This window comes from Salvia miltiorrhiza, chromosome 8 (genome assembly GCF_028751815.1).
Source record: "Salvia miltiorrhiza cultivar Shanhuang (shh) chromosome 8, IMPLAD_Smil_shh, whole genome shotgun sequence".
NCBI classification, from domain to species: domain Eukaryota; kingdom Viridiplantae; phylum Streptophyta; class Magnoliopsida; order Lamiales; family Lamiaceae; genus Salvia; species Salvia miltiorrhiza.
This window is the reverse complement of record NC_080394.1, coordinates 29,510,546-29,572,186: the sequence shown is the minus strand read 5'-3', so window position 1 is coordinate 29,572,186 and position 61,641 is coordinate 29,510,546. Positions and strand designations below refer to the sequence as shown.

The following is a 61,641-nucleotide window of genomic DNA, read 5'->3' as shown; positions in this document are numbered from 1 at the left end:
TTCCCCATTTGGGATTTAGATTCCTCATTTAGGATTAAGATTATCCATTTAAGGTTTAAATTATCCATGTAATGTGTTGCACGAATAGTACCTATGGTCATATTAGTGTCATTAGTGCCATATACTCTCTTATGTAGTGTTGCACGAATGGTACTTATGGTCATATTAGTGTTATTAGTGTCATATATATATATATATATATATATATATATATATATATATATGGGTGGGCTACCGTGAGAGCCCATCTTAAAATAAGAAATAAGAGCAATTTTTAATATATGAGTTTTATACATAACACGTATGAATTCGCTGTATAAAGGTATGTATTGTGAAAAATAAATTTTTGCTATTTTTGGGATTCGAACTCAGGACCATAAATCCATTCAACAGGATTACGAATCAACCGTAGATCTTGATGATCTAAGGACTGAAAATGATTCTTATTTTATATCTTAAGAAATGTTCTTATTTTAGCTCTTATTTTATATATATATCTTAAGTAGGAAAATACAAAATCTAAAAAAGAGCTGAGTTCCCCTCCAATATTCTGATTCCGCATTAAAACATGAAGGCTAACTATATTTTCGCATGTAAAACCAATTTCTGTTTTTTGCCAAACACTGCTACTTCAAATAATAACTCCAATAAAGAGTATCCAGTTTGGCATAGTAATTGTGAAGCAGCAGCTTTGGATAAAATTTGAGTAAAAAAAAGACTCATTTTGTTGCAGTTGTCTGGTCGGGAAGTGATGCCGCCGTTAATACATGTGTCAGTTGGTCTGATTTTGTTTGCCACACAAAGTGTCAATAAAATTTGATATCTGCCTTATTTATTCATCTTTATACTATACAAAAGAACTAACTCTCTACCTTCTGCAAATCAACCTCAAATACCTAGCTACTGCCCATTTCTTCTCATTTAATTTAATGTTTATATTTCTTAACTTCCATTAAGAATAAAAAGGTAAATATATATCACTTTAAACCTGAAACTATTTTTGCACTATCAATTATATCTTGAACTAACAAAGATAATTTTTTTAAATCTTTAACTATCAATTTTATGTCAATTATATCACTCGTCCTTTTTTTTCTCCAAATTTGACGTGGTTCGTCGGATGTATTTAGAATCATTCTTTTTTAACCTACATTGTATGAAACAACGCCATTATATACCTTACTGATTGAAAATTCAAATGGTTAAGAGCACTCCCAGCAGAAATCTCAAAATTATGCTTCTATATTCCTCCCTAAAGCTTCCCTATTTAATTTTAGGGTCTCGATTTTATAAATGCATACACCAGATCTCCTATTTTCTACATTAAAACAATAATTATGTGTGGGCCCTACTAATTATAAGCTTAAAATAAATTTAGGGTGGGTGTAAATTTAAGATTGAATTTAGACAGGTGTAAAAATTTTTGTGGGCCCCATCCAATTTAGGAGATCTGCTGGATGCATTTTTTTTATCTCATTTTCAATTGTTTTATCCAAAATTTAGAGTTAGCGATACATTTAGGTGATCTGCTGAGAGTGCTCTAAAAATGGATAAAGGATACAATTGATATAAAATTGATAATTCAAAATTAAAAAAAAAAATTCAAAAATTCAGGATATAACTAATAGTATGATGATAATATGAGGTTTAAAGTGATATCCAAAATAAAATGCTTGCATGTGTTTAATTTATTGAACGAGTTCAACACGGTTTATCTACTTATATTTTTAAATGCATTCTCCTGTTTTATTTATTAGTTGAAATTTATTTCTATAACCACGTAACATTGGAGATATTTTTTAGTATGAGAGAGTCCTTAGCGAGTCTCATCACGCTTATGAAATTTTCATTCACAATTTAAGTTTTATTTTTTTTCTAAAAACTTAAGTGCATCGTTCATTTATATATATATATACTAAAAGAAATAAGTGAATAATTTCATGAACATCTCTACCCTTGTCGCTAGTGCTACATGTACAGTATATGAAAAATATATACCCAAGCAGCTCACATGCCATCCGAAAACACTTTTAGAGCTTCTATGAATTTTCTTTTATAAATAGTTGACTCGTTTCTTTCACAATGTATAATATATATATAGTAGCCTTTTTAAATAATAAGTTTTATGAATTCAATTAAAAGGTGCTGTCTTGTTAGCTATGCTAATTAAAATCCTACTACTAAACTTTAATCTTATTTCAGTAGGCTCAACCCAATACAATACATCATGATTATCATAAAAGTTCTATAAATTTCCATCAATATATTCGTATATCTGTGTTTGGCTAATTAAGCTCAATATAAGAGTTGAGGAGTTGTGAGTATTAGACGGTGTCTAATACTAATTAATTAAAAGTAGTCAAAAGTCTTAGGCGAAAACTCTCTTGTCGTATCAAGTTATCAACCCTCTAATAAGATATCCGAGAGTGCCATTAGAGTATGTATATGGTGACACTTGTGAGTGTCCTTTTAGAGTGTGGACAGGAGAGTCACTTGACCTCCCTGAGATTTTTAAAAAGAGTAAGAGTATTTTCGTATTTTTATAAATACATTACGCCTTTGGTCTCTCAATTTTATGCCCTTTTAAAAATGATAAGATTTTAATAAAAGGGTAATTGTCTGTAAATCCATAACGTTTACACATAATTGATTTTTGCACCTAATTTTATTTTTCTATTTTTAAATACATAACCTTTCGTTTTTGTCTCAAATTTGTCCCGTGACCGGTTTTTTCTTACGCCGGCGCCGGAAATGCCACTGTGGCAGCCGAAATTGATGAGGTGGCAGCCGGAATTGACACCCACTGACCCCTAATTCACCTTCCCCCCACCCGCCGGTGCCACAACCGCCGCTGCCGCCCTCTGCCGCCGCCATTCACCGCCCCCTGCCTCTCGACGCCGGCCGGATCTCGCTCCACCGGTGTAGACTTTGCAGACGACCAAAAAACCCCAGGTCATGAACACCCGCTCCACCGCCATGGCATTCTCCACCCGCCTGCGACTGAGCTCGGGCCACCACCAGTTCCTCTTGCGCAGATTCCACGACACCATCTGGAGAGCTCGATCTCTAGCGATGGGAAGAGCGACGGCGAGCCACGAGAGCGTGCCACGGAGCAAGTGCTAGACCCTAGATCCCCAAATTCACAACCCCCTACTCCTTCGATTTTCGGCGACTGTAAAGAAACCACAGGCACTGCCGCACGCCCAAGTCTGTTTGAGGATTCGTGCCCCATTTCGGCGGCATTTTTGGGGGCCTAAGCGGCAGAGGGAGGGTTGGGCGGAGGGTGTGGTAGAGAAGGACGGCGACCGAGGGGTGCCGCGGTGGTTGTTAAGGATCTTGGTGGAGGCGAAGGAGGACGGGATTGAGGCGCTCGATCTGGTGCAGGTAGAAATCCACTAGGTTTCTGGCGGTGAGCTTGCCCTCTGCGAATGCTTGTTGGATTGATTTGATGGTGGCTTCTTACTTTGAAATCTCTCTCTTCCATGGCGGAATTCTGCGAACGATGGTGGTGGTGGCATAGGGGAGGCGATGGTGGTGGTGGCACTGAACAAATAACATCACCGGCGGTGGTGGTGGCAGGGGGGGAATTAGGGTTTGAGGTTGGGGGTTTGGGGAAGATGATGATGATGTGGAATTCTTTTTTTTTTTTTCACATGTCATAATATGCTTAGGTGTTAATTTCCGGCTGCCACCGTGTCATTTTCGGCGCTGGGGTAAGAAAAAATCGGTCACCGGATAAAAACGAGACAAAAATGAAAGGTTATGTATTTAAAAGCAGATTTTTAAAATTGGGAGCGAAAATCAATTCCGTGTAAACGTTATGGATTTACATGCAATTAACCTTTAATAAAATGATTAAGTGTGTTATGAGTTGAAAAAGAGTCTCACTTGTACGAGTAAGTGAAGTAATTTTACTAAAAATAAAAAAGAAGGTATGAATTGGAGGACGGACTAAATGACAAAATGAGTATGAAATTGCAATTTCAAGAAAAATATAATTTTATCTCCACCGACCACCGTTATCAAGTTGAGCTGTTGTACACTATAATTGACATGCAAGCTTTATAGTTGAATTTATATTTTTATGAAGCGAACAGATAATAATTTTATTCATGTCATGCTTGAATCCTAAAGATTCATTTTTTGAATTTGATATTGAAAGCTACTTCGTCTTGCGAAGCTTTATCTGTCTTAATTGTTTGAAATTGCTTTGTATTAATTTATAAATTCGTTTGAAAGGTACTTTTTGTAATTTAAATGACATTATAATTGTCTTAATGATTATTAATTATTTTTAATGTATATTTAATTTAATTTTTAATTTTAATTAATTATTAATTTTATTAGGAAAAAATTGGACCCCCGAGTTGAAAGTCTAGTTCTGCCCAGTGATCTCTACATCGTATGAGTTATTTTAGTGAAATTATAAACTTAAATAATAAATTATAAATATCGTATGAGAAAGCAACATCAATAAATTAACGGACGAAGAATAATACTCCTTATTATCAAATAATCATATATTTTGAAGAATATTGTTGCTATGCAGTATTGTTGAGACAAACTAGCATTTAACCCGAACTAAATCTACGTACAAAGATAAATAGTATTCTAATTTCTATAAAAATTATGAAGGGTAGTGGGATTATACCTTATCCATCGTCCCTTTAGAAAGTAAAATCTGATGTCACGATTCTACATTCCTACCAGTCTTTGAAAGCACAAACTAAATTATTTTTATAGTTCAGCTTGTTCTTTACTACTGACCGATTATTGTTTTGCATTTGCATATAAATTATTTATTTTTCTACCTATTTTATTTTTTTGTTTTATTTTATCATGTATGATGCATCTGTTAGAAGTTAGAACAGACACACACTGACTGTGATCGAAATTGTAGGCTGCTTTTTAAGTTTTAGATACGAAGTTCTGAACCTGCAAAACAAAGTAGAAGAAAAATAAGAACATAAATTGTATCACGGCGCACTGCTGCCTTAAAAGCTATTTTGACAGATCCTTCGGTCTCAAGTCTCGTTGTCGATTGCTTCCCAAGGTTAACACAAAGAGCTGTCTATTGCGAGCACTCGCAGAAGACGGAGTGGAGACGCTTTGATTTGAGATAAGAGAGAGCAGTAAGGTGTTGGGTTTTAGAGAGCATATATATAGAAGTTAGAAATTGATCGTTTCCGATTCAAGAAAAAAAAGGTGAATAAATAGAGTTCAGCCCACTACCCCATTCTCAAATGTGTGTCGCGATTTTTTTTTATCACTTAACAATATTAAATAAAGAAATTTAGAGGCCGCGCCACAAGGGGACTCGAACCCAAGACCTTTGGCCTTGGACATTAACCCCTTACCGCTTGGCCAACAAACGCACACATGTCGTGATTTTTCAGCACAAAAGAACAAGTCTAGGGCATAAAAAATGAGCAAAAAGTGGGTCTAATTGATTGTTATGAAGAACTGTTTTACATTCCCTACAACAATCCCCCATAAATGGAATACAACAGAAAAGAAGAAAAGAGAGGAACATTGATGCATAAACACAAATAATCTTGCGATTAGAATCTGTATATTAGTGTAGTGAGAAAACATGTGAATCTCATAAAGTGTATTTCTACTTGAACTTTATAAAATTCACATGTTGCCCCCCCTCCCCACACACACACACAACGCACAACATTCCTTAAAGATTACGTCTCCACGATAAAAATAAATTTGGCTATAACAACAGCTTGGATGTCGTGTTTGCTCTAGGAAATACTCCCTCCGTCCCACGAATCTTGACACGTTTTCCTTTTTGGGCCGTCCCACGAATCTTGACACGTTTCCTTTTTTGGTAATAATTATTACCTTCTCTCTCCTACTTTATCACCTTTATTATATTCTCTCTCCTACTTTATCACTTTTATTACATTCTCTCTCCTACTTTATCAATTTTATATTTTATTAATTACACACTTAAAACACTAATCTACAACTCCTTAATTCCCGTGCCGAACCCAAACGTGTCAAGACTCGCGGGACGGAGGGAGTAACTCCATAGAATAAAGCCACCTCTTCACACACACTTAGGTGATTCTATGAAAGTGCAATCGTCACAACACTAAATATATTATACGCATACAATGTATCGAAAGTGTTTCGTAAAATACGACTGCAAGAATCATTAAGAGCTAAATGCTAACCTTTGAATCATAGTGCAATAAAAAATCCACCGCAGTAGAATTGCCCTCAACAGGTGATGATTCATCTATGGCCAATGTTCTCCGTAGTAGAACTACACAGCTCACCGATGATTCCAAATCACTATATTTAACACAGTTTAATACAGAAAGAGCCGTATAAATAAAGATAAGCTCACTGGGTTTCATTTGACCTTTAGGTATCTACCATGTCAGCTTCCTCCAGTCAACGACTTCATCCTAATTCTTGCTGAAAGCTCTTACACTTGCTCTTGATGAGTGCTTCAGTGAACAGATCAATCATATTTTTCTCAGGCCTTACGAAGTCTAGAGAGATGATTCCATCACCAAGCATTTCTCTCAACATTGCATGTCTTAGCCAGATGTGTCTCATTTTCCCATTGTAGACATTGTTTTTAGCAATATAGATAACAGCTTGTGAGTCACAATGAAGAGAATAGGTGCCTTAGACCTCTTACCCAACGGCACATCTGCCAGCAGTTCTCGCAACCATTTCACCTCATGACTCGCCAACTCCAATGCTATAAATTCAGATTCCATCGTTGAACCTGCAATACAAGTTTGTTTCCAGATTTTTAAGAAATTACACCACCTCCAAGAGTGAACATATATCCACTCGTGGTGCTTACCTCATCACTGTCTGATACCTAGTTAGCATCACAATAGCCTTCTAACACATTAGGAAAGTTAGAGTATCGTAAACAGTAATTAGCGGTTCCCTTGAGATATCTCAACAAACGATACAGTGCACACCAATGATCATTACTAGGATTATGTGTATACTGACTTAAACGGCTCACAACATATATATGCAATATCAGGCCTAGTGCAGTTCTTCAAGTACATCACACTCCCTAAAATTCTTGCATATTGTTCTTGAGAAACAGATTCACCAAGATTCTTTTTTAATTGCATGCTGGAATCATAAGGAGTTTTCACTCGAACTAAATCATTGCAATCAAAACGATTGAGCACTTGTTCCACATAATGAGACTGACTTAATGCATAACCATGCTCAGATTTAATCAGTTTTATCCTGAGGATAACCAGCTTCACCCATATCTTTCATATCAAAGGAACAAGTCAAGCATGCTTTTGTCTCCAACACAATATCCAGACACGTACCAAAAATTAACATGTCACCCACATATAAATATATTAACACACAATCCGATCTGCGGGTTTAAGAATATAGATACGATTCAGAGCAATTCACAGAAAATCCATTAGAAAGAAGAGTATTGTGAAACTTTTCATACGACTGAATAGGGGCTTGCTTAAGACCATACAATGATTTTTTCAATTTGCATACTTTATATTCTTTCGCAGTCATTAAAAAACTCTCAGTTTGTTCAATGTAAATTTCTTCATTCAGATCACCATTTAAAAAGGTTGTTCACATCCATTTGATGCACTATCTAGTTATGAATAGCAGCTAGAGCAACTACTGTTTCGATAGTAGAGATTCGAGCAACAAGAGAGTAGGTTTCAAAGAAATCAACATCATTTTTCTGAGAATATCCAACCATAACTAATCTTGCCTTATACCTATTAACTCAACCATCAGGTTTTAGTTTCTTCCTAAAAATCCATTTGATTCTAATAGGTTTGCAATTAGTAGGCAGATCAACAAGTTCCCAAGTGTGGTTATCATTAATGGAATCAAGTTCACTTTGCACAATTTCTTTCCAAAGATGAGCATCTATTCTAGTCATGGCAGCATTATAAGTACACGGATCATCATCAAGAAGAAAGACATGCACAGAAGATTCATCAATTTTATTAGAATATTTAGCAACAAAAGAAGTGATAAAATCGTTACCAAACGATGTCTCTGTTCGTCTCCTCTTACTTCTTCTCAGTTCCGGTGTTTCCTCAATTTCCTGAGCTGAGCAATGAGAAATCTAAGCTTGATCATCTTGTGAAGTGCTAGAAACGTTCTCAACCCCAATGTTAGTCTTCATAGGAAATACATGCTCAAAGAACTCAGCATCATGAGATTTATAGATAGAATGATCACTCGAAGAAAAAAATCTATATGCAATAGAGTTATGAGCATAATCAATGATTACTCAATCAAAGGTCTTCGACCCCGCATTCACTTGCTTTGGATCATTCAATCTCGCTTCAGCAGGGCACCCCCACACTTTCAAATATTTCAAGTTAGGCACCTGCTGGTTCCTCTTAGGACATTTGTAGGATTTGTGACCAGTGGCTCCATAGGTGTAGCACGTCACCTTCGTCTTTGTGATTTTCTTATCTGTTTTTGAATGTTGGCTTCTTTCCATCAGGCCTGTGATTTTCCTAATCGTGCAGCACTAGCATATTCAACGAGATTAGCCTTCAAAAAATTGATAGAGTTCGATGGCTTATCTTTGAGGCGATTAGCTTCTTCGGTCCGCATGTGGTTGATGAGCTCTTCAAGTGACAGGTCCCGCTTCTTATGCTTCAACATATTTCGGTATTCAGATCAGGATGGGGGAAACTTCTCGATAAACATATTAGCCTGAAATATTTCGCACAACTTCATTCCTTCGTTGAGCACAATAGCGGTCAGGTTCTCGTATTCGTGCAGCTGCTCCATGATAGCTTTGTTGTCCACCATCTGAAACTCCAACCATTTTTCGACGACGTACTTCTTTAATCCAGCATCGTCATCGCTGTATTTCTTTTCCAGAGCCTCCTATATTTTTTTGTGGATATCGGGAGCGTAGTTAATGATGTGTTCGTTAATTGTGTTGTAGGGTTAAGAATAGGATGTTTCACCTGTTAGTAATGATCGTCGGTAGATTTAAGCAAAGATGTAAAAGAAGAGAACAAAGGTGTTGTATTTCGTATTGCGTAACCTTACAATGAGAGGTGAGGACCCTATTTATAGAGATGTACAAGAGGGGCAAATAGGTCATTCAACGTTTTTGTACAATCACTAGGTTAGTTAAAGAGAAAGCTTTACATAGGTAGCCATCGGATATGCCAATGGTTTGTCGGATTTTGTCTGTGGTGCAGCGCTGCCAATCCTAGCAGCGCTGGAGTGCATAGCACTGCTCGCCCTCTTAGCAGAAACACCGTTGAAAGTCCGGATATGTCTCCACTGGGTGGCAACTCTTCAAAGAACATTAATTGGGATGATTCTACTATGCTCGGCTCCAGCTCTGCTCCTTGACCTTTGCTGCGTTCCCGATATAGGCATACTTTTACTCCTCATCAAGCTTTGTTGTCCACCATCTGAAACTCCAACCATTTTTCGACGACGTACTTCTTTAATCCAGCGTCGTCACCGCTGTATTTCTTTTCCAGAGCATCCCATTTATTTTTGTCGAACGGTGATTGATGAAAAGATCGAATAGGCTATTTGTCATGTGGTTTAGAATGTGACCACGAATAATTTTGTTGTCCTTCTCGTATTTGGCGAGACCATCATCATCGGGTGTAAAAGGCGGAATAGCAGCTTCACCATTGGCAGCAACAACGATCGTGGTTACTGGTAGGGGAGCAGTAAGGGCTTCCTTGAGCAACACGTAGTCGACTCTGAGACCATCTCTTGTACTTCGATCCGTTCAGAGGTTCCAACTTCGACAAATCGGGCAGACCGCGGTTTGACAAGGCCATTAGGATAGCTTTTAAATTTTTTAAACAAATGCACACCTGCTATGATTGAAGTTGCAGGCAACTTTTTAAGTTGCAGACACACACACCACCAGTTCGGCAAAAGTTCAGAACCTGCAAAACAAAGTAGAAGAATGAAACAAGAACATAAATTGTGCCACGGCGCACCGCTGCCTTAAAAGCCATCTCGGCAAACCCCCCGGTGTCAAATCTTATTATCGATTGCTTCCCAAGGTTAACACAGAGAGCCGTCTATTGCGTGCACTTGTAGAAGGCGGAGTGGAGACGCTTTGATTTGAGATAACAAAGAGCAGTAAGGTGTTGGATTTTAGAGAGCATATGGAAGTTACAAATTGATCGTCTCTGATTTAGGAAAAGGAAGTTGAATAAATAGAGTTCAGCCCTCTACCCAGGGACGGATCTAGAAAAATTTTATTGTGGGGGCACGAAATATAAACATATTATTAAATATGAAATACGTTAAAAAATTACTAGTATATAGAATTAAAATCTATGCGTTTTTATTGATGGAAATATTTGCATGATCAACTATCAAAAATCTCTTTTTATATACAATTAAATTATCATTCATTTCTTTATCTCTCATCCGATCGTATAGGCAGTTCTTTATGATATTCATTGCAGAAAATACTTCTTCAAATTAAGTAATACTTATATTTATTGTGGATTCAAGATTTAAGAATTTGCTTATTTATTATATACTTTAATTATATATATATATATATATATATATATATATATATATATATACCTAACTTGTAAATTCATAAGAATTTACAGTAAAGTTCATCAAAATGTACTAACTTGTAAATTCCTTCTCACTTCTCAACACATTTGAGCTTCTGAATTGAACTTTACCCTATATATATATAATTAGTGAAAATAAATAAATAATTTGTGGGGGCACGTGCCCCCATAGCAATACATGTAGATCCGTCTCTGCCTCTACCCCATTCTCAAACGTGTGTTGCGATTTTTTAGCACAAAAGAACATGTTTAGGGCATAGAAAATGAGCAAAAATTGGGTCAGAGTTAAAGCTCATTGACTGTTATGAAGGTGCTGTGTTCCATTCCCTACAACAACGCCTACTACTTACTACAACATCACATTATTTGAACGAATAATAAAAAATACTCCCTCCGTCCCCAAAATAAGTTCCTCTTTGGGGACGGCACGGGTTTTAAGGAAAAATGGTAAAGTGTATTGATAGTTGAGAAAAATATGTTATAATTAGTATTGAGAGTGGTGAAAAGGTGAAAAAGTGTTATAATTAGTATTGAGAGTGGTGAATAAGTGAAAAGTAAGAATAAATAAAGTATTATTAGTGGTGGGTAGTTGTCCAAAAATAAAAAAAATAAAGAGGAACTTATTGGTGGGACGTCCCAAAAAGGAAAAAAAGGAACTTATTTTAGGGACGGAGGGAGTATAAGTGAAATTATTCTAAAACATACAACAATAACAATAATCTGCTAACAAATTTTAAGCATTGTGTACGTGTATGTTTGAACTTTGAATAGAATACTATACCTAAGCAAGTTGTATGATAGTGAGGGAGGAGGTACAAGATTTTACGATTTGTGGTTATGCTTGATTTCCATTCTCTCTTTACTCTTAAGTGAATTTATTTTAGTATATATAATTCAAAGAATATGAATTTGATTCAAAACTAGTAGCCAAAATATCTAGGATGCCTTTATATATATATATATATAGGGGAGGGCTAGAATAAAAACACTCTTAAGTGTATAAAATATAAATGATTTTTAGCCCTTAGATCATCAAGATCTACGGTTGATTCGTAACCCTTTTGGATGAATTTGTGGTCCTGAGTTCGAATCCCAAATATAGCAAAAATTTATTTTTCACAATTCGTAACCATGTTGGATGAATTCGTAATTCTGTTGAATAAAATTCATACATTAAAAAACGTTTATATTTATATTTTAAGAAGTGTTTTTACTGTAGCCATCCCCTATATATATATATATATATATATATATATATATATATATATATATTTGTGTTATTTGAGTATGTGGCTGATATTTTGTCACTGGCTTAGGATTCTTGCAAGATATATGAAATTTTATGATCAAAGACTTGGAAAAAAAAAGGGGGGTCAAGTTAGAATCTATGCCTTTGGAGAAGAAAACCATTCTTTTCACAAATGAGCGGTAAAGAAAAGAAGCTGCAATCTTGTTCCTAGAAAGAAAACAAAGAATTCGTTCAATTACCCATGAAAAGGAAAAAGGTTTTTCTTCCGATTTGAAATTCGTTGACTTATGAAAAACGCTTTTGTTTTATGCATGCATTATATACATTTCTATATGAAGTTTTTATGGAGTTGTTTAATAATAATAATAATAGTTTCTCATATTCCCTTTATGGTGACTTAATTTCGACCGAAAAGTATCTTACAAATTGAGCTGCATTTTGTCGTGCCCCTAATATTTTTCTTAACCCTTTGTAAGATAATGAATACTACACAAATTGTATTCTACTGGTGCGACACTACAATAATCGAAATATATTGTTGTACATTTAACATCAATAGTGTAAATTACATAACTCATGCATTTGATTTTGGGCCTCAAGGATTCGATCTGTTCCAAATATCATTTGGGCCATATACGAAATGGGCCCCACTTTGTCATACAATTAAATATTTTATTTTTCTTGTAATAAATTCAATTACTTCACATCTTTGGTGAGGCTGTGGATTGTGATCACGAAATCGAAAGAAGAAAATACAAAAGCGCAGGGTCTTAGCATTCCGAAAGCCACTCACTTTGCCAACTGATGAGCTCATAATCATATTACTATTGGATGAACTATAAACAATGATTCAATCATTCAATATGATTGGTTAAAAATGACTCAATGAACTTTTCTCCAAAATAAATCAATAAAAGCACCATGCCCCCCCCCCCCCCCCCCCCCCCCCCAATTCTAACCTAATTAATGTAGTCTCTCTCTCTCTCTCTCTCGATACTTACCTAATGTAGTCTTATATAAGCAGAAACATCTTTTTCTTTCATTTCCATGGCCTTCGTAGTGAAATAGCTACTACGTAAACAAATTATGAAAAGTAACGTTGAAATGTGAAAAATAACTGAGAGTTGCAAATTGTTTATTGCTTTATATATTTTCCTTCGTAATTGAAGGAATACATGAACTTTGATTTTTTTAAATTGAAAGAGGCTGCGTAGAGTAAAAGGAAGGCTATTTAAACATAACAAGAAAAAAAAAAAAAAACGACATTAATATAAAATGGATTTAGCTGGAAAATAGTACTTAAAATAAAAATTTACCAGGTTACCAGAATAGGAAGAATTCAACGAGCATGATATATTATCGCAAAACGCCGTCTGTGGGAATCGAACCCACGACCACGTGGTTAAAAGCCACGCGCTCTACCAGCTGAGCTAAGACGGCCTACTGATTTTTAAAAATATTTAACTAATACTTAAAGTAATGTTGGGTTACTCCGTGAGGAAGATCAGTTGCTGAATGGAAGCCATTGCTGGGAGTATAGATTCTTGAAGGGGCTGCTTGGCTTCAAAGAAGAAGTTATTTCTAAAACACTCCTTTGCTTGGTGTCTGTTGGTGGATTGTTTGAGAGAGAGAGAGAGAGAGAAAGAATGCACGTGTAATGTGTGAGGCGGCGTTATAGGCGGAATTTTATTTTGTTTCTGGATTTTTTAACTTTTATGTAATTAAAACGAAGTTCTTTTAATTGTCATATTAATTTTAGAGTTAATATATAAAACTATCCACTTTCATATTGTAAAAATAAAAATTGTCCACTAACATAAAAATAATAAAAACTGTCAACTTTTTGACTGAAAAGATAGAAATACCCCTTACTTTAAAATTTAAAAAAATGGCCACTCATTTCTCTCTTTCTCTCTTCTCTCTCTTTACCTTCACGTCACTCTCTCTCTCTCTCTCTCTCCTCTCTCTCTTCACCTTCACGTCACTCTCTCTCTCTCTCTCCCTCCATCTTCCTCTCCTTCTCGTCCTCGCCTCCGCTCCACAGTTGCCGCCCACCACCACCACTACACTGTTGTTCTGAGACGGAGGGAGCCGCGCACGCGGCAGCGTTGCTCCGCCACTGCTGACTCGCCCCACCCCTGAATTCCAATTCGCCTCGCCGGAGTTGTTGCAGCGGCTGGGCAGATCTGGCGCGGCCGTGAGCTGCCCACTGAACGGCAGATCTGGCGCAGGCAATAGAGGATGGGGTCGGACGGCGGTGGGGGGCGCGGAGGCTGGTGAGGATCTGGTGGTTCTGGCGGCGGAGCTAGGGGGTTTTGCTGCGGAAACCTTAGATCTGAAGCGGCGTTCTCGGATTCGATGGCGACGTGGTGCTGCGTGGTGGCGCGGAGGATGGTGAGGATCTGGTGGTTCTGGCGGCGGAGCTTGGCCACCTGCGCCATCAGCTCCTCCATGTGCTTCTGCTTCCGGAGGCGGCTTCGCCGCGCCGACTCTCAGTTGGAGTCTTGTTTGATTGTTCTTAACTTTTCTTCCAGAATTGTTATTTTCGAAGATTGTTATCCCGAGCTCAAGAATTTTTACAGATTAGAATGACAGTCTGTTATGCATGATATAGTTAAAGGCCAATTTACAGAAATTGTCATGACTCTATTGGATTCTCTATTTTCAAGGCCAATTTGACAGGTATATTGATTCTTATGTGAGGCCAAAATGAGTCCATTTATTTGAATGAAGTGGTGCCCAGAAGCTTTTATTCACAAATTGCGGCGGAAATACTTGATGCAGAATTCGGTATTTGAAATATTTGAAATGAGAACTTATAATTATTGTAAAAAATAAAATGAGTAATATTTTTTTTAGTGATGATTTGTGGATTTTATTAAAGAGATTTGATCGATTGAAAGAGAAACATATTTTGGATAATTGATTAATGTTCTTGAATTCACAACCAAATTTATGAATTCACAGCATAATATTCTTGAATTAACGCTCAAATCTATGAATTCACAACTTAATATTCTTGAATTCACATCTAAAACTTGAATTCACAACCAAAATAAATTATAGTTTTAATTGTGAATTCAAACTTTAAAAACCCCAAATTCACAACCAAAATAAATTATGGTTGTGAATTAAATTTTAATTGTAAATTCGACTGGTTGTTAATTCACAACCAAAAAAATTTGATTGTGAATTAAATTTTAGGGTTTAGGGTTTAGGGTTTAGGGTTCACACCTAAGGTTTACGGTTTCAGTTCAGTTGTGAATTTACTGTTTCAGTTCAGTTGTGAATTCACAATCGTAATAATTCACAACTAGGTTTTACGGTTTCAGTTCAGTTGTGAATTTACTGTTTCAGTTCAGTTGTGAATTCACAATCATAATAATTCACAACTAGGGTTTAGGTTTAGGATTTAGGGTTTAGGGTTTAGGGTTTCAGTTCAGTTCAATTGTGAATTTACTGATTAAGTTTATTTGTGAATTTACTGTTTCAGTTCAGTTGTGAATTTACAATCGTAATAATTCACAACTAGGGTTTAGGTTTAGGGTTTCAGTTCAGTTCAGTTGTGAATTTACTGTTTCAGTTCAGTTGTGAATTCACAATTGTAATAATTCACAACTAGGGTTTAGTGTTTCAGTTCAGTTGTGAATTCACAATCGTAATAATTCACAACTAGGGTTTAGGGTTTACGGTTGTGAATTAAATTTTCGTTGTGAATTCGACTGGTTTTGAATTCACAACCAAAAAATTCTTATTGTGAATTAAATTTAGGTTGTGAATTCACAATCAAAAAAATCTGGTTGTGAATTAAATTTTGATTGTGAATTCGACTGATTGTGAATTCACAAACAAAAAATTATGGTTGTGAATTCGATTGGTTGTGAATTCACAATTCACAACCAAAAACTTTTGGTTGTGAATTCACACTGGTTGTGAATTGCGGGATTTTTTAAAGGGGGTGATGTAAAGTGGACATTTTTTTAATTTTTAATGTGAAGGGCATTTTGGTAACAGTGAACATTTTTTAAGTTTTTTATTTTAGTGGACATTTTTTATTTTTACAATATCAAAGTGGTCATTTTAAAAATCCACTCTTAATTTTAACTAGCACTTCCACTCGTGCGATACACGTGCATCAAAATTAAAGAATATTTAATTATTATAAAGTATTACGTGTCACAATAAATATATAAATATTTTATACACGAACATGAATAAAAAATGTAAATTTTTAATGAAAAATAAAAAATAAAATATTTGAAATTTTAATTTATTTTTTTTCATAACTTATTCGTTTTAAATTCATTTCTGATATTTTTTATACTATATTAAATTTAAGATGCATATTGAATATTTTTTCATTAATCAAATTTGACAATATTTAGAAAGGAATTAAAATACAAAAAAAAAAAGTAAAACTAAAAATAGTAAAAAAATTAGTGGGAGAAGAGATAAAGAGAGAGAGAGAGAGAGAGAAAGAGAGAATAAATGGAGAAAAGAAACTCCTCATCTTCTATATATTATATAGATTTCTTTCTGCAAAATCAGAAAAGTTTGGAAATATGTATATTTCTACGCAGAAAAATAAGTTGGGTGCTTTTTCAGAAAATATCCCAAATTCGTGTATTTATGGATAACAATCTATTTTCTTAGTATAATCTAATTAACATATAGGAGACTACGTTCAATGTGATGATAATGAGCTTATTTATTGTAGTGGGCAAAATTCGTATATCCAATTCGAATAAATATTCGCGGCCCAAGCACCTAGCTCAATCCGAAAAACTGAATTAATTTCAATTAATTCAATCCAACCCGGTACTTCAGGTCATCAAGGCTCATCGACCCAAACCCTAGATAGGGCAGCGACTTAGGGAGAAAGAAAGGAATGAGGTCAGGGATACGATCCCCCTAATATCGGAACGACTAGGGTTTAAGGAGACGTGCCAACAAAACCCTAGCCGTCAGGTGATCACGGTATATATAAGAACCAACTAGGTCATTCGACCCACACAATCATTCGCACTCCAACATGTTCTCTCCACCTTCTCTCCCTACTCGCACTATTCTGCCTCCACGCTCTCAGCCTTAGGTTTTTCGGTGACCAGATCAACCGGGACGACCCAACGGCCCTCGCTCATTGCTCAATCACCTTCAACTCCGTCGACCAGATCGACCGATTTACTCTTTCATTTACTTTCAATTGCTTTCAATTCGATTTTGTAATATTGTTTACTGACTTGAGCGTCGGAGGCCCTTCCATCGACACCCCCACCGGTGCACCAAGAAGGGCTCTAACGTTGTTCGTGTTTCAGGTTGCTAGTGCCCATTGTACCGGACGACCCCGGCGTCCTTATCCGTAATCGTTGGATTCATCCCCAACATTTATAATTTATTGTTTAAATTTTGTTAACTACTCCCTCTGTCTCACAAAAACATGAATATTTGTGTGTTGCACGTGTTCTAAAAAATATTAGATAAAAATGTATTGTGAGTGAAAAATGGATTTTACTTTATGAAAAATAGAGATAAAAAGTAAAGAGATTGCGCAGGGTTGTATACAAAAATAGAAATGTTCATGTTTTTGCATGTGAAACAATTCAAAATGACCAAAAGTTCATATTTTTGCAACACGTAGGGAGTATAAGTTTATATTTATATATTATGAAAATACTTGTTCTTGTTTAATTTTATTTTGATTAAGCTAGCTTAGCTTAACTTAGGATTTAAGATGTCTCCAAAGGGACATTTAAGCGGTGCAGACTTCAGTTTGTATAGATCTAGAGTTCAAACTTCATTGCACCTCCTTCCTCTAAGTCAAAAAATAATAATAATAAAAAAATCTTAGGATTTAAGATTATGGCGTGTGAGTTGAGTATTCTATATACTATAATTGTACGTCGCATATGTTTTATCTTAAAATATATTTCTAATAATCCATTTAATATTTAAAAAATAATATTTCATTTTTTAAAATTTAGATAGTTAAAAAGCTCAAGAATTGTTTTTAAAATTTATTTTATTCATGTAATTGTATAAAAAAGAGATATGCTCTGTTTACCACTATATACTTCGCTTTCGCTTGTTTTGATGTAATAAAATATTGGACAGATAGTATAAATTTTCGGGCAACACTTTTTTTCTTTTGGGAAAGAGATAATTCTATATTTAAGGGAGGGTGATATAATTTTATACCATCTCATGAGAAGTGGATAAATATATTATCATTCAAATCAAACAAGATATAAGAAAATATGCTCTCCATTAGGGCTCGTTTGGTTTTCAGTAAAGGATTATGTAGGATAATTTGTAATCAGGATGTTTAGCGTGGATAATGACAGATTATTAATACTGGGTTGGTGTTTGCTATCATGGCTAAATACAGAATATCCTGGTTTAAGTTAATCCTAGGGAGGTGGTATTATTAATCCTAAGAAATCTGGATTAATAATACTGGGTCGTGGGATTAAACCGGGTAATCCGCATTATTACTAAATAATACCAAACACTAGACTGATCTGTACTAAATTAGCTAATACAGTGTATTAGCCAATATCAAACACGCCCTTAAAATGATAAATTTATACCTTATTATATTATCCATATAGTTAGAGGGATAAAAAGCTTGGTGGCTGGCAGGGAGGTCCTCGGTGGGGGGCTTCACTTCTCTAACGGGTCGGATGTTTTGTCAAACACCTGGAATGCTCAGGCTAGGGGTACCCTTCTGTCGTCCACTATATGTAACAGGCCCAACTTTTTGATTGCTTGGAGTATAGGTTGGGGTAATGGGTGTTGGTGTTGGAGCGTCTTCAGGATCCTTTCACAATTTTCGAGTGCGCTCAAAGTTGGGATCTAGAAGGTCGGGCTCTAATGGCTGCTCCACAATTGGGTCGGTCTTCTGACTGCTCTCAATTGGTGTTGAGTTCCTTTTGCGGGTGTGCGCTTTTGTGTGTGGGTCCCGTTAGTTTTTGTTTGTTCTCCTCGTTCTCTTATTCTCTTTCTGTGTTTGTAAGCCGATGATACTTAGGGACGATGGTACGGCCAGAGTTTCTGAAGTATTCTCAACTCAGCTAACATACAGTTTTTCTCCTTTTCCGTGTCCTTAGACGAGTACTCTTTTTTCTCGGGATTTTCCTTAACGATGTTTTAATGAGGCTCGACCCTTAATCTACTTTCCTGTGCTTTCAAGGATTTTCTAGGTTCTTTTCTTTTTTCCTTTTGTAATAAAGCTTTATTTTAATAATAGAGGAATAAAAAGCAAACACATCCTATATGTATAACTATGATTAGAGTCCATGTGCCAAATGCCCAATTCATCTCCATACATCGACCATACCCACGACTCACACGACTGTAGTCTGCGATCTACTAGCTCTAGTTAAGACAACTAGATGGTCCACAACTTATAAATATATAAAATAAAAAAGTGAAAAATTACATACCATAATACATTTATCGTTACTGTTAAGACCATGGTACATGGCTCATGCACTGAAAAGCCTAATTTATCTTATAACACTACTATATTTGAACCCTAAATTTTTTAATTATTGATAACACTCACTTTTCCATGGTTCTAATGTTTATATGATGTCAATTTTATAGGAAATTGAGTGTTAGATGATTGTTTTGTGCTTATATTGATTGCTCTATCTTGTGAAATATGATACTTGCTCGAACTTTGATGAAATTTACAGGAATATTGAGTCCTAATTTGGAAAAACGGTCTAGCATAGAAGTTGTAGTTCATCTTGTTAGAAAATAGTGAGCGCAAACGGATCGCAAATCAGAGTTCGGACGAGGAAGATATGGCCGAAACAAGAAAGTCGCGCGCAGTAGTGAATAGTGTTTGACGGAAATTTTCGAATTTTCGGGATTTTTGTGATTTTTATCAGTATTTTCGAGCTCTATACTGTGTGTATCCCATGTGCCTATAAATAGGTCCACTTTTAGACTTAGAACTTTATAGCTTTCATAGATTAGATTTAAGGGTGTGTATTCAATTAGGAATTTAAAAGATTTTGACAGACTTTTTATAATCCATGGATTCTACGAATTTCATGGATAGTCTTAATTCTATGTAGAATTTAACAAATTCTGTTAGATTGATTTATCTATTTTTCCATAAATTTTATAAATCTATAGATTATTATAATTAAAAACAATATCTATTAAAAAATATAATAAATACAAATTGAATAGATCTGTGAGACTGTGAATCATTTACAATCACATAAAAACGTAGAAATACAAAGAAAGGCTTGCAGTTTAGTTGACACATGGAAGAAACGTGTTCAAGCGAAAATGACTAGTATTGTTCAATATGCTAGCTTCTCATGCTGGTAGCAAATCACGCTTCTCATATGCTTCCCATGCATGCTGGTAGCAAATAAATGAAAACTTAGGGACAAGAAATCATTTTATTATTAAATAGCTTAGAGATCATACATATTTCACTTGAGGTTTTGGTTCCTTTTATCATAATCACATCATCAGCAGCAATATGTTCCTCCACTACTTCATCAGCATATCCCATAAGTGACGAATCAAATGTTTTTTCCCCTTCCATATCTGCAAAAGTTGAACCTGTACAAGAGCAACAATCAAGAATGGAAAGGTTGTTCCGAAAAGACTGATCAAATACACAAACGAATGATAACAGTTTTTCATTTTATCTTTCTCCATGGCAAGAGATCTCAAAATTAGAAATTTTATAGACAAAATCATACTCCCTCTGTCCACGAAAGAACTTCCTATCTTTCCTTTTTGGGACGTCCACAAAAGAACTTCCTACCTATTTTTGGACTATACCCCACCACTTATAATCCTCCTACTTTTCACTTTTCACAACTCCCAATATTAATTATAACATCTTTTCACCATTCCCAATACACTCAACTACCTTTTATCCACTCTCAATACACTCAACAATATTTTTTCTTAAAACTCGTGTCACTCCCTCCTAGGAAGTTCTTTCATGGACGGAGGGAGTATAAAACAATGCTTCGTGTCGAGAAACACAATTCTGAACTGTTATATTGGATTATAACCTTGTTGTTTTTAAGTATCCTCATTAATGAGAATACTTAAAACTACTGATACACCGAGTGGATCTAATGTTGCCATGAAAAGCTTTATCATTCAACATTCTGCATCTAAAACTACTTCAATAAAGTCCTCACATGGGGATAGACAACACAAATTTACATCTTCATCTCCTGGTCTAGTAAAATCATCTTTGCCACCGGCATCTGTTAAAGAGAGCCAACAAGGAACTTCTGTTGGTGGCAGTGGCACTCCTGATGCCCCTCTGATTAGGGAGGATCGAAGTAGCAGTTCAAATCAATCTCATAGTTACAGTCCATCAATTTCAACAAAGGAGGAGAGAAAGATATCAAGCAGTAGTTCTCAAAATCGAAAAGGTGGTCAGTGGCTTTCTGGCAGCGCAGAACTCTCTTATGAGGATGTGAGATTTGTGTAGAGATTTTGTATTTATACTAGGCACAAAAAATCCTCCAAAATCCATTACATACTAGAATCCGTAAAAGTTTCAATATCACCAGATTTAGATGGATATTTAAAAATCATAATTGAATACCAATAGATTTTTTAAGACTTTTTAAAATCTAAATTGAATGCCTATAGACATTTAAAATACAAAAAGACCTTATAGAATCTGAATTGAATACACCCCCTTAATTTCTACAAGATTCAAGATTCCAATTGTTCATCTTGAATTCTTTCTGACTTTTATCTATTTTATTTATTTCAATTGCTTTCTTTTATTTATGCTTTTGATTTATTTTCTTATGTTTGGCTAGTTCTTTTATGAGAACCTAGGTTTGTACATAGTTGATTAAATATGTGTGTTTGATTTATCAATATCAATTTTTCCTTCAGCTTGTGATTTATGATTCATGATGCTTGTTTGCTTGTGAATTATATCTAGCCAACAATTTGCATGTCTAGTTGTTTCAGTTTGAGTCTTGAATGCGATAAGTGGTCAACCGATTCATGAATACATGATATAGTTTTGCCTTGAGTCTTGAATGTGATAGGTGAGCTATAGGAAGCTATTCTTTGTGTGTTATTTGGAGTTAATTTATACCTTTGAGTCTTGAATGCGATATGGGGTTTATTAATCTACTTTCATAGTTGTTCGTTAAAGAAGATTATGAATAGTATTGTGATCTTTCATCAGAGCTATATTAAAATTGGTAATTGAATCAATAGGTTGAATGCACGTGTTTGATTAACAATATTACATTCTTTGGGGTCAGAGTCTTTTATATTTGATTTATTTACCTGATTTTTGTTTGCTCTATTTTGCATTATTGAATTTAGTTTTAATTGTTCATCATCTTGGTGTTTTGCTTGGATATTGTTAGAGTTCTTATTAGGATTATTTAGAGCGATTTCATTTATCAGTTTATCCATCAGTCCTTGTGGATACGATACTCGACTTGTTGTTTATTGCTACAATTACACTGTTATAGTTGCAGTTTTTGTTGGTAATAAAATAGTGATTAATTATGAATTGAAGTTTGCATCGCTTAAATGTCGTATTAAGAATACGTATAGTGGGAGATGACTTTTTTAAGATGTACTTAAAAGCCACACACCCTTTTAAATATGGACTTAATCGGAATAACAATCCTAAATAATTCAAGAGGTGGTCTCCCGTGAAACCGATTTCACAGTGAAACCAGTTTTCCGAATGACATTACTTCAACATACAAATGACACTTTAATATGTTGTATGTTAAAGTAGTGTCATTGTAAATCAGTTTCACCGTGAAATCGGTTTCACGGGAGTCTTTGTGATAATTCAAATCCACTTGCAAATTTGTATGTCAGCCTTCGTTATGATAGTGCATAATAGTTTTTATCTTTTAATATTAGAAATACCTCACGAAAGATTTAATCATACATTATGCAATAAGTTTTAAGTCGAACTTCAAAGATGGTCATATTTTTTAGAAAACAATATCGCAAAATGGCACACAGTCGGGCTTGGAGATTCGATTAAAAATTTAAAAGTCGGGGATCTTTTACATTTTGTAAGGTCGTGCCGTTCTTTAAATTGAGTCAAAGCTTTGGTCGTAAAATATAATTAATAGTGTCATTTGTATAACTGAATAGTGTCATTTGTATAACCGAATAGAGTCAATTACAGACAGTGTCATTTGTATAACTGAATAGTGTCATTTACAAGGTTTGAATCAGGAAGCGAGTTTGTATTTGAGCGCGGGTCAGAGTTTGAATGCGAGTGCAACCGTCTAATCAGAAAGCTACATTTATATATAAAAGCAGATCATGTGTTCATTGAAAAAATTGTAAATACATTATTTTTAATGGCTATGATAAAATCAACAACAAAATATGTTTAATTTTATGGATTTCAATAATAAATTATTGTTCGCATAATTATTATTAAATTTTAAAATAAGTGTATAAAATAAATGATGTGTACATAATAGTGAAGCTTAATAAATATGATCGCAACTCATCGTTTAGTTAATTTCACTTTAAACTTTTTTTAGACAATTTCACTTCAAACTATTGATATAGTATATGATTGGTGATTTCATGTCACTTACAAAGATATATTCCTAAATTTATACCACTTCAAAAAATAATATTAACTCATCACAATCATATTATTTTTATATAATATATAATTTAATTCTAATATAAAATAAAAAATATAATAATTTTTTTTAAAGAAAAAAAATTATAATATCTAAAAAAATATAATACCCGTGCATCGCACGGGCAAAATACTAGTAAAACTTTAAAGATAAATAACGCATTACTAATTTCTTTTAATATGTATGTGTATTATAAAGTAAGTAAATATACTATGTTTATTTCTTTAATAAATAAAAGGGTCCATATATTTAAAATTCATGGTGTTTCCCTATGTTAGAGCAACTGTAGCGGCACTCTTAAATAGAGTAAACCGCTACTTTGCCGTGATATACTCTCTCCAGCAGCACGCCATTTCACGCCAAATTGTAGAGTTAGTGAACAGTACCCCGGCAGATGTAGCGGGATATTGTTCATCACGGTAGTTTACTTTTATTTTATCTTTCTTTTTGTTGTTTTATTTTTATTTCTTTTCGTCATTTATATGAAATAATCCTTATTTATCTTGTTTACGTGCAGAATATTTTTTCTATATTTTATATTATTAATTTGTTTCCTTTTTTGTGTTTAAATTATAAAAAATATTATATATAATTTTTAAATTGCAACATCATAAAAATATAATAATATAAAATTACGATAATAATAAAATTAATGTGCAATAATTTAAATATAGTTCTTAGTAAAAAAAATTATATTTATATTATGTTATGTTATGTTATAATTAAATAATCAAAATAAATATAAATATAATCATATATATATATAATATAATAATTATATTAAAAGATTAATTTAATAATAATTGAAAGCATCAAAATAGAATATTTCACTCTACAAAATAGAGTTAAATGAAAGAGGAAAATCCCTTTTCTAAGATAATAATATTTTTTCAATCAAAATCGCCGTCTGTGGGAATCGAACCCACGACCACGTGGTTAAAAGCCACGCGCTCTACCAGCTGAGCTAAGACGGCTTAATGGTTGTAATTTGTAAAATTAGTTTTTATACTATGTTCTGGTGACTTAAGCACAAACATTGATATCCACGCCTGTCAGGACACCGGTACATATATAAATTTTGTTTTTTTAAACACGAATACGAACAAAGGTATTACATGCATTATCCATCTGTCATTTCTAAGTTTGAGATATAGTCATAGTTCAACTTACAAGTTAGATATATAAGTATTGATAAAGCGCGAAAGTTGTGCTTATGGTTTTTGTTTTTATAATGTAAACAAAATATAGTGTGTAGATAGTTTTGTTAATAAAACAAAACATAAACATATAGTCTAAGAATCCTGCGTTGAGTGTGAGTGCATGATTGCGACGCGAGTGGAAGTTTTTATATAATTCTACAACCAAACCACTGGAGGAGCGAAGACTAATTCCTCCTCATTTTCCAACTGACTCTGATGTTTCACCTCATACACTATCATTATTCACTAACCCATTTCTATACACATGCATTCTTATTGCACACCCTCTGTTTATTGTCAAATTTTGGTTGACCTGCCTCTCTCTCTCTCTCTCTCTCTCTCTCTCTCAATAAATATAAAAAGTTGAGATAAAGGCAAGTCTTTGCGCCAATTAAGGACTACTTGTGCTGCCTTTCCTGCTCCCACAAATATTGCAGACATGGTCAAAACTGCAAATCCCATTAGGCAATGAATCATCAACATATATCTCAGTTTTTCTTATTCTAATTATGAGATTTGGATGTTAAAGTCATCAACTGATTCTCTTTTCATCAATTCACAGATTTAAAACAAGACCTCAAGATCTGGTTCACCCAAGTACAAGCAAGGGCGGATCCAGGATTCAATGTTAGGGGGGGCTGAATCTATTGGACTACGGTGCTTGAAAATATTTACACGGGGGTTCGGGGGCGGGAGCCCCCGAAGCAAATTTTTTTGAGCATTCCGTACACTTCATTTTCATGCATTTTTTCAACAATCACTTAATATAATAAGATAATTGTTCGCAATTCAATTAATTCAACATCAAGTAGATTGAAAGCATATAAAGACGTACTTTTATTCATTTTTCTTAAAAAAAAATTGTTTCATCTTCTAAACAAATAAACTAATTTTCATTGTTAGTAATTAGTAATTTTACTTTTACCTTTAGAATTGACTCAAATTTAACATTAAAAATTAACTAAGAAAGAAAAAATGATAAAAATAATATGGATAGTTGGATACTATAAATAACTCAATGTGTTGAGCAATTAATATGGATAGTTGGATACTATAAATAATGTATTACTATATTTTTTCTTGTATTTTTCTATTTATATACACATATATAGATATAAAACAAAATAATAAGAATATATATATATATATATCTATATTTAAAAAAAAAAAAAAAAAAAAAAAAAAAAAAAACTTAAAAATTGGGAGGGGGCTGAAGCCCCCCCTAGCCCCCCTGGATCCGCCACTGAGTACAAGTAAACCATTATTCTGCATTGACTTCATCACAAATATGTATTTTCTCAAAATTTTGTGGATCCAATCTAATAGCTGTACTGCTGAAATGCTACATGAAATACATTAATCTTATCAAATTATGAAGAATTTTAGATACAAAATGATTTTATTCTAGATCAAATTATTAAATTATTCTTTAAAATGAAAATAAATACTCCCTCCGTCCGCCAAAAGTGGACCATTTTTACTATATCGGATGTCCGCAAAAAGTATACCACTTTCCTTTTATAGAAATGGTCCCACCATCTACTTTAATCTTTTATCCTTACAAACACTCTTTATTTACAAAAAAACCACCCCAAATTCAATCTCAACCACACATCTCATAAAGTGGTGGGACCATTTCGCCACTACATCAAAATTATCACCAATTTTATTAAATCAAGTGCTCAGCCAAAGTGGTCCACTTTTGACAATAATTTGACAAAGAGGTGGTTTTGGGTACACTCGGGTGTACCGTACACCCAGGTTGACCAGTACCCAAATCCTGACCCACATCCTGATTTAAATCGTGTAAATGACATAATTCGATTATACAAATGACACTGCATATAATTGGCACTATTCTGTTGTACAAATGACACTGCGTATATATGACACTATAACATTGTAAATGATATTGTGTATAATTGACTCTATTCAGAAATATAAATGACACTTCTTATAATTGACATTATAAAATTATAAATGACACTATAATATTTTAAATAACACTATAACATTTTAAAATGTTACAATGAATTTATATAATTGAATAATGTCAATTATAAGCAGTGTCATTTATATAACTGAATAATTTTCTTTACACGATTTGAATTAGAATACATGTTTGAATTAACATGCGGATCAAAATCTGAGTACGAATCAATTCGAGTGTACGGTACACCCGAGCGTAGAGAAGATTTTATATTTGACAAAAAGTACTGTTTGTGCGGACTAGTAAACGGAATTTGTATTCCATCCACTCAAGTACTTGTTTTAAATGCCATCTCAGCTTATTTTGGTTTTTAATTTACCCACGCACCAACAACTTTCTACTTTGAAATTTAAGGCAGTCTGAAGCTATCGAATTTTCTAATTCCTCAAACATTTTTCCTCCGCATAAAAATAGTCAAAACGCCCTAAATAAACATGAACTAATCGAACTTCTAAAAAAGAGATGAATTATTGGTGCGCAGACAAATTTATTTCACCAACGGCGGCTGACTGATGGTTTACGGATGCCAAAGTGCAATATATGATACTCCCTCGTCCCATGTTTGTATTTTATTTTGAATCATCTAATAATAAGATGCGACTTGTTTCATAAATGGAAAATTTTAATGTAAACCCTACCATTTTTAATTAATTTGTATATTCTCCTTAATTCTCGTGTCGAATTTTTTTGAATGAATTATAGTGGGACCAAGAGTAATAAAAACAAAAAGGCAACCCAAAAGAAGAAAAGGGAAGAAGTTTAAATGATAGAATCTGAAAATACACCTACTTAATAGAGTAAGGAGTAAATTAGTCAACTAAAACCCATATATAGGCATATAGCCACAGAGTTTGTTCTTTTAGATATCTAAGCAACAACACATCAAAATCTTGACTCCATTTAGGTGACAAAATGAGAATTCCCAGATACATATGAAAGATATTTGAATATCACAGCATGAGTATCATCAACCAGAAGAAGCTCAAAACTCTAAAGGCTACAACAACACATGCATTACAGATGAAAAAAAGAATATGTACAAGTAGGGGAGGCCACAGAGTGTCTGCTTGCATCCAAGCAATAATAAGGAAGACGTCTACGCTAGAAGAGCAGGTCTGGGGTAAGCAGGTGCCGGGCGCGTTCCTTCAGCAGTGGTCTTGCAGGACTTAGTTCCGGTATTTGATTGGCGTCGCCTATTGAGGGTGTGATCTTTCTCCTTCTTTTCGGATTTGGAAGTGTCCTTTGAATCGTGGAGCTGTTCCAGAGCTGATATCACCTCATCCATATTAGGCCTTGGTCTGGGATCCATAGATATGCATTGAAGAGCAAGGGTAGCCGCCTTTACGGCTAGATCAACTGAATACTGCCCTTCAATGCGGTTATCCATCACGCGGAATATTCTGCGCTTGTTTGTCAGGTAAGGTTTTGCCCACTCCACCAGATTATGTTCCCCCGTTGGCCGGTTCTTGTCTATTGCTTTCTTTCCGGTTAGAATCTCCAGGAGCACCACTCCGAAGCTGTATACATCGCTCTTTGTAGTTAAATGGCCTATAAAATGGAAACAAGGAGATAAACATCAGAAGATAAGAAACAAAGCCATAAAACCATGTTCATTATGGATTGATTCAACTGAAGTCAAGAAGATACAAATCATGCCATATTGCTGAATGAGATAGTATACCATCCATACTACCTGTCGATAGATACTCTGGAGCAGCATATCCGTAAGTACCCATAACTCGAGTGGAGACATGACTCTTGTCACCAGTCGGCCCGTCTCTGGCCAATCCGAAATCAGAGAGTTTGGCATTGTAGTTCTGCAAGCACAAAGCCACCAAGAAATGAGAATACAGAGCAAAACTTTTTAAGAAGAGGCGAATTTGGATTCATGTAAAACAGCAGGAAATGGGTGTGGATGTACCCACCGAATCAAGCAAGATATTAGAAGTCTTGAAGTCCCGGTATATTACTTTTGTTTCAGCATTATGAAGAAAGGCAAGGCCCCTTGCAGCACCCAAAGCAATTTTCACTCTTAGGCTCCAGGACAGTGGCTGGAAGTAAGATCCTCCTAAATTCATCGTAGTATAACTCATCATCGGGTAATAATTTCTCAATTAAATATATAATGCCAAATATGCAACAGAGAATTATGTTATGTATGTTATGGTGAACTCACTCCTGAAAAGATGATTCTCCATGCTACCCTTTGGCATGAACTCGTATACCAGAAGCCTGTGGTCATCCTCTAAGCAATACCCAATTAATTTCACAAGATTCGGATGACGCAACTGCCCTAGATAGTTGATTTCAGCCTGTCAATGAAAAGATACGAAACAAAACAACAAGTAAAAAAGAGAGACCTTTGCTCTGTAGTCTGTAATGTTAATAACTACTTGATCTAATCAAGAAAATTGTATTTTCTATGCTGCAACTAAAACATTCCTTAAGAGATGAAGAATTTGATAGGTATTATCTATATGAATATGTTGACATACCAACCATTCCTTGTGGCCCTGCCAGCCGTCTTGGTTAAGCCTTTTGACAGCAACAACCATGCTAGAACCAGGCTTTGATGCTGCGAGAGAATACTCATCGATCCATCCTTTGAAAACAGAACCAAAACCTCCCTCCCCCAACACGCTGTCGGGGCGAAAGTTTCGCGTGGCGGCCTTGAGATCGCTGAAGGCGAAGCTTTTCATGTTGGAGGATTGCAATATCTCACCTTCACTCCGAGGAGTTGGAGGTATGGATGCAGAGGATCTCTTGCTGCTCCCCGAATTGCTTAACTCCGTCCCATCTCCACTTATCATTTTAGACGAACTTGCACCTAAATTCAAAAATACAAGAAAAACCCTAACATTTTTAGCTGAAAACAAGAATACCAGAGTGATGGAAAAAGTGAAGCATTTCAGCATGTACCTGTGCCAGTATGAAAAGGGCTCTCAGCCTTTATCTGGTTGCTCAAACAGATCCCCATCTCTACCAACACAAACACAGTTTCACACAGCTCCACAATTCAAACCCAAACCTCAAGATTACATTTTTCGTGAGTCTAAAGACAGACACGAATATCAAACAACATGCCGACTTCTACTCCAGCGCCAGATCTAATGTGAAATCCCCTGGATTTTCTTGCGTTTTCTCTCTCTCTTAAAATTAGGTGTCAGCTGCCAACCACAACACTTAAAACCCAGATGCTCTTGATTGTAAAAAGAGAAGATCTTCTTCAACTTTTTTATGTGAAAAAAGGAAACACAAAAAAAGGGAAATAGTAGCAGGGAAAGATGGAATTGGAATTATGGAAAATTTGAGAGGAGGGTTGGTGGATTATATCTAAGCCAAGTCGTCTTGTTGCGTTTGGATGAGTCGGTCATACATGAAGAAGCCTTTTTTAGACGTTTGCAATTGTGGGGCGTATGAAACTTTGACTTTCAACTTGTTTTTCCTAGCACAAGACAATTTTTAGGTACTAATACTGTGACTTGTTTCTATAACCTTTTTCCCATATACGGAGTAATATTTTAACATTTGGGTCGTATTATTGGATTATATATATATTTATAGCACTTCCACTGTAACAAAAATAAAATTGATTGATAATAATAGTGTGACGAGAGAGAAGCGTATATTAACTCCTCGTGAAATTGATTATATACTTACAACTATCTATCAAAATTTAACTATAAATTTATGTTCACGAAATTACAACAATCGTTTTATCCGTCTCGCTTATAGTTTATGAATTGAGTAGTGTGTAAATATCAAAAAAGCGCTATTTGTTAGCGGTAAAGAATTACTTCATCCGTCTCATTCCAATAGACTCATTTTCCTTTCTAGGTAAAAAAATTGTACTTAATTGATGTGGATCACACCACTTTACTACCACTTTCCTACTAAAAAGTAAGTTTTCTTAATCTCCGTGCCCAAAAAAAATTAGTTTATTGGAGTGGGACAGAGGGAGTAATTGTTAGTGCCGTTGTATAGACACGTTTTCGATAATTCTCATTTTGCTACAAGTGACAATATGAGTGTTTAGTTATTTTTTTGTTACAAGTGACAATATGAGTCCATTACAATATTATTACTATAAGGGTCAATATGTGGAATTGAAGTTCAGTGTACCATACTTAATGTTTCACTTTCAATTATGTATGATTTAGTTTAATTTTATTATTATTAATTAGGTTTTTTTTCATCCAATTAGAATACATAATTATTTTTTATCATTTAATTTTACTTTTATTAGTTAATAATAGGTTGATAAATTTAAAATTATGGTATATATTTTAAAATGTTAACTTTTTGAAATAAAAATTAAATAAAATTTATAATATTATAATAAATTTTGTTTTTATAAAAATATTATTAAAATAATAAATATAAGAGTAAAATATAATACACATATGAAATTGTGTAACACTAAAAATCTCATCCCAAGTGTACAGCTTTGCTTAAAAGAAGCTTCCGAAACTTACGCTAAGATAGCTTAGAGCTAGTGCGTGGAATTCTGGAGTTGTTTACCAATACCAAGAAACTAGTAGTATCATTTTAATGCCTTAAAAAAAGAGAGTATCATTTTAATAATCCGCTCACGAGCCCCACAAGAAAAATATGTTTCGATTAATTAATAATCTATAAATAATTGTGATATGATATCCTATACAGGTTGCCAGGCTGGACATAAATCCACAGAGAGAGAGATAGACAAGAGTTCTACGGTTTGAAACTAGAGTCTAGGGTTAATAGTAGATAATGCCAATTTTGAGCATTATATTTAGCAGTTTTTCTAAAACAATAAGATTGTTTTTCATATAGTGTTTTGATTTAAGATGAAGCATTCTTAGCAAGTGTACTTGATAATAAGAGCTTTTAGATCTGAATGAAATGAATAATCGGTTTAGGGAATTTAATTCGGAAGCAACGCACAAATTATTCTGATGTAATGACTCATAAGTTTCAATTATGAGAGTAGCAATTGAAAATTTTGACTTAGTGGAAAGCTATAGCAGTGCCTGTTTGGGGGGGGGTGGGGTGAGGGCGGCGGTGGCGGTGACGGCCATAAATTCAAATACTAATTGACAAAAGCAAAAAATTGATTGAAGTGTTAATCTTATAAGTAAACATTAAATTAACGTTTTCTTGGACAAAATTTGGTTCAACCTCAATTGATTATATATTTATATCTAAGGCTGTACACAACCAATCATAGTATGAATGTAGTATTAGTAGTACTTTCACAAGCACTATTCCCCAAAGTGCATATTCATATTATCGCAAAGTTTGTTTCTTTCAAATAATCAATTTTATAAGAGAGGATATTTTGTACTATAAATTAGTAACTTTTATAAAATATTGACAAAAAAATAAAAAATGATAAGTATTTTTACTTATTCTTACCTGCATTCAAAATTTTGGAGCACCGGTTAGTTTATATTTCAAAGTAATTTTTTCACCACTTTTTAGTTTTTTGTTATTTATAAAATTATTATTAATATTTATTTTATAATGTTCGAATTTTTGTTGACGGATGACTCATTACGGTAATAAATAATATTTTATTATATAAATATTTTACAAATTAAAATATGTTCGAATAATTTAGTGGTTATTACTGTATCTCTAACTTGTCGATACATCCAAAACACAAAATATGATAAAATAAGTTAAATTATCAAACATTATAAATATAGATTTAATGATTAAAAAATAGTACATTTAAATTAACTTACTAAATTTTGTGTCATTTATACATTTATTAATAATATTTATTTTGTAATTTCGACTTTGTGTTGAGATAGATAACCAATTAAGATAACATATTATATTTGATCATTCATATATTTTTTTAAATTAAAATCGGCTCAATTAATTAATGAGTATTACTATAAATTGGTTTGAAACGGAAAAATATAATGTGTAGTAAAATAATTTTTAATAGGATTTGAAATGGTTATGGTCCTATGGATGTGGATTTATTAATTTGAAACTGGTTTCGTCAATTGTACAATGTCCAAATTTATACTTTGAATTTAGTTTTTAATATTATTATTATTATTATTATTATTATTATTATTATTATTATTATTATTATAAACATATTTGATAGATTAACATGTATTACTATATCTGATTGATGAGAACGAATAGTAAAATCATTTATTGGCTGAGATTGGCATGTATTACTATATATATGGGTTTGGAATGTGAACTAACAGTAAATAAATTTAGGGTTATTAGCGCCTAAATACACCAACTTTGGGGCTAGTTTAGTTTTGCACATGAACTTTGAAAGGTGTAAAAAAATACATGAAATTTAATGTTGTAGCAATTTTATCACAAATTCAATTTCTAGATATTCGAATTATATAAAAATCCTACGATTTATAGGTTTAGAGATGTCTTATACGATATCTTTTAAAGATGTCTTATAGGATGTCATTTTTTAAAATGTCCGATGACTACACGTCGATATTTTGACTTGCCACATCAGTTTTAATTTGAACAAAAATTGAATTTGTGGTAAAATTACTATAATATTAAAGTTCATGTATTTTCTTACACCTTTCAAACTTCATGTGTAAACCAAACTACCCCAAAATTGGTGTATTTAAGCGCCAATAATCCATAATTTTTTAACCGAATTTAAGACAGGTACATATATATAATCTTAATGTTGTGAATTTTCTATATATATTTATCTAAATTATTGACTCTTATATCGAACTCTTAATAATCTTCACCAACCGGATAACCTATATAAAAAAATTACACATAATATGTATTTTTCAATATTATATATATATATATATATATATATTCACCAATTGGAGACTATTATAAAAGGATTAGATATAAATATATTTTTTAATATTATTATAATATTTTTGGTTAAATGATTGTCATATGTACAATAAATTTATTATAAATTTTCTCAAATTAAATTAATAATTTTAGTTGATTTTTTAATCTTACATGTGGTGATTATAATAAAATCGAATTTTGAAAGCATTACACTTTAGTTTACATATATATAATAAATAATAAGTTAAAGTTACATTAATTATTTTTAAATTAAAAAAACAAACTATATTCTTAAATAATAATCCTCCGTTAAAAATCTACGAACTACAAAGTACTAGTATACATAAATTAATAGGAGTATACAATATAAAGGCTATCTGCGTGAGTCAGCGTGGCAGCGTCAATGGGAACAAGCGAACATGGCAAAACATATTTCGCTTGGAGCCATGCCTTTGCCTTTCTACAAAATAGATAAACTTAAAATCGTTATCACATTAATTTGATACAACATTTATTGCACAACGGAATTATGTCTTCGGACGTTACCACACAACTTTGAATTAAACGTGAGGAGTTGATAATCATGATTGGTTGTAGCTAGTACCAACTATACGCATTAATCATTATTGTCTCTGCGTCTCTCTTTTTTAATACTCCCTTCGTCCCGCGAGTCTTGACACGTTTGGGTTCGGCACGGGAATTAAGGAGTTGTAGATTAGTGTTTAAGTGTGTAATTAATAAAGTATAAAATTGATAAAGTAGGAGAGATAAGGTAATAAAAGTGATAAAGTAGGAGAGAGAATATAATAAAGGTGATAAAGTAGGAGAGAAAATGTAATAATTATTGCCCAAAAAGGAAACGTGTCAAGATTCGTGGGACGACCCAAAAAGGAAAACGTGTCAAGATTCGTGGGACGGAGGGAGTAATTCCTAAATTCTATATCATACCAAAATGTCCCTTCTTCCAATCCTTTCCATCAACACCCAAGCTCCGCCCCTCGTGAATTCATAATGTTGATGTCGATCACTAATTAACTTTTTAATATCATATATGTCAACCTTTTAATTACCTATCACATTCTTTCGTTTATAATATTTTTCTAAAGAAACACAATAACAAAAATAAAAATAATAATACTCCCTTTGTTCCACCATTTTGATAGTCCCTTATTCCTTTTTTAAATATTTTAATATAGAGTCCATTATTTAAATTTAAATTGCTTCAATTAGTAAAATAGTCTTATTTAATACATTTGAAGATAATATGATGAACAATAAATAAGAGCAAAATAGAACAGTTACTATTAAATTATATTTTTCAAATAATATTTTCTTAATGTATGTGAAAAATAATGTGAATTTTTTTTTTTTTTTTTTTTTTTTTTGATCGGGCAAAGTCATGTTAGATGTTAGTAATTAGTTCTCCATCCACTCCAAGAACCACCTTATCTCTCCATTCACCAAAATCCACCTTATATCTCCTCAAACTCCAATTCGCTCCCAAGAGGGATCGAACCCGGGTCACTTCACTTAAGTGAGGACCCGGTGGCCAGTGAATTATTAAAGTGATACGAAGTGAGTATTAATTATAAAAGAGGAACAAAACCAGAATCCTTTTTATTTCTTTGGTATCTACTTTTCAACTTTTCATCATATACATAAAAAATAAAAATTTAAATTTAGCAATTTTATATGAAAAATAAAACGCAAAAAACATAAGCAAGCCCATCCACTTCAACCCAAGGTCCAGATAGCCCAGATCATTTGTGCATGCCACCAGAGGTCCAGATATGGTTTGGTATTGTGTGTATATACTATATACCACATTCTAGCTGGGACAGTTTCTTAGTCTACTTTCCTTAATCTATTTATTTGCGTACATATACAAACTATCAAAGTTCGAATTTATTATTTTTCAAAAAGTTATCAATTCAAGGTCCAAGTAGACCAAATCTGATGCCTTCAAAACGCACATAGAACTCCAACAACATAATACAGTAGAATATATATCATTAGTTAATTTTGCATATCATTAGAGCTGCAATGGAATCTAATTTATTAATGAATTTATTTATATTGAATTACAACATCCGAACACAACTATAGATAGAGATGACCAACCCGAATCCTAGCCGAGCCGTGCAGGTTGGGTGGTAAGCCCGAATCCGAAGGGAAAGAGCGGATCATAGGGCCGATCACCGACATTGAGAGGAAGTTGATCAACGGTCTTGAACCAAGTACGAGGAAGCGTCCCACTAAACCCATGCACACCGTATAAAACATCAGCAACACCCTGCCCCTCCGTTCCCGGCAGCCACGCCGCTACGAGCGCATCAATCTGCGCCATATACGGCTCCATCACCACCGGCCGCCCCGTGATCAGCACCACCACGCATCTCACGGCTCCGCACACGTCCCCGATGGCGCCGTAACCCGAGTCCGGCAGCGTCAAGTTGAAGCTATCCCCGCTCCCCTCCGCATAAGGCAGCTCCCCCACCACCACAACCGCGTACGAGAAGTCGCTCGACTTCACGTATCCCGCGTCTGGCCTTTCCACGTAAACAACCTCCGTCTCCGGATCAACTGTGCTCTGTATCGCACTCAGGATGGTAGTGCCGGAAGTGATGTCGCCGCCCTTCCCCTGCCACTCGATCGTCCAGCCGCCGCACTGGTAGCCGATGTTGTGGGCGTGGGAGCCCGCAACCAGTACCTTGGATGCTTTCCTAGGAAGCGGTATCAACGGCTCGTCCGCTGCCGCCCCGTTCTTCAACAGGACTAGGGATTTCCTCACTGCTTCTCTTGCCACTTCTCTGTGCGCCTCACTGCCTAAATACTTAGTCATGCTGTAATCAGCTAGTGGATTTTCGAAAAGCCCCATTTCCAACTTAACTCTCAGTATTCTCTTCACGGCATCATCAATCCGGCTCATCGGAATGTACTTACTTCTCACTAACCAACTTAGCCCATTCATGAAGTCGGTAGAGTTATCCGGGACCATCACCATGTCGATGCCAGCCCCGATTCCTGCTAGAATCGAATATGTGTAATTGGCACTAGGCGGATCAGTTATTAGGTTTATGCCTTTGTAATCCGAGATCACAAATCCCTGATATGTCAACAAATTTCAGTTTGTTATATATAAATTGAAAACTGAGTGAACTAAAGCAGAGGATGATGAGGGAGGTTGGTTACTTACTCTGAAGCGTAGTGTTTTCTTGAGAAAACCAGTGATGAGATTTGTGTTAGCGTGCATCTTTTCACCGTTGAAGCTGGAGTAGGAGACCATGATGGTGGCGACGCCCTTGATTATGGAATCAAGGTAGGGAGACATGTGGATGCTAAGCAACCCGTGCATGCTCGTCACAGTATCGTTCATGTTGATGCCTCTGGTTGTTCCACCATCGCCTACGTAGTGTTTCGCGCAAGCTGCAACCTTGTCTCTGCAATCATACAACAAAAATGTTCAATTCCTGAGAATGTAACAATATATACACCACTCCAACTTACTGTCCACTGACATAAGGCACACCCTTGCGAGAATTAGGAGGTATTTCTCCCTGCAGTCCTACTATGATCTCACTCATTTCTTTCACAACCTTGGGATCTTCGCTGTAGCTCTCGTAGCACCTGCCCCATCTTGGATCTCTGCACACCTAATACATGTTAAGCACTTGATTAATTCATACTTATCAACCAGTTTTTATGATAAAAAAAAGTGTGCGTGCTTGTTACCGCGATGCAAGGTGCAAAAGTGTAGGGAATCCCAGTGGCTCTGAGTTCAAGTGCAGTGGCAGCTCCAATTTTCTTGATTAGTTCAGGATCTCTGTTCAATGGGCATCCAACTTAGGTGACTATTAATACTTGCATAAATTAAATATGTATGAAGTAGAAGGCAGAAGCAAAAGGGGTTGCCTAGTAGCACCAAGGCCAATATTGTGGGGGAAAATGGTGGCATTGTAAACAGTGTTGTGGCCATGAACTGCATCAATCCCATATATCATCGGAATGGCAAGACGGGTCGACAACGAGCCCTTCTGGATATCATTCACCATATCCACCCATTTCTCAGGAGGCGCCATCGCACCTGGACCACTCCCTCCACCACTCAACACACTCCCTACAACACACAAAATTGAAGTCTTCAACATATGCATATAAGAAGATGATAATTTTGATATGTACCTATGTAGTAGTCCCTCATAACTTGGGGTGATGCCATTGCCTCGCTACGTTCAATCTGCATCATCTGCCCTATCTTTTCCTCTAAGCTCATCCTCCCTAACAAATCCTTGATTCTTCGATTAATCGGCTTTTTAGGATCTTTGTACAGTTTGTACTCTGCATCTGCTATGCCTCCCAACCAACACAGCATTAGAAGCCCCATTACAAGGGTGGCATCTTTTGCCATTTTTTGGCTTCTAGTTTGCCTTCATTGCCAGAAACTCTTTATCATTAGTAAACATAGTCTACTTTGAGTTTTCGTGGGAATTCAGAAAAATTAATCTTGCTATACAATAATATTTTCGAAAAGCAACTTCTTTTTGATGGATTAGTAAGATACTAATGAAATGTTGTGTGCTTAACTCTAACATCACTAGGCACATGTGAAAACAATAATGGAGGAGAAACAAATAAAGAATTCCATGGATTGTGGTATTGCTGACAAGTAGATGTTAAAAAATGTTGATTAAGTTTTACATTGGAAGGAGTGAAGTATGATTATGAGTATCAAAGGGGCAGGGAATAATATAATGAGATTAACGTGTAAATCTAGAGCGCTGTAACATGTAAATCATTATGAAAAGATATTCAACAATCACAAATCACATGAATTAATCACGGGACGCCACATCTCGTTTGGTACAAAAACAACAACTATTTTATCCAAGGTGCAGTCAGAATATCTCAAGATCATAAATCACAACAATCACAATTAAAATAACAAATAAAAGTGCCAGAAAATGGAGTTAGATGAGCAAAAGTAGAGAAACAAGAAAATGAAATAAAGTACAGTAAAGAGAGTAGAGAAATAATGAGCTGCAAAATCAACAAGATTATTGTGTAGGTTAATAATGGCTACCGAATGATGGGGTATGCTATGTAACTATTTATCTTCTGTTATGCTGGGGAAGAAAAAGCTCAAACTAAACTTCATCAACCAACCATCTCTTACTAAACAAATTGAGTATTTCTGAGTGTAGCAATCAATATATCTGAATTCTTGAGATTATTCCCTAAGTAAAAGGAAAATGGCAAACAAATTAAGAAAAGAAAGCCAATGAAACTCACAGTTATACCCAGGCTCTTTAGCAATCCGTGATAAAAGATATACTACCAATCTCTGCTTATTTGTGTGGTGATATATATATATATATATATAGAGAGAGAGAGAGAGAGATTTTCTGTGAGCATGAAAATGATGAGTCAGTGCGAAAGAAAGAAATGCAAGATATAATAGTATTAGTTAGACAAGGTCTTTATGTATATTTGTTATTATCTGTTGGTTATGGGATTATTGGGAATTTCATTTGTCGTAATTTGATTGAGCTAACTAGGCCCTCTGCGGGGATCACTGGTCCAAACCTTCAAATGTCACGAGAAAAGATCATATGCACTTGTAATGACTAGAAGTAGTAATTATCACGACACAGGAAATTAACACACTCTAACTTGCTCTCCAAATTCAACAAAATCGCCCCTCATCTCTAACTTTATCAATGTGGAAACATTATTTTATATGTGTACGATTATGTTTTTATATACTCCCTCCATCTACACAGTTTATGTATCCACTTCTCAATAGCACGAGTTTTAATAAAATAATTGAATGTATGGTGAGTGAAGTAAAAGTCTCACTTTATTATGAAATGAATTGAGTATATCATGGTATTTATACAATAATGCTTTCTTTTCTATAATGTTTTATATATTTATATATATAGGGGCGCGCTCCAGTGAGACCCCCTATTTTTCGTGTAACATGAGTACAATGAATAAGACATATAATACTAATGAACAAAACGTATATCTAATGAACAAGATGTATATACTGATGAAAAATAAAATTTAAAAAAATCGTAATGAATAAGACATATATACTGATGAACAAGGCGGTATATACTGATGAACAATGCAGTATATACTGATGAATAACAAAATTTAAAATATTCTGCTCCCTCCAGGATTCGAACCCTGTGAAAAAAAATCACCCTCCAGATACAATATCAGCCATAGGATTGATAAAATAAACGCATCAGATCGTGCCCTAGATCTCACTAAAATTAGGGGGTCTCATTGGAGCGGCCCCCTATATATATATATATATATATATATATATATATATATATATATATATATATATTTGTAATGATGCTTTTTTTATGACAATCATAGATCATACAAATATCAATTATTCAAATGTCCCGAATTTCTACAACAGAAATTGTTTTTATATAAATCATTTCTTAATGAGTTATGGCTTTTCTAACCCTTTTGAGAAATGAGATTAAAGTCTGTCTTTTGAAATCACAAGAAAAAATTTGTACATCTTTACATGGAAAATTTTAAATGAACCAGTACATCTTAGAGCATCTGCAACGGTTAAACGTTAGCAGCTTACTCGTGTAAGTCTGTTATCGTGTAACCGATGCAGCAGAGAGTTACACGAGGGCTACACGTTCTATCGTGTAGCCCATTTCGATGATAGTGTAAGGCGCGTGTGATGCACGCGCCGATTTAAAAAAAATAGAAAATTCGATTGGACCGTTGCTGCCTCGATTTGTGTGAATTTTGACCGTTTAATTTTTTTTTCTCTTCTTTTTCTTCTATTTATTCTTCTTCCTCCTCATTTAATGAAATTTTAATTATTAGTAAAATGTGTTATTTAAATTTGAACAATTAAATTTAAGTAAAAAGCATAAAAATCAAAACTAAAACTATCATGTAAGCTATCATGTAACCCCATTGCAGCATCTTTACACCATGTGATCCCCCCCTCATAAAGTAGGTTATCATGTAACCCCAATGCGGATGCTCTTAATGCTAGAAGGCAAAAATGTAAACGTATTAATGGGTTTGTTATCATCCTCTTTTTTTTGTTAAGTTATTTGTTATGCTAAAATTAATGATTTCAAAATAAAAGGGAAGGGAAATTATATGGAGCCATAATTATGGTTGCCATAATACCCCTAAAATTTTATGAAAATAATTTATAATTAAAATACCCTTTAATTCATTTTGGTATATGATATAAAGTCCAATCGTATAAATGCATGATTCCAATTTCCAAACATAGCAAATTTATTGGAAAGGAAAAGAAGACTAAAGTCCATTCTCCAAATTAAAAAAAAAAAAAAAAGAGTCTACATGCTTATATTTGAAAATCCTTCATAATATCTATGAAAACAGAAAAGTTAGAAATCGTAATGTATAAGATCAGATTTATTAATAAAAAGGGAAAAGGTGCAGATAAGCCCTCCTAGGTGTAACCCTTATAGCGTATACCTCCCCATTCTCACTGTGCGTGCAACTAAACCCCCCAACTCAACAAAAAGGGTGCAAATACACCCCTCGCCCTAACCTCCGTTTTCTCACCGTTAGTCAGCATTATTTTTTTATTTTTAATTTTTTGTGGGGCCCACCATCATCCCCTCCGATATCCTTGAGCTGCCCTAGCGTCGCCGGAATCTCGCCGGATAACTGGTGAAATCGCAGCTCCTGAGCGACGGCACCTGCAGCAGCCTCTCGGGGCGAATGCCGGCGAATTCCAGAAGGCCTCCGACTCCCCTGCACGAGTTCCCCACATTTCGGACGAAGACTAATGTGTTTCCTGATAAAATTCCGGTGAGCGCCTTCGCCCCGAGCTGCCGCCCCAGCCGCGGCGGGATCTCGCCGCTCAACTAGTTGCTGTTGAGGTCTATCCACGCACAGACCCTCCTTCTCCCTCAGAAATCCGCCGCCGCGGAAGCTCGCCGGAGCAACGACGGTAAGCCGCCTCCCTTTGGAATCAGGCGACCATAGCGAGCTGCGAGCCGCTTCCACCTTTCTTTCTCCCTCTGAATCTCCTTCTCCCTTCTCCGGACGAAGCAACAGCAGAGTCGCGGCTGCGGAGCCCTAAATCCCCAATGCTACCACCACTTCCCTCGATTTCCTACGACGACGTTGCCGTAGGGGGGCCGCCGCCACCGTTCCTCCACCATAATCTTCAGGGAGGGGATGATGGTGGGCCCCACAGAAAATTAAAAATAAAAAGAAAATGTTTTCTGACGGTGAGAAGACGGCCGTTAGAGCGAGGGGCTTATTTGATCCTTTTTTTTTAGTATAGGGGTTTAGTTGCACGAACATAGAGAATGGGGAGGTAAACGCTATAAGGGTTACACCTAGGAGGGCTTATTTGCACCTTTTCCCTAATAAAAATAATGGAGTTTCTTGATTGTCAATCTAATTTATTCTAAGCCTCAATACAATTCATATTTCTTCAAATTCCACTAAATATTTTAATAATAATTTTATATATTTAATATAAAAAATAAGGGTATTACAAAAATAATATTTAATTACAGTTGCAATTGCACGAGTGAGTATCCTAGTAATATAAAAATTAGGCTGGAATTTAAGCGGGAAAAATAGTTTTGCTATGATTACGTTTAATAACTACCTAAAACTATAGAGTAGCAAAATAACAACATATTAGTAAAAATTGGATCCCAACATTCAAATTTTCAAATACGAATTGATATAAAACTAACTAAGATGATGCTGGAATTTAGGCTGAAAAATTGGATCGCACATTGAGTTTTTTGTTTTAATATTCATAGTACAAAAATTAGAAATTAGTACATGGAAATTAAATTGAAAAAAATTATATATATATATATATATATGATTTTGAAAATGAAATAAATATTAGAAATTATGCGTAAATTGTCATATGTGCTAATTTGAGTGTTAATATGTCTAAAAAGTTTATATTAATATTGATTATGAGAGTAGAGTGTTATTGTTAGTGTTAGTGTGCATATTGTAAAATTAAAAAAGAAAAAAGAAACACTTATAACAATTACATACATACGACATAAGAAAATAGAAATAAAAAAAGTATTAATATTTAATAAAACAAATTGAAGATATAAAATAATAAATTAAATAGAAGTAAAAGAATAATAAGAAAATACTACTTCTAAAGGGAATTCATATATCCTAAAACCTATCAAATATCCAAAAATAAATCCAATTCATTTTCGGTAATAACTAATTAGGCAAATATAGTATAATTAATTTTTATATATAAACAAATAATCTGTAATTATCGGTAATAACTAATTTGGCAAACATAACATAATTAGTTTTTATATATAAGGAAATACTCCCTCTGTCCCGCTATTCATGGCCTGTTTCTTTTCGGCACGGGAACTAATGAGAGTCAAAGTAGATGGATAAATAGGATGACCCACATGTTTAAGGATGTTGTTAATATTACTAATTATTGTTGACTCTAAATTAAATATTGACATGCAATAAATAAATTAATAAATTTATTTATCTAAAATTAATTTAATTAAATAAAAAACATGTTTATTTTTTTTCTTTCCTAAATGTTGAAACACTGCAGTGCAGAACAATTTAAGAAAAAGAAATGATGAAACAAAGGTAAAAAGTGGCGGCAAAGTGACCAAATTTCCATAACACTTTTACTAAAAGTTCAAATTTCCCTCTAATATGTTCCCAAGGCTTCTATAAAAGCCTTTAATCGGCTGACAGTAGAAGTTTCAAGTCTGAAAATTTACAAAAGCTATCAAACCAAAAGATACAACTTCCAAACTCTACAAAATGAGAAGGCCCGATCTAACTACGGCCGAGAGAAACACGATTGTGCAGTTTCTTCTTCACAACTCCAACAACGGGTAGCCGAAACGAGGGAAGATCCAAGAAGCTATCATCAAGTTTGGGTGCTCTCGACGGACCGTGAGTCGACTATGGGCTGCAGCAAGGAAACAATATGACAATGGTGAGCATATGAATTCAGTAAGTACAAAAATTCAAAAACCAAGAAGAAAAAGAGTGCAAATTGACTTAGAGCTCATATCAAGTTTGGAGTAGAGCAAGAGAAGCACAATTAAAAGGCTTACTATTGGAATAAATTGCAGTAAAAGCACAGTCGGGAGATGGGTTAACAAAGGTTTGATCAGAGCTCACACTAGTGCAATTAAACCTGACTTAACTGCTCCTAACAAGCTGTTACGTTTGAGATTCAGCCTCGAAGCCATCGAATATGATAGAATCCTCAAGATTCTTCAATTCCAAAGCATGCACAACACAGTGCATATCGATGAGAAGTGGTTTTACATAACCAAAACTTCTCAAAGGTTTTATTTAACACCCGAGGAGGCTGAACCGCACAGAACTTGCAAATCGAAAAAATTCATCACAAAAGTGATGTTCATGTGCGCTGTGTGCAGACCCATCTTTGCACCAGATGTGAGTGTGTTGTTTGATGGTAAAATTGGGATTTTCCCATTCACAGAGATGGTTCCAGCACAAAGGAAGAGCAAGAACAGGGAGGGAGACACTTTAGAGCAAAAACCGATTCAGTCCATAACAAAGGAAGTAATCAAAGACTTCATACTCAGGAAGGTATTCATTACATGTGATTTATGTAAAATATTGTGACTGAATTAAACCTTAATGCATTGAAACTTTACCATGCAGATCATACCAGCCATCAAGCAAAAATGGCCAGCATTTGCTAGTAAAGTCATCTTTATTCAACAAGACAATGCACGACCACACATCAAAGACAATGATCCTCAATTTAGAGAGGCAGCAAGTGCAGATGGGTTTGATATAAGGATAGTAAATCAGCCTCCAAATTCTCCAGACACAAACATCAACGACTTAGGATGGTTTAGAGCCATTCAAAGCTTACAAAACCAAACAGTTTGCAACAATGTGGATTCATTAGTGAAGGCAGTTGAGAAATCATTTGAAGAGTTATCTCCAACAACACTCAATAACGTCTAGGGATGGCAGTGGATCTTGGACCTGGAACGGATCTGGATCTCAATTTTTTGGGCCCGACGGATCTGGATCCCAATTTTGAAAACGGATCTGAATCTGGATCTTGAAATTTTAGATCCGGATCCGGCCTAGATCCAACCCGTGGATCCATTTTATTTTATATATATTTTATATTTTATATTTAGTTTACTAATAATATTAACTAAATTAAAAATCATAAATAAATTATATTCAAAAGAATAAAAACTAAACTAATAATATTGACTAAATTAAAAATAATAAATAAATTATATTCAAAAGAATAAAAACTAAAAGTAATTAGATAAAAGTATTTTGTGTTATATTTTTCATGATGGAAATTAGATGTTGTTGATTTTGTGAAATTTTTTTAATTTAATTTAAAAATAGTAGATCCATGGATCTGGACCCGTGGACCCGCGGATCTAACGGATCTGGATCTGGATCCAAAATTTTCAGATCCACGGATCTGGATCTGGTATATGAAAACGGATCTGGATCTGGTATTGGTCAGACCCGGTCCAGATCCGGCCCGTTGCCATCCCTAATAACGTCTTCTTAAGCTTACAAGGATGCATGGTGGAGATAATAAAGCTAAAGGGCCAGAATTCTTACAAAATTCCTCACATGAAGAAAGGGGCTCTAATTAGGGCTAATCAACTTCCATTGAATTTGGAAGTTCCAGCCGAGTTGGTAACGGAATGCATTTCCTACCTAATGGAACAGGGCATTGTTGATGGAATGTATCATCTAATGAATAAGTTACGCATAGCAAACTACTCATTAGATGGCATTGAATACCTAATGAATAACTTAGGTATTCAACAGCCACCAATGCTATATTAGACTAGTATGTGAAGCTTTTTGTGAACCTCTATGCTTTTGCTAGATTAGACTAGTATGTGAAGTTATTTTGTGAACCTCTATGCTTTTGCTAAGGCCAAACATGAATGAATATTTTGTTTTATCATCTCATACATAGACTAGTTTAATCATTGATGTATATTCACACACGGGCAGCAAACATGTAGCCACACAGGGCAGCAAACATGAAGCCACACACGGCCACAACTTAACAAAAGCAGAAACAACACAAGACAAAAGCAGAAGCAACACAAGACAGCAAGCAGAAGCCACACAGGGCCATAATATAAGGCACAACTCGGCAGCAGGCAGAAGCAACACAAGGCAGCAATCACAAGCCACACAGGGCCACAGATAGAAGCCACACATGGCCATAACATAAGGCACAACTAGGCAGCAATTAGAAGCAACGCAAGGCAGCAATCAGAAGCCACACAGGGCCACTCAATAAGCCACACAGGGCCACAAATATAAGTAGGAGTGATCATCGGTTCGGTTCGGTGCAAAACCAAACCAAAAATTTAAAACCAAAAATCGAACCGATGGTTAAAATTGGTACCGAACCGCATCAATTGGGGGTCTGGAACCGAACCGATAAAACCATCGGTTTCGGTTCGGTGAACCGAACCGAACGGTGCAATTTATTTTATTTTATTTTATTCAAAAATACCAATTAAAAATTGTAAAATAATGTAAAATACACAAATTTCAAATGTCAAATCCCCACAACATGAACATGATAAATAATTATATATTATAATTGTGAATTAGGGTTTTAGTTTTAGGTTAAAAAATTAGAAAAATAATTATATATTATAAAATAATTATATATAATAAAATATTACTCCCTCCGTCCCACTTCAATTGACACTTTTACTTTGGGCACGAAGATTAAGAATAAAGGGTTGGGTGTGTAAAGTGGGTAGGGACCATTTGTTTAATGTGTGTAGAGAAGGTAGGGACCACATGCTATTTTTGGAAAGTGCCAATTGAAGTGGGACAAACAAAAAAGGCAAGTGTGCCAATTGAAGTGGGACGGAGGGAGTAATATGTATCGGTTCGGTTCGGTTTAAAACCGAACCAAAAAATGAAAACCGACACCAAACCAAAAATTTTCGATTTTTACTTTTCAAAACCGAACCAATAGAATTGGGACCGAACCGCACCAATCTAGTTCGGTTCGGTTCGGTTTTCAGTGTCGGTTCGATTTCTGCTCACCCCTAAATATAAGGCATAGCTGGCAGCAAACATAAGCAACACAAGGCAGCAAGCAGATGCCACACGGGGCCACAACTACACAATAGGAGCAGCTAATTACATCTCATGCAAGAATCATAGATGTTAGAATCAATTTTCCACTAAGTGAGCATGTTTTTCATCACTTCAAAACTGAAAGTAACCCTATCTCCCTTAGTACATTCACATGCAAATATAGGCCAAAGTAAAAGGTGAGATCTCACCCGAAATAATGCTGGCAATAGGTTCTTCAACATATTCATTTGAGCTGGGGTATAACCCACCAGCTGAGAAGCCAAAGAATCTGCAACAGTAGCATTCCAGGCCACAACTTCATCCCACGATTCCTCACAGAGTAATTGACAAAGGGGATAGTCAGTACTATCATTCAAAATAGGAGATTCAGGGGTAATTATATCAGAGACTGATTTTCTCACAGGATTTGCCCCGATAGATCGGAGCTCGTGGTGAAACAAGACATCTCCCATCTCCACAGAGTCTCTCGATCTCACTGAAGCCGAGAGAGTCTTCCGCCGTTTCTGAAAATTCAGCCGAGAACAGGAAATCTACCTCCGACGGCGATCCCCAATCGGAGCACGAGTCCTCGCTGTCCGGCACGTACTGTCCGCTCAAGTAAGCCTCCCACTTGGACTTCATCACGGCGGTAGAGAAGCGTCGTTCTAAGGGCAGCGTGCGGTGGCAGAGATTCGCCGATCTAAGGGTGGCGAAAGGGGCAGAGATTCGCAGAGAATCGGGAGATAGAGAGAGCAGTGATGAGCAATCGAGAGATAGAGAGAGCCGTGATTTAGGGTTTCAGAGGAAAGAGAAAAGAGGGAATGTGCGGCGCAAGTGAGAGAGAGAGTGAAAGAGTGAACCGTCTTTTTCTTTTAGGGTTGGGTAGTCTTAATTAATTAGTGTAGTTAATTAGTGTAGTTAATTACACCCTTATTATTTCCAAAATAAGAAACAGACTATGAATATTGGGACAACTTAAAAAGGAAAACATGCCATGTTAATAATGGGACGGAGGGAGTAATCTTTAAGTATCAAAGAAAAGAAAGAAATATGTGTAGGGGTAATATTGTAAAATAATAAATCAATAACTAAATATATAATTGCAATAAATATAAAATTACCAATCTAACCCATTATGGCAGCCATAATTATGGCCATTTAGCACTACCCAAAAGGAAAAACGTATCATGCTAAACTCTTATTATGGGAAGTTAACTTATTATTGATTATTTTGTAATATATTCAAAGAATCGAGATTACTTTTTTAAGAATTACAATCCACACAATTTATATAACCGACACGCCATATCCAAAAGTCAATACAAAGTTTTGGTGAGTTTTTTTTTTTTTCTTTTAATTTATTTATCAATTGTTTTATTTATTTTTTAATAAATTTATTTATAAACTGTTGAGCTGATTCTTTTCATAGTATTTTTTTTTTGTTTTTAAACCATTCTTTTCATAGTATTTGTTTGTTAATTTAAATATTCTCGTTATCTCCTAAAGATTAAATTATATAGCAAAGCATGGCAAAGCATGAAATGCAAAAATATAATATATTTAAGATAACATAACATAGAAAATAAGTTTTTTTTAGACTCTATAAAATAAGTTAATAACAATAAAATGTTCAACTTTGTTAAAAAAATAAAAATAAAATATTCAATAATAGTTTGAAATTAAAGAAAAAAAAAGCATCTAAAAAAAATCTCAAACCCTAAAAGCCTAAACTCTAATGTATTTTAAAATTCAATTTTAAAAAAATAAAAAATAAAATTAGTAGCCCAACGGGCTGGCCCGACAACCCGACGGGCTGGCCCACTTCAACCCGCCAGCCCGAACAGGCTAGCCCGATTAGCCCGATTTATAATTGGGTTGCGATTTTTCAACCCTAACCCTCTAATTTTGTAAGGTTATTCAGGTCGGCCCACGGGTTTCGGGCTGGAATGACATCCCTATCATTTGTCCCTCAAATGAGTATCCATTTGAAATTGTACGAGTTTTAAGAAATTGATTGAATATGTATGAGTGGAATAAATATCTCACTTTTGTTGTGAGTAAGTTGTGTGATGTACACTTACCAAAAAGACTAAAAGAGGAATGAATATTCATTTGGGAGAAGGAAGAAATATGTTTGATATGTTTTAGACGAGTTAAAAGGATAATATTGTAAAAAAAAATATTAAAAAAATCAAAATGAAAAAACTAGAAAAAAAAAATACTGTCAGCCGCCCCACGCGTGTTTGAACTGCATGCGATGCGCCAACCAGCGTGTGCCATGCACGCGCCGATAAAGCTGACGGGGGCTGGATTTCAATTTGAAACCCTCTTTTCAATTTTATTTGTGAAACTAGTTTCTACATATTCCAACCGTTGAAATTAATTTCCAAATTTTGGAAGTCAATAATTGGAGACATCCTTAGTTATTCTTTTCCGAAATATAAAACCTAATGGACGCCTATATAAAAGCTAATGGAGTTTTTATATCATTAAAAACTTCGATAATTATTCTTGGATTAGGATAAGTTTTAATACTCCCTCCGTCCCATGAATTTTGACACGTTTTTCTTTTTGGATCGTCCCACGAATCTTGACATATTTTCAAATAAGATAATACTCCCTCCGTCCCAATAAAAGTGGCCACTTTTTTTTGGGCACGGAGATTAAGAAGGGGATTGTTATGTTTTAATTGAGTGTGACCCACCAAAATTAGTGAGTAATTTTTAGAAAGTGGCCTACAATTGTTGACCAAATTAGTGAGTAATTTTGACATTTTTAGAAAGTGGCCTACAATTGTTGACCAAATTAGTGAATAATTGTTGACTTAATTAAAGTAAACTTTTGCCATTTTTAGAAAGTAGCCACTTTTAATAGGACACCCAAAAAGGAAATGTGGCCACTTTTATTGGGACGGAGGGAGTAATTATTATTTTCTCTCTCATACTTTATCTCTTTTATTACATTTTATCTCCAATTTTATCATTTTTATTACATTTTCTCTCATACTTTATCACTTTTATACTTTTTGGAGTTTGTTGAGGTGCATTGGTGGCCACCGGTGGCGCCGTGGATCAAAGTAAATACTGATGGCTCAACGACGGGAGCTCCGGGAACTATTGCTGCAGGTGGGGTGTTTAGAGATAACTGGAATGTAGTGCGTGGTTGTTTTCACTTCAAAGGTGGCTCGGGTTTTGCCTTTGAAGCGGAACTCCTGGCTGTTATCTCGGCGATTCAAATTGCTCACAATCGTGGTTGGCACAAGCTTTGGATTGAAGCCGATTCCACCTACGTGATATCAATTCTTAATACCCGTTCTTTGAATGTGCCTTGGCGTTTTAAGGCGGCGTGGAATAGGATTTTAAAGATGTTAGATGCTTTCTCGCTGCAGGTTTCTCACATCTTTAGAGAAGGAAACAAGGCGGCAGATATTATGGCTAACCAACAACGTTCAGAAGGGTGGTGGCCGCACGAGATTGAGGAGATTAGGGCTGCGGTTCGCCTTGACATGGCTTCGCATAGCCATCTGCGTAAGAAACGATAGTTGGGACTGATGGGTGGTTGTTTTTTCGTTGTTATTCTGAATCTCGGAGTTGTATCTTCTTTAGCTATTCCCTACTTTCGTCTTGTGTCTAGACGAGTACTCTTTTTCCTATTCACGGTTTTTACCACGGGGTTTTCCGTGAAAAGGTTTTAATGAGACTCGGCCCTTAGTCTGCTCTTTCTGTGCTTTCAAGGGTTTTTTTTTAGGTTTTTTCTTTTCTTTTTTATATAAAATTGTCATTTAATAATATCACTTTTATACTTTATTAACTACACACTTAAAACATTAATCTACAACTCCTTAATTCTCGTGTCAAAACCAAACGTGTCAAGATTCGTGGAACGGAGGGAGTAGTTAATATTGAATCGAAAGTATTTTATTTCAAAAGGTAATCAATAATCAATTTGTTGCATGTAATCTATTCACCCTCGCATAGAAAGAATAAGAATGACTTATTTGTAAATTTTAAGAGACGGAGGAGTTTATTAGTAAATAAGTGTTTCAATTGTTCTAATCATAATTGTTGTTGGATCTAACTGATGATATTTCAGAATTAGAACGATAGAGATTTGTGAATCTTCTATCAATCAGAGTCTGTAGATGCAGAGTTTCATCTTCTTACTTTACTTTGATCTTGTTATAATCAGAGTTTACCAGTTGAACAATGTCTTTATAATTTTTGTCCCGTGGAAGTAGGTTACAAAATCGAACCATGTAATCTCCGTTATTTTTGTAGGCATTGTTTTCTTTTAATCGATTTTCTTATCTCAATCTAACTTTAATTATTACTAGTTTGGACCATACAGCTATATAAAATATAAAGAAACAACATTATAAATATTATTATTCTAAAATTGCAAATACATTGCATAAAGTTAATACATACTCGAATTACGAATGCACAAACTTTGCATTGCTACCTACAAATCTCAATCCAGATGTCGGTCGATAAAGTACAAAATTAAGCAACTGATTGCATAATTAACGGAAAATTAATGCGTTTAGTTATAGCATACGGTCGGACAGCGAAGGCAGTCGGCGGAAGAAGTTGAGCGCCGGCGACGGCATTCTGTCCCTAAATATGGGATGCCTCAAGTAATAGAAGCCCACCGCCATCGCCACCATCTTCGACGGCACCAAATACAATAGCAACGCCAGAATAAAACAAAAGCCTACGAAGATCCCCGTGGCGCGCGGGTCCCTCCACGTCACCAACGCCTGCACGCGCTCCCCCTGCGTCGCGATATCCCCCAGCATCGTCTGCACACGCGCCCCCAGCATCCGCAGCTTATCATACCTAGCGCGCACCACATCATTCCCCCTACAACACGGCATCGCGTCGAACTCCTCGTCTAGCTCGTCGCGGTCCACGGCTTCCGCCAGCGACAGCTTCGGGTCCAGGTGCGGCAGCACGGCCTTTGCCCGGAACCTGTAGTTCCACGCGCCGACCGCGAACACGTAGAAGGCCAATGTAGGGACTATTAGATCGGGAAACCAGACGAGCATGACCAGTAGCGCGTGGACGAGGACGGTGGCCGTGGGGTTCTTCCAGGAGCGCGTGTCCTCCACCCACCTGAACACCTCCACCGCCCCTGCGATCACCTTGATGATCCTGTACCAGTTTGCGCGCACCCTCCGCATGCTGAACGTGCTGGCGCCCTCCTGCTCCAGCACGTGGCTCACCACTTCCGGCCGGAGCGGCGGCTCCGACCGCGAGAGGTGCGCCGCCACGATCTTCACAGCGGCCGACCTCAGCGCCTCCTGCTGTAGCATGCCGAGAGGCTTGAGGTGGTGCATCGCCGGCAGCAGGGGCTGCGAGTACACGTGCAGGAAGTCGAGCGTCGGCGTCGATCGCACAAATCGGACGGCAAGTTCCATCTCCCCCATCTTCTTCAGACCGGCTTGGGACAGCAGCATCAAAGGGAATATACTTCTGTACACCTTGGCCGTAGTCAGCGTGGAGATACGAATACGTACCTTTCCAATACGGGAATCGGGCCTCTCCGATTCGAAACTACTGTCGAATACTCCGACGGTGAGAACAGTGGAGGGGTCGTAGACCCGCCACGTGTACTGCTCGTTCCATCTCGGCTCCAGGCTGTTGGAGATGGTGCGCGTCCGCACCCATTTGTTGCCGTATTTTGCGACGGCGTAAGCGTCGGTGGAGCCTTTGGCGTCGATAGTTTTCATGGGCACCAAATTGTTGCATCCGATTATGCCTAACTCGATAGTTCCGATTGGTGGTTTCCAAAGCTGCCTAGCTGTGGGGCGGTAGTCACTGCAAACATGAGCTCCTTCGTCCATAACATGATACCCGCCGTCGAAACACAGGCGCAGATGTACCCTGCCTCTGTATACTCGCTTCTCCTCATTCGGATCCTCCAATGTGAACCATCTGGACGCCACATTTCGGTCGTCCACTCGCCGTTCGACGGCTGTTAGAGGTACTCTAGCGACGCCAACAATGGGTTGCTCCTTGGAAGGCCTGTGGTCGATGAGGAGGAACAGGAGGTTGTTCTCGGCGGTGAAGGGCTCGGCGGCCACGAACATGAGATCCTCATTCCACGAGGGCGCGCCATTGCTCGTAGCCACCTGTTTTGTTTTCTGAACTTGGAATCCCAATTGTGCCTTTAATTGGAAGCTCGACTCTTTTAACATTGAGATGTCTTGTGCTTCGATGACTGTGGAGCGGAGGTACCACAGTTTAGGCGATTGGTACACCTTGGATCTGGAATTTGAGTTGGTGTCGGTCTTCCAAGCGTCAGGGAAGGAGTCGTCGGCTTGGGTGCCCAGCCACGTGGCGAGCATGAGGTCCCCTCTGTGGGCTCCACCGCCTTCGAGGCGGTACCACTGCGGGGCCAGCGGGCTGTCCGGCGGGTCACGCAAGGGGATCTCCCCCACGTCGAAGCAAATGCCACCTAGGAAATCATGTCCCACGTCAGCGCCGAATGGGTCCCACACGGATACTTCGAGTATAGAGGAAGAGTCCTGCGACTCCCGGCTGAAAGCGAATGTTTGGTCCCAGTCGAAGAATGCGGTTTTCCGAGCTGGTTTCGAGACGACGTTGAATCCGGAGACGGCGATCTTCACGACGGGGCCCCCCGCCGTGGGGAGCGACCGCGCCCTCACCACTCTAACGAAGAGGTAATGCATTTTGTCGACTAGATCGAAGGAGGACTGTTCGATGGTAGATCTATCAGATTGATCAGATATGAAGCTGCTCACCGACGATACGCGGCTGATCGGCTGTGGGCCGTTGATATTGTTGATCTTCACTTCCGGCATGGCTGCTGATGAGATTGATGCCTTCACTCGATCTGCTTCCGGATCAAACGGCGGCGGCGGCTCCTCAACTTTCTTATCAGTGTCAGCTGCCGGATCCTCCGCCGCAGGGGGTGGCGGTGCAGCTTCAGCAACTGGTTTTTCTTCCGCTGGCGCTGCAGCCGATGTTTCCTTCTTTTCGGCTTCAGCGTCAGGAGGTGGAGGATCAGCAGGGGAAGCTGCCGCCGGCTCAGGAGGTGGTGGCGGAGGCGGAGCAGGCGGCGGCACGACCTCGTCGGAGAAATAGATCTTCAATCCGATCTCGCCCTGGATCCAACTCAAGAGGCTCTTCTTCTCGAGGGGGTAATAAATCAAGGCCTCCTCACCTCTCTTGACAAACTGGGTGGCGCTGAGCCTCACTCTGCCCAGGAAATTGCTCCTGGTTGTGGGGCCGACGTTTTTGTCGTGAAAAACGTCGAGCTCCAGCATGTCGCCGAACACCTCCGGGGTCTTGCCGACGTTGAACTCGAGGCTCTCATTCCACGTCGGATTGAGATCTCGGATCACGGTCCTCGTCTTCCTCCGCTGCCCGTGGAAGTCGAGGACCGCGTAAGGGCTCGACGTGCCGTGCCCGTCTTTCGGCAGAAGGTTTCGCGCGTCCACCACCTCAACTATAAGCTTACGACCACTCGCCATTACAGCTGCAGATCTCCACTAATTAATATATTTGCTTCAGAAAATTTCGAGCAGGAGACGCTCACATTGTTATGTTTAGAGAGAGAATGGGAAAGCTTAATTGGCTTAGAGAGAGAAGATATAGCAGTGAGTGTGCATGGTGTGGAAATCTTTGTTGGCAAGTTAGAGATTGGAAAAAAGTAGAAAAAGTGGTAAACTTCATGTGCAAGAAGTCGTCGTGGCTCTGCATAGGCAGATTGGCCAGTCAAATTTAGCTAGTATTTTGGCGATGCTTTTTCTTCTTAAGATAATCATCTTTATACCAGCAAAGATTCCTTCTCTCTCTTTCTTTCAGATTTTAGTTTTTTAACTGTGTGAATGAGTATATTTAATCAACTTCGCATCTACTGAGAATAATTATTTGATATGGATAAGGGATATAAACATAAATTAAACAGTTAATAAAAAAATAACGTGCACTTATAGAATTAGCAGGAGCAGAGAATGATGCCGAGCTATTTAGTACTAATTCAAGAGCAATTATTTTGTTTGATTGGTGATCAATCTACAAAATTTTATATATGTGCATTAGGCTGTATTCAACTCATGCATATGTTTCAGAAGGTTGGCAATTAAAATTTTGACATTAGAAATGAAGATTTTTAGCATGACATATACGAGTGTGAGGTTCACTTTTGACAAATACGAACATCCTTTCTTTCCACCGACCGACCACGTGTTGTATCACTGCTTTATTTCCACAAATTATATTTGGCGCACAGTTCAATGTACAAAGTTGTGCTTTATTCCACTTTTATGCTTAATTAATGCCCCTCACACGCTTCACTATTCTATTTTCTAACATGCGAATTAAAGAATGCTTAGTATTTTTCATTCTAGTTCGTACACATGTTCATAACTCCAGCTATGTATAAAGTTGTCCACTATCCATGCCCGATCGACCAATGCAAAACTAACTATTATCTGTAATAGAACACTTACCTATTTATTTATAGACATTCAAATGATATGTGGCATCTTTATTGTTGGAAATATGGTTTTAATGCCATATCTGGAAATTATTATTTAATTAAATATTTATTATTTAATTAAAATAATGATTGGATGTTAATCTACATCTCGAGTAGATCAACGTGATATACTTGAAGTCTCAAAACCGATTTCCGATGAGTGAGATATTGTATGTCAAAGTTTGGATGTTGAAGAGGGAAAATAAATGTTATCCCACATTGGAAAACATAGAGATGTTTTTCATGTATAAGAATAGCAAAGCACATGGAGTTGATAAATTGACTTGTGGGCTTGCTAGTGGGCTTGATCTAAGTACTAGCCTCACACGCGCGCCGCCGCCGCCGATCGATCGATCGATCGGACGGACGGACGGACGGGACGGGTCGGGTCGGGTCGGGTCGGGCCAAGGACTTGGATCTTGGCAATTGGTGCTTTGGGGTGGTGTTTGGGGCCCAAACTATTTTTTGGACCAACTCCATTGGGCTTTTAATTTTTGGCCCAACAGAATTATTTTCTTGGCCCAACTGAATTAATTCCCAAGCCCACAGCAGCAGCAGAAGCACGCCAGCTTCGACTTCTGCATGGCGTCTTCAATTTTGCAACTAAGTTTCTTCAATGGCTGCTGCCACCGGCCACATCTTCAACCTTCCAGCCGTCGGAGTGGAATTCAATGTATTGAATTCATACTTACCACATGTCTATAAATAGGCTTGTGGAGAGCATGCAGAAACAACCAACAAATACCAAGAAATACTGCATTCTGCCAATTCTACACACACAACCTCTGCACAACACTTTGCTCAGTTCTTCATCCTATTTAGTTCGCCGGAGCTCGCCGGATTGTGGTGCTACATCCAACGAGACGTAGTCGTTTTACCTTTGGGGAAGATACGCCAAACCGAAGAGCACTACCGGGGCGATAATCTTCTTGCGGGAAGAGATTCATCTCGACTCGACTTTGTTTACACGTATAATTTATTTATACAGTGTATTTCAGTTGTATCAAATTATTTGAGTTGTAATTTCTCAAATTATTTACTTTGTAATATTTTCAATTATTTTGAGTCGTAATTTCTCAAAATAAATATTTTGTAATATCTCGATCGTGTACCCGGTTCTAACAATCGCAAGAAGATTATCTCTCTGCCGTTGATACACGTTCGAGAAATGGCTCACACCGACGTCAATATGGACGGCTCCACCACCTCTGCAACCATCGGTTCAACCACGTCGTCAATATTTTCCTCGTTTGCATCAACGGGGGCTTCTTCGTCAACATCTAGAACTATTGGTCTTGCCGAGAAACCATCAACGTTCTCAGGCAAGAACTTCAAATATTGGCAAGAGAAGATGCTATTCTACCTCACAACCGTGGGGTTTGCCGGATTCTTAATGGAGGATAAACCTCCAACCCCGAGTGAAGGGGAAGGGGAGACAAGCAAAGAAATTCGTGCCGGATATTTGAACTGGTGCCGCGGCGACTACTTGTGCCGTAACACTGTTCTCATGTCTCTGGACGAACGGCTCTACCGTGTTTTCAAGGTTCATGAAACCGCGAAACAATTGTGGGAGGCCCTTGATCTAAAGTATCAAGTGGACAAGGCGAATACTACCAAGTATGTCGTTGCCAAATGGTTGGAATATAAAATGGTTGACTCCCGACCATTGATGGACCAAGTGGAAGAGTTCCAAAATCTTTCACATGAGGTTCAAGCCGAAGGGATGCCCTTGGCGGATGCATTGCTCGTTGCAATCATCATAGAGAAATTACCTCCTAGTTGGAGGAAATTTCAAAACCTTTTGAAGCATGAGCGCTCGGAGATGTCCGTGCCGATATTGTTATCCAAGCTTCAAATGGAGGATCACGTGAGAAGTCGTGATCAAAAGGGAAAAGCTCCGATGGAGGCAAAGGCCAATCTCGCCGAGAAAGGCGGTCCCTACAACAAACGTGGTCGCCCTAACCCTAATAATAAGGGTAAAGGGAAGCAAAGCGGTAGTCAACCATCAAAGTTTGATGGTGTATGTTATAATTGTGACAAAAAAGGTCACATGGCTAAGGATTGCCGCAAGCCAAAGCGGAAGAAAGCAAATGGCAACGTGAACAACGTCGAGAAGGACTTCGACGATTGGAACCACGATGACTTTGCTGCCATGATCTCCGAGGTGAATCATGTGGACAACCCGAACGCTTGGTTCGTGGACACCGGCGCTACCGTCCATATATGCATAAATCGTGAGTTGTTCCACAACTACAAGGAAGTGGAAAACAAAACGATAATGGAGGCGAGCGAGCGGACATCCAAAGTCCTTGGCATGGGAGATGTGATTCTTCAACTCACGTCGGGCGTGGAGATCACATTAAAAGACGTATTACACGTTCCAACTGTCCGAAAGAATTTAATTTCGGGCTTTAGGCTTACGAATAAGGATTTTGAATTATTTTTCAAATCTGACTATGTTGTAATACGCAAGTGGGGAAAGTTCCTAGGGAAAGGCTATGCCTCCGAAGGACTTTTCAAACTTGGTGTAAGAGCTTGTAAGCCTGCCAAGGCTAAAATCAATAAAGATGCATCAACTTCTTCTGCTTACTTGATTGAGTGTTCTGATTTATGGCATTGTAGACTTGGACATGTTAATCTAAATGCTATAAAGAGATTAGTAAAAATGAATTTACTAAAAGTTGATGAATACAACTCACAAGAAAAATGTGAAGTTTGTGTTGAAGCCAAAATGGCTAAGTTACCGTTTAAATCGGTAAAAAGGAGCACTCAACCATTGGAACTTGTTCACACCGATGTTTGTGATTTAAAGTTCGTGCAAACTAGAGGTGGCAAGAAGTACTTTATCACCTTTATAGACGATTGCACAAAGTATTGTTACCTTTACTTATTGAAAAGTAAAGATGAGGCTATTGAAGCTTTTAGAAACTTCAAAAATGAAGCCGAGAATCAACTTGGATGTCGAATTAAGATGGTTCGAAGTGATAGAGGTGGAGAATATGTAGCTCCGTTTGCTGAATTATGCAACGAAAGTGGTATAATCCATCAAACGACGGCTCCTTATTCACCACAATCTAACGGCGTTGCTGAACGCAAGAATCGAACTCTTAAGGAGATGATGAATGCCTTGTTGATTAGTTCAGGATTACCCCAGAACATGTGGGGGGAAGCTGTCTTAACGGCCAACTATATCTTGAACAAGATTCCACTCAAAGGGAAAAATGTAACTCCCTATGAGCTATGGAAAGGAAGGAAACCTTCGTATAAATACCTCAAAGTGTGGGGGTGTTTAGCCAAGGTAGAAGTGCCTTTACCAAAGCAAGTTACAATAGGACCTAAAACGGTGGATTGTATCTTCATTGGTCATGCACTTAATAGCAGTGCCTATCGTTTTATAGTGCACAGATCGGAGATACCTGATATACATGTTGGGACAACGATAGAATCAAGGAATGCTATATTCTTTGAAAATATCTATCCTAACAAGGATAAAGGTACATCGAACTCTAATGATGGAGTTGATGGTGATGCTACAGGTTCTAAACCTATGGAAGTAGCTAGTAATTCTACTCAAGTAGATGATGCCACGGGTTCTAATCATGTACCACCTAATAGGAAAAGACCAAGGTCTAAACCTATGGATGTAGAACCGAGACGTGGGGAACGAGTTAGAAAAGCTAATGTCTATGGACCGGATTATGTTGTCTTGATGCTAGATGGCGAACCGGTGACGATTAAAGAAGCTATGTCTGGCTCAGATGCAGCTCTCTGGAAAGAAGCCATCGATATTGAGATTGATTCCATTATGCAGAATCATACTTGGGTGTTAGTGGATCTACCACCTGGAAGTAAAGCTTTAGGATGCAAATGGATCCTAAAGAAGAAGTACAAATCTGATGGTACTATAGATAAGTACAAAGCCCGACTTGTCGTTCAAGGTTTCAGGCAGAAAGAAGGGTACAATTTCTTCGATACCTATTCACCTGTGACCAGACTAACATCTATTCGGATGCTTCTCGCTATTGCTGCCTTGCACAATCTCGAGATTCACCAAATGGATGTGAAAACTGCGTTCTTGTATGGCGAGTTGGAAGATGAAATATATATGAAGCAACCTGAAGGGTTTGTAGTACCTGGGCAAGAGCACAAAGTATGCAAACTTCAAAGGTCTTTATATGGGTTGAAGCAAGCACCGCTTCAATGGCATTTAAAATTTGACAGTGTAATGTTGTCAAATGGATTCAGAATCAATGAGTGCGATAAATGTGTCTACATTAAGAATTCTAATAACGAATATGTTATTGTTTGTCTTTATGTAGATGACATGCTCATCATGGGAAGTAATTCCCGAGTGATTCAAGAAACCAAAGGCATGCTAAGTAAAAATTTTAGCATGAAAGATATGGGCTTAGCTGATGTTATCCTTGGAATTAAAATTCTAAGAAGACCTGATGGTATTACTATAACACAATCTCACTACGTTGAGAAAGTGTTAAAGAAATTCAACGCTTTTGACAAGCCAATAGCTAAGACACCATGGGAACCTAGTGTGCATTTGAGTGTACACAAGGGAGAATCTGTTAACGCGATAGAATATGCGAAGATTATTGGGAGCTTGTTGTATCTAACAAATTGCACTCGTCCCGATATAGCATGCTCGGTCAACAAGTTGGGCAGCTTTACAGCTAACCCTAGTAATGAACATTGGAAAGCTCTTGAAAGGGTTTTGAGATATTTGAAATATACTCAAAACTATGCGATTCATTATACTAGGGAACCCTCTGTACTTGAAGGGTACTGTGATGCAAATTGGATATCTGATGCCAAAGACTCGTTTTCAACGAGCGGTTATGTGTTCACTGTGGGGGGTGGTGCTGTGTCTTGGAAATCCAAGAAGCAAACATGTATTGCTAGATCGACCATGGAATCAGAATTCATAGCTTTGGATAAAGCTGGTGAAGAAGCCGAGTGGCTTAGAAATTTCCTCGAGGATATTCCATGTTGGTCGAAACCTGTGTCGTCCGTGATAATTCATTGTGATAGTCAAGCTGCTATCGGACGAGCACAAAATCATTTGTATAACGGTAAGTCGAGACATATTCGTCGACGTCATAATACCGTGAGACATTTGATCACTAGTGGAGTTATCTCAATTGATTATATAAGATCAATTGATAACATAGCGGATCCTTTGACAAAAAGTATCCATCGAGATCAGATGTATAAACTGTTAGGGGGAATGGGTTTGAAGTCCACAAATTAAGGATAATCATAGTGGCAACCCAACTATGATGACTGGAGGATCCCAAGAACTTGGTTCAATGGGACAACTAAGTTATGAAAATCCGTGTGTTGAACACTCGAATTGCCTATTCCTTGTAGAACAGTGAGTGTTCGGAAACCTGCACGTGGTGAGGTTAAGTCTTTGACTTTTAATGACTCTAGAACTCCTCGAAGAGGACAAGTATAGCAGGATACTTGAGTTAAGAGTCACCTATGTAAGTGTGAAGTGGGGCCGCTTCGATTGAAACACTTATGAATCCGAAGAGGTGTTCCAAGGCCAGTAATGGACACAAACGTGAGAACGAATAAGGATTGAAACAATATTGTGTCAATATTATTGACTAAGTATACACCGAGGAGGACTAGTTCAAGGAACCATATCCACTAGGCCGCCGGTATACTCGATAATATTGACTATGGCAGGTTCAAAGCCACAAGCTACCTCTCCAAATGCAATGTTGTATCTTAAGAGGACTGAGCTAAGTGTTTGTATACTTTCGCATACTGTTTTCTCACTCATGTGGGGGATTGTTGGAAATATGGTTTTAATGCCATATCTGGAAATTATTATTTAATTAAATATTTATTATTTAATTAAAATAATGATTGGATGTTAATCTACATCTCGAGTAGATCAACGTGATATACTTGAAGTCTCAAAACCGATTTCCGATGAGTGAGATATTGTATGTCAAAGTTTGGATGTTGAAGAGGGAAAATAAATGCTATCCCACATTGGAAAACATAGAGATGTTTTTCATGTATAAGAATAGCAAAGCACATGGAGTTGATAAATTGACTTGTGGGCTTGCTAGTGGGCTTGATCTAAGTACTAGCCTCGCGCGCACACACACACGCGCGCCGCCGCCGACGATCGATCGGACGGACGGACGGACGACGACGTCGTCGTCGCCGCCGCCGGACGGGCGGGCGGGTCGGGTACGGGCCGCGGCCAAGGACTTGGATCTTGGCAATTGGTGCTTTGGGGTGGTGTTTGGGGCCCAAACTATTTTTTGGACCAACTCCATTGGGCTTTTAATTTTTGGCCCAACAGAATTATTTTCTTGGCCCAACTGAATTAATTCCCAAGCCCACAGCAACAGTCACAGCAGCTGAACAAGTCACAGCAGCAGCAGAAGCACGCCAGCTTCGACTTCTGCATGGCGTCTTCAATTTTGCAACTAAGTTTCTTCAATGGCTGCTGCCACCGGCCACATCTTCAACCTTCCAG

General features: G+C 36.7%; 3 protein-coding genes and 2 non-coding genes across 6 annotated transcripts; all 5 read right to left on the bottom strand.

The window, feature by feature from the left end:
* Window positions 1-13,196: 13,196 nt before the first annotated feature.
* TRNAK-UUU (transfer RNA lysine (anticodon UUU)) lies at window positions 13,197-13,269 on the bottom strand. Its single transcript has one exon. It is a non-coding gene; the product is annotated as a tRNA-Lys (tRNA).
* Window positions 13,270-24,381: 11,112 nt separating this feature from the next.
* On the bottom strand, window positions 24,382-24,454 carry TRNAK-UUU (transfer RNA lysine (anticodon UUU)). The gene has a single exon. It is a non-coding gene; the product is annotated as a tRNA-Lys (tRNA).
* A 3,095-nt stretch (window positions 24,455-27,549) lies between these two features.
* On the bottom strand, window positions 27,550-30,130 carry LOC130997554 (receptor-like cytoplasmic kinase 176). Its single transcript, XM_057922914.1, has 6 exons — window positions 29,589-30,130; window positions 29,165-29,496; window positions 28,846-28,981; window positions 28,595-28,737; window positions 28,363-28,486; window positions 27,550-28,217 (listed from the first exon to the last, which is right to left on the bottom strand). The coding sequence occupies exons 1-6, from the start codon at window positions 29,644-29,646 to the stop codon at window positions 27,766-27,768; spliced, it is 1,245 nt and encodes a 414-aa protein (XP_057778897.1). The 5' UTR covers window positions 29,647-30,130; the 3' UTR covers window positions 27,550-27,765.
* A 5,372-nt stretch (window positions 30,131-35,502) lies between these two features.
* Window positions 35,503-38,954, bottom strand: LOC130997553 (uncharacterized). 2 transcript variants are annotated; one of them, XM_057922912.1, is made up of 7 exons: window positions 38,760-38,954; window positions 37,653-37,897; window positions 37,383-37,587; window positions 37,203-37,293; window positions 36,978-37,123; window positions 36,667-36,910; window positions 35,503-36,576 (listed from the first exon to the last, which is right to left on the bottom strand). In XM_057922912.1, exons 2-7 carry the CDS (start codon window positions 37,876-37,878, stop codon window positions 35,599-35,601), a joined length of 1,890 nt encoding a protein of 629 aa, XP_057778895.1. In that variant the 5' UTR covers window positions 37,879-37,897; window positions 38,760-38,954; the 3' UTR covers window positions 35,503-35,598. The 2 variants fall into 2 exon arrangements, with proteins under 2 accessions (XP_057778895.1, XP_057778896.1); XM_057922913.1 differs by having other exon boundaries at window positions 38,551-38,771.
* Window positions 38,955-50,978: 12,024 nt separating this feature from the next.
* LOC130997552 (multiple C2 domain and transmembrane region protein 16) lies at window positions 50,979-54,432 on the bottom strand. The gene has a single exon (XM_057922911.1). The coding sequence runs from the start codon at window positions 54,115-54,117 to the stop codon at window positions 51,166-51,168; it is 2,952 nt and encodes a 983-aa protein (XP_057778894.1). The 5' UTR covers window positions 54,118-54,432; the 3' UTR covers window positions 50,979-51,165.
* Window positions 54,433-61,641: the final 7,209 nt, after the last annotated feature.

Excerpts from the sequence above, each read along its gene's own strand:
- LOC130997554 (XM_057922914.1), bottom strand. The coding sequence starts at position 29,646 with ATGGGGATCTGTTTGAGCAACCAGATAAAGGCTGAGAGCCCTTTTCAT. Across the intron at positions 28,738-28,845 it reads GGAGAATCATCTTTTCAGGA|GAGGATCTTACTTCCAGCCA; the intron begins GTGAGTTCACCA and ends CGATGAATTTAG. Across the intron at positions 28,218-28,362 it reads TCCAGAGTATCTATCGACAG|GCCATTTAACTACAAAGAGC; the intron begins GTAGTATGGATG and ends TCCATTTTATAG.
- LOC130997553 (XM_057922912.1), bottom strand. The coding sequence starts at position 37,878 with ATGGCAAAAGATGCCACCCTTGTAATGGGGCTTCTAATGCTGTGTTGG. Across the intron at positions 37,124-37,202 it reads CTTTTGCACCTTGCATCGCG|GTGTGCAGAGATCCAAGATG; the intron begins GTAACAAGCACG and ends AACATGTATTAG. Across the intron at positions 36,911-36,977 it reads GTGCCTTATGTCAGTGGACA|AGACAAGGTTGCAGCTTGCG; the intron begins GTAAGTTGGAGT and ends GTATGATTGCAG.
- LOC130997552 (XM_057922911.1), bottom strand. The coding sequence starts at position 54,117 with ATGGCGAGTGGTCGTAAGCTTATAGTTGAGGTGGTGGACGCGCGAAAC.